The sequence below is a fragment of the Hydra vulgaris genome, chromosome 15, assembly GCF_038396675.1.
Source record: "Hydra vulgaris chromosome 15, alternate assembly HydraT2T_AEP".
NCBI classification, from domain to species: Eukaryota; Metazoa; Cnidaria; class Hydrozoa; order Anthoathecata; family Hydridae; genus Hydra; species Hydra vulgaris.
Window position 1 is genome coordinate 32,903,571 of NC_088934.1, and position 65,942 is coordinate 32,969,512.

The 65,942-nt window shown below is 28.3% G+C and overlaps 1 protein-coding gene, 2 non-coding genes and 1 pseudogene across 3 annotated transcripts; 2 read left to right on the forward strand and 2 right to left on the reverse strand.

Moving 5' to 3' along the window:
* The first annotated feature begins 1,456 nt into the window (after positions 1-1,456).
* Positions 1,457-1,539, forward strand: trnal-uaa (transfer RNA leucine (anticodon UAA)). Its single transcript has one exon. It is a non-coding gene; the product is annotated as a tRNA-Leu (tRNA).
* Positions 1,540-14,351: 12,812 nt separating this feature from the next.
* Positions 14,352-14,445, reverse strand: LOC136092495 (U6 spliceosomal RNA; annotated as a pseudogene).
* A 14,787-nt stretch (positions 14,446-29,232) lies between these two features.
* On the reverse strand, positions 29,233-29,315 carry trnal-uaa (transfer RNA leucine (anticodon UAA)). Its single transcript has one exon. It is a non-coding gene; the product is annotated as a tRNA-Leu (tRNA).
* Positions 29,316-39,714: 10,399 nt separating this feature from the next.
* Positions 39,715-57,016, forward strand: LOC136091272 (uncharacterized). The gene is made up of 4 exons (XM_065818607.1): positions 39,715-39,797; positions 49,248-49,563; positions 52,724-52,823; positions 56,528-57,016. Exons 1-4 carry the CDS (start codon positions 39,778-39,780, stop codon positions 56,905-56,907), a joined length of 816 nt encoding a protein of 271 aa, XP_065674679.1. The 5' UTR covers positions 39,715-39,777; the 3' UTR covers positions 56,908-57,016.
* The last annotated feature ends 8,926 nt before the right edge of the window (positions 57,017-65,942 follow it).

A 65,942-nucleotide genomic window follows, 5' to 3' on the forward strand; every position in this document is an offset into this window, starting at 1 on the left:
GAAAAGAAATTCAGAATCAAGCTAACAAACTAGTAAAATTCTGCACAGATAATGCAGCTCCCCATAAAGTGACATTGACATAAAACTTAAAACAGTTGTTGCGTAAGAGTCTGGTTTATTTACTGCTTTACCAAAGACTGAGCCAGCATGATAAGTAAGCGATGATTTAACATAGTCTTCATAAATTAAAAGTATACACTTTTTTTGCATTTCATTGTCAAGCTTTGAAAAAACTGAGTTTAAAAACTCTATATTGTCCATTGCAGAATCCAGTTTTGAAGTTAGTTTTGTTAAGAGGGAAATACTTAGAAGTTCAAAATCTTCCCTTAATCTTTCATATATTGATCTTGAAATTACAAAATAATCAAATGCTCTAACAATAGTTTCTGTGCTGTATTTTTTCTTCCCAATTGCAGTAGAGCTCATGTCACGGATGAGCTGCAAAAGATTCATAAATTTTTTGCCTTTTATTAAGTTATTCAAAAAATTAATAGCTTCTTGTAATTTTGAGCAAGAATCAATTATGAAAACCCTATTTTGAGATAGAGATGCAATTTTATACTTAACTGCACGAAAGTATCCCTCAAAAGTAAGATCATTCTTAATCTTAAGCATAAATCTGACAATCGAAGAGTTTTCTTCAAAGTCTGTTGACTGAATGGTTAGCAAATGTTCACCAGCAAAATACCAAGTTACATCAACTACACCAAAATCACTTTCTTTATTTTGTAGCTTCTGATGTAATGATTTAAAACACGAAATCTTATCAGCAGCTAAAAACATATCAAGTTCATTGGCTATAATGTTCCGGGCAGATAAAGATGCTTTAAAAGTTGTTCTTAATGGTGGTTGACAAATGTGATGTCAAGCCTAGTTTGATACCTACTTTTCCAACACCATTAAGAACAACTTTTAAAGCATCTTCATCTGTCTGATGGAACTGATGGAGGATTGCGAGGCCATTTATGGCCAAATTTGGTAACTGTTAGATATCCAGGTGGAAAGTGTCTTTCGCAAACAACTGTATCTGGGCTGTCAGGTACATTATCTCGTGGAATGGCATTTATCCAACGATAATATTCTTCTTTTTCAGAAGGAAGCCCAAAAACTTTTTCTTTATTTTTCTTATTGTAATTACCATTAGTAATGGTAATTACAATATATATATAAAAAATGTTGCGTGACCAACTGTAATGGCATTACAGTTGGTCACGCAACATTCTTTAGGCATTCTAGATATATTTTAGATTCAAACAAGATAATATTTTACTTAATTTGAAAATTAACCAAGATGTCGCTCGAACTTACAAGATAAGCTTAAGAGTATTATTTTAGACCCAGCCCCAGATTAACGCGTTTACGAGGCCTGTTTTTGTACAGACGACCATGGTTTTATCGCAAGAAATGCGCGCTTTTTTTTAAATATATTATAAAAATTAATACCCTTATATTCATTACCAGGATGGCCGAGTGGTTAAGGCGTTGGACTTAAGATCCAATGGACGTATGTCCGCGTGGGTTCGAACCCCACTTCTGGTAGCGGCTTTTTAAAAGTTTTTCAAATGCTGCCCTTTTAATATGCTCGCTTGGTTTCTTAAAGGGGATGTATTAATTGTTATCTTCAGAGATTAAAAAAAAGTTAAATTAGAAAGAGTTAAATAATCTTAAAATATTAAATATCATATATCATATTATATGACATGATGTTCAAATAAAACTTACCATGGGGGATTTGATATTCTAAGCAGCAAATTCATTCGATATACAAGGTTATAGAAACACGTATGTTGCAAGTAGTATTATAAGTATCAATATAAAACAAATATTTATAGAGAAAGATAAAACAGATCTATTAAATAGTTTTTTAGGGTTTGCTTTTTACTGCTTTTATAGTAATACTTTATAGTATAATGTATTAGTTTATGCAATAAAATTTATACAATACATATATATATATATATATATATATATATATATATATATATATATATATATATATATATATATATATATATATATATATATATATATATATATATATATATATATATATATATATATATATATATATATATGTTTATATATATGTATAATTAAAGTATATATATATGTATATATATTATTAAAGTATAAATCTATTTATTTATTTATTTCGTTTTAATTCATATATTTGAATTTATGAAATAATATTAATTTTTAATTAAGTTTACATATATACAATGGAGAAAATATTGGTAAATTGTGTGTTGTGTAAAAAATCTACTGATACTAATAAATATCATTTTGGATGTAATAAACTATGGAAAAATGATCTGCTCAAAATTTGCAATACATGTGCAGGTATACAATTTTTTATGTCATTTTTAATTTGTCTTTAGTTCGATTATATATTAATCAAATTTAATAGATATATTCCTTTATTTAAAAGACTCGATAAGTGGTATTTCTTATCAAGAAAAAGTTGTTAATGTTGAAAGAGGTATCCTTGTCACACTATATTTGAAGAGCTCATTTTCAAAACGCTGTAAATCCATTTTTTGGGTTTTGAGTAAATCGAACTTTTCTCCTGCATAAAGAAATTAAGTATTTTGGAATAAGTTATTATTGATTTAGTTAAACATGTACTTTATTAATAAGACTATAATGTCTACTGAAATCGAGCGGTATGAAATTGATGTATATTTTCAGTGGTTATTTTTGTTTTGTTTCAAAACGCTGTATATCCAAGTATTATTTATTAACAAAACGCTTTATATCCATTTCATTAATAAAATATATCCATTAATGAAACATAATATTATTTTATTATGCATTCTAAGATCTACCTTAAAATTTTGTTCTCCTTTAATATAAATCAGCAACTTTTTTTAAACAACTCACAAGTGCAACTATAAAAATATATAAGGTGTTAATGAGTATTTTATCTTGTATTCAATAACGTTAATAAAAAAAACAACAAAATAAATCATGTTATGCTGGAAATTTTTTTAAATATTTGTATCTTAAATTAAACATGTTTACAAAATTCACAGCTAAAAAACATTTAAATCAAATTATGAACTATCTTCTTCACTAAGGCTAGCATTATCTTCAGTGGCATTACAGAGTAGTGTTTTATACATACTAAGTATTCTGCCTTCTGCTCCTACAAGACCGAGAAGAGGAAAAACATCGTCTTTCTTAGCAAGTTTAACACAGTTATTTAATTCCAAACGTTGCGGTCTAAATGTCTCCCATTTCTTCCGTTTTTTAAGGATACTGTGTGATTTTGGCTCAGAATGGTAACTAAATGCAACTACTTCGAGCTTGTCTGAATTTATAAGAAGTTTTTTTGCTTCACTGATTTTAAATGTTTTTTTGCTCATGACATACTTTTTGACCTCTGATTTGAAGTCATGTGCTGACCAATTCTGCCCGTAAACCATGACTTTTCCTTGCCGGCTAAGTATGTTTATGTATTCATTAGGCTCAAAAATTTGGTCTCTTTTTTTAATATCTAGCTGAACTCGACCAAACACGCGATCAGCTGGCAGATATGAGTGACCTCGTTCTGGAAAAGTATGTGTAATCTGCAGTTTATTAAAATATTGTTTTCTTAGAGCTAGAAGCATACATGTCATATTTATGTTTTTGTTCTGGCCATAGCATGCATCAGAAAACAATCGAAGTGACGAGGCGTTGAAATATTTATCTTTTAAAACATTTTTAAGTAGATGTTATATAGCTGAACAGATCATATTCGAATCTTTCTTATTTTCACACTCCATCCAAGTAAAAAAATATATATCGTTAACAGACTGAGACTTATCACCTTTATGAATAACAACACCAAGGACATAAAAATAAAGCTGTCTAGAATAGTAGGCTTCTCCGATTGATAATTTTGGTAGTACAAGGTTCTCCATCATGTCAAAACATATAGTGATCTCATTGGGATGAATATCATTGAGAAGACTATAAAATTTTCTGGCTTTCCTTCGATGAAGAATGAAAAGAGCAGTTTTTAATTTTTTTTGGTTATCAGTAATATTTTGGTTTTTCATAGCCAACTTATATGTTTGACATGCAGAGCATGTATCTGTTGCTGGGTATCCAAAAGCTAAATTGAAATGATTCATAAATACCCCATAATAATAATGGTAGCCTGCAGTAGCTACAGTATAAGCATTGTTTTTATCCAAAAAAAGTTCGTACATCCGCTTTACATTTAAATTAGAGGGCAAATATTTATGTCCTGGAGCACCTTTTCTTCCATAATGACTTGCTCTGCAATTAAAAGACTGAATATGGTTTTTAATAACTTCTTTCTTTTCAAAAAAAGCTATTTTCTTCCTGTCTCCTCCTCTATTTTCAGGTCTGGTTGTTCCATGTTCATACCAGTGTCTTGCAATTCTTAAAACTTTATCAGGTTTTATGGCTGGAATAAATTAATAAAATATTAACTTTTACTCATTAATTTTTTTTAACAAAATATACATTCTATTTCTGAATTAAAAGTAAAGTAATTTTATACTTACACAATACTGAACAAAATGAAGCTTGGCAAACTCGTACTTTAATTCCCTCGCAGCATAAAAAGTACTCAATACTCATATTTCTTAACTTTATTCGATTATTATATTTCACTCTGACTCTTTTAACACTGATTATATTAAGCATTGACAGTATAGTAGCATCTTGTGATTTATTTGCAATACTATAGAATTCTGTATGATGATTTAGCAAATTATCCTTTGTTATATCTCGAGCCTGAAATAGCATCTTGTGATTTATTTGCAATAATATAGAATTCTGTATGATGTTTTAGCAAATTATCCTTTGTTATATCTCGAGCCTGAAATAAGTCAATCAATAAATAATTATTTTGCCATAAACACAAATAATACCAAGTAATCTTACATTGTGTATAATAAAAATTTAAACTCATAACTAAATTATAATTTCAACATACGAAGATCATTAAATTAAAAAAACTCACTTTGCAGTAACCTGAAACATGATTACATGATATAGTAGGAATTTTTCCTCCGCTTGAATGTCTAAATAACTTATTTTTCTCTCTTGCACAGCAAATTTTTTTTTTTCTTCATGATTTTAACGTTGACACAACACTTTCATCTAAACCGTCCAAATCAGCCATCTTTATTATTATTATTTAAATATGACTATTGCGCTTGCGTGGAATTAACTTTATATAAGCACGGATTGGTCATAAAAATATACAGCACATTGAAAATAAACTAAAAAAATTATACAGGGTTTTGAAAATAAATAATTTTTAGAGCCTAAATTAAAAAAAAAAAATTAAACCTAATTAACTAGTTACAAACATGACTTAAAAGTATCTAACTTTCTCTTCAAAATTATCCACTTAACGCAGTTTTTTCGAAATTGGCGCTTACCGCATTTTGAAAATAAGCTCTTCATTTGTACTATCTATTATGTATGTATATAAATATAAATATGTGTGTGTCTGTTTGTGTGTCTATATATATATATGCATAATAATATGTGTATATTATTTAGCTTTTCAAAAGTTCAAAAAGCAATCGATTTGTGAAATTTCATCATCAGCATTGCTAAAGTCAATTTTTGTGGGTCAAGTATGTGTAATTTATGTCACTGTTACTGTTAAAAATTTCTTTTGGATTTAATTAAGAAAATTGAATAATGAAAATAACTTCAAACAAGTATTAAAACATAATGTCAAAATTCGTAAAAATAAAAAAAAATAGCCATTTTTTTAATTTAAAATTTTTTAGTAATTAAGTAATGTTATTTTAGACTTTTTAAAAATGAAGTTTTATTTATTGCTTTATAGCTATACAGTTATAGACATTATATATAATTCTGGTATGAAATCAAAATGTAAGTTTTATTTTAAATTTTACCAATATTATGTTAACTTTATTGTTTTTCTTTTGTAAACTTTATCAAGTATTTGTAGTTTACTTTTTGCAGATAATTTAAGGTTATATTTTGTAATAGACATAAGAAAACATAATTACAAGATTCAACTTAATTTTAAAATAAAAGGGAACCTTATGGACCAAGATTTGATGTATTTACTGACAAATCAACAAAAAGATGATTTATTGTTGACTTTAGGCAAATTCTCGAATAATCTCAAGGTAAGTGTTATACATAAGCAAATAAAAAATTGATTATCTATGTTTAAAGTTGTTTAAGTTGTTTAACATTATTTTAGAATAAAGAAAAGTTTAAAATTTTGTTTTTTCATTTAGGGTAGTGATTTTACATTTAAAGTCTTGGTCCCTGAAGCAATATTGTATCTGTTTGCTGAATTGGAAGGAATCTCAAGAAATAAAGTATTGTTCATTAAATTGCAACATTCTGCATAATAATTAATCAAACCTTGTAATATGCTATGATAAAATCTTGTAATTAAGCATTATGATCGTTTGATTTCTAAACAAAATCAACCAATCATCATTATTATCCATATTTTTAACATTATTAGTTCATTAAAGACAGAGGGCTGCATATATATATATATATATATATATATATATATATATATATATATATATATATATATATATATATATATATATATATATATATATATATATATATATATATGGGTGATTCCGTGTGAGTAACATTTGATTCTCTTGAAGCTATTAAAAACGAACCGAAAATAGAAATGACTTAAAACTTTCCAGAAATGTGAAATGCTATCATATAATTTAGTATTTAGTTACAGCATTGAAGTATTCACTTTTTTTCAAAAATTAACTTAGTGTAATTTTTGAAAAAAAGTAAAGACATTAAATTATGTAGCGTGGCGGTTGTAATGCTTACTTTTTACAACTTCTGAAAAAAAAAACATTGTCAGACTTAATGCAGTGAACGGCATGCTTAAAAAAAATCATTTGATGTGTGTATTTGTAGAACATGTACATCTAGTTTAATATAGTATATATTTTAATATAATATATATTGATAATTGTCTAATATATATTGATTTATGCAGTGTAGGAAACACTGATGATTTTGTAACATATTAGATCATCTTAGAAAATGTAAAATAAAGTTATTAATTTAATTTTTAGATAATGTTTTAGAGAATGTTGTTACAGAAAATTACAGCAATATTGAAAACAGCGAAGGTATATATTATTCTGTGATAGAATGTGATAAAAAAGACTTTTGTCACAATCAGGGGCTAGCAGAATGTATTAATGGGTTTGTGATATGCACCAATAGTCAGCAAATTAAAGATTAAAAGAAACCTCTACTTCAACCCTACCTCTCTCTAGTCATCTAGTCACATTAATTCCTTTCAATAAAATAAACATTTTTTTTTTGTTATTCACCTCCTCAAGGCCCAGAAGGCCACTACAGATGAGGAGGCTACTTAGTAGTGGTTATAACCCTCTCTCAACTCTATAACTCCGAAACACGAACCTTGATGAACAAGGCCGCTGCTCGGAGAAACAAGTTGAGCGTGGTACTACCAAGGGCGTGGTGGGGATCAAACTCAACACCTCTAGCTTATGAAGCGAGCACTTTACCACTACACCACTACTGCTTTACAACTACCACACTACAAACATTACAATAATTATCTTCTTTTTTATTTTAAAGAGCTAAAATCAAATATGTAAATACATATTATGTAAATATGCTTCATGTATATTTATTGTGGTAACAGATACAAAAAAAAGTTGCCTGATTGAAGATTTGAAAGGTACGTAGAATTTAATGGCACACCAATCAACTAGTTTGCATTTAACCAATTAAATATAAAAAAACTACGTTTAAAATATAACTAATAATAAATTGTTTTTAAAATATTGTTTTATGGTTGTTTTTTTTAAGTCTGTTAATAGTCTATATATGTAGTACTGTTGCATTTCAAAACAGGTGTTATACCGATGGAGTGTCTTTGTCAGATTAGACCTATTAAAGCTGTAATGGGTATCTATTCCAATTTGGTGGTTGTAAGGTATATGATTACTCATTACAAGATGCATTAAACGACTGTCTAAGCGATGAAATTGTTTATGTTTATCTTAAACTCTTGCCAAGTGATCAGAAAAAGGTAAGATTTTTTTCAGAAATTTTTTAAATTAATAACATTATACCAGTGTTAAAGGTATCTTATATTACCTGAGTAGGTATTATAAGATACTGCAATGCTGCTTAAACTATATATATATATATATATATATATATATATATATATATATATATATATATATATATATATATATATATATATATATATATATATATATATATATATATATATATGCATTTACTTATTGATAGAGGAGGTAATTTAACTGTAATTGTAATTATGACAGAAAATAAATTTAAAAAAAAAAAGAAGCAATAAATGGTGGTGCATGTTTAAATTATTAGGTCAGAGAAGTTGGCAAGATAAACTTTGTCGAATATGTGGGAATAAAGTAGGACCAAACACACACCAAATTAAAAATTTAGATAAATGGGTATATAAGAACTAAATTTGCTTCCGTTTTCTATTATACGTTTTAAAATTTTATTTTTAATTTTCATCAACTAAAAGACGGTATATTACCTGAAAAACCACTACTATTTTATAGATAAAATGCGATAACTGCATTCCAAATCGGTGGTTTTACTTGGAATGCATTGGTTATGCTAAAAAAACAAGTGCTTTATTTACTTGCTCAAACATTTCTCTTGCTAATGTAAGTTGTTAAAAAAATCGGTTTTAGTTTTTCTTTGCTTTATCAACTTTATACTTAATTTCGTGAATATTTTTGAATAAGTAAAACAATAAATTATTTGGACTAATATCATGTTTTTAGATATGTCTGCCACAATGAGAGTTGATTTCGAAATGATTGAAACTTTGATTCTTAAGAAATAATTTTTTAAAAAACGTTGTTATTGTTAATTGTTTTTTAAAAGCCGTTCATATTAACTAAGAAGTTTAACAATAATTATTTTTTTATTTGGGAAGATATTTTTATTCAGAATTTAATTCGATTCAAAAAATTATATCAAATCAGTTTGTTTAAAAATCAAATCCGACATATCAAATTTTACTTAGAATATCATATCCCCCTCGTATAAGAATCGTATTTGACAAAGAAGTTAGTAAAATATAAGATATACTATTATATTTTACTTAAAATATCATATTCCCCTTGTTTAACATTCATTTTCGACATAAAACTTAGTAAAATATAGGATATAGTATCAAATTTTGGTTAGAATATTATATCCCCCTTGTATAATAATCGTATTTGACATAAAACTTAAGAAATATAGGGTACGTTACTATTTTTCACTGAGAATATTATATCCTTCTTTCATAAGAATTTTATTAGATATAAAATTTAGTATAATATAGGATATAATATCAATTTTTTACTTTAAATAACATTTATGCATAAATTCGATCTTACTTTTTTACCATCTATAAACATTGTTTATGTCTGATTATTCTTTCGGACAGCCTTGGTGCACTTCTAAATGCTATAACTTTAAATAACGTCTGCGTTTTCAATGTTCTTATGGGGGATATGATATTCTAGGCGGATACGATATTCTATTACAAATGCCGCAAATAATTGTAAATACACCGATTCTAGGCGTACGTATACATTTCTTAGTTTTAAACTACATTAAAAAGAAGTTTGTTATAATTGCAGTGATAATACATAACAATGTTTTTTATAATTTACTTCAGTGATATGTTTTTATAATTTACTTCAGTGGTATGTTTAAAACATATAACAAAATTTTCTATAATGTTTTATAAAGGTCTCATATTATATAAAACTTGTTTTTCAAATCAAACTTTGTTTACCGTTTTGTATTTTCTTTAACTTTCTACATCGCTTAAGCATTTGAAAATATGATATTTGAAATTAATATATAAAGAAATATTTGAAATTACAGTGCAAAAAGTTGCCAAATGTAAGTTCATCTGTTTTTATTTAACATTTTATGCTAAATCAAACCAGATAATTATTTTTCAAAAAGTTCAAAAAATGTGTATTTATTTTTAACAAGTTAATTAATAATACATGAAACACTTCTTGAACAAGTTTTTTTTTAAGTGCTCCAAGAAGTCTATATGGTCTGATCACAGGCCACCATGGATGAGCATTTAATTGGAAGTTCACGCCTCCTTCCTAATCAATGTTGCAGAACTTGCCCAGAGGTGGGTTTCAACCACGGATCCTTTGTTTCTGAGGCAAGTGCGCTACCACTGCGCCACGGTTGCAATAAAGTGCAGCAATGCTTCCAAAGAAGCATTGCTGCACTTTATTGTTACAATGAACTGCGATCAAGTTTTAAACCTATAAGTGAAACAGGTATGTTAATAAGCGTTGACTTTTTTCATTTTTCAAAAGATGCTATGGTATTTAATTCAATTTTCAGTTTTCTACAGCAATTTTTCATTGATATTTTACTCTGTTCTAATTATTTTTTCTTTTATAATAGGTTTTATATATGCAGTATTTTTGGATACTATGATACCAGATATACCATTCCTAATGTCTGTCAAAATCAAAAAGTCTTTATCTTCAGTGAATATCCTGGAGGAAATGATTGAGTTTAAGGATTCATTATTTTTTTATGATAAAATAAATGATGTAACAAGGTTTGATGAAAAGGAAATAATTTTAGATAATAAAGTAATGTTTTATTTGCTGTTATATTCTTTTTTAAATTTATGTATTAAGTTTTCCTAAATAAAGTAAAATGTGATCAAACTAAATATATTCCATGATTTTTTAAGTTTTTTTTTTAGCTTCTGTTAATAATGTTTTGGATGACATGTCAAAATGTGTTGTAGCATTGTTTAAGAATGATGGAACTTATGGAAATAGATCATTTAAAAAAACACATTGTTGTATAGAGTAGTTAGAGGTAAATTTTTAATAAATGTGGTATGTATGTCGTTTATAATGTTCCTTTTATATACTGTGTGAAGTTTCGCATTACTAATTTCTTATTATTATTATTTACATTTTGATTTATTTTTTTACATGCTAGTGAAATGCATGAAAGATTTCTGTTTTTTTTTTTTTTTTAGGAACATCGGTATCACATACTGCAAAATTCGATTTGGTCGATAAGTTGATAGGCGATCGTTTGAAGAGAGCTCTTAATAGAATAGCGAAACAATTACTTTATTATGTTTTTGTATGTTTAAATTGTAAATAAACACAAAATGTTTAAACTTTTAGTTATTTATCCGGATCTAGGTTGTTAGACCTAAGTTTTCATTTGCGAAAAGGTTTTTTTTCTTTATAGCATAAGTTATTTACTTAAATAACTTATATTTAAAAAAAAGGTTTTTAGGAAAACGTTAAAAACGATAAAACGTTTCATTTAGTGTTAATAAAGACCAATAAAAAACGTTTTCAAAAAAATGTCCGTTCACCGCTTCATATGGACTTTCAAAAAACCAATAAAAAACGTTTTTGTACGACCCTTAAAAAACGTTCACAAAACGTTTTTTTAAAAAACGTCCGGTCACCGTTTCATATTGACGTTTAAAAAACCATTAAAAAACGTTTTTACGGGACCATTAAAAAACGTTCGCAAAACGTTCTTGTGCCCACTGGGAATAATTTAAGGCAGGTAAAATATTATTAAAATAGTTGCTTTGAAATTTAATTTTTATTTGTAAAGATGTAGAAATAATAATAATACAAAAAAACATAGCTAAGTCTTTTTTTTTTTTTTAAAAAAAAAAGTGAATTATCTGGTGCTGCAAGTCCACTCATCATTTCAGTTAGAACAAATTTTAGACTTCGCTTTTGATATACAGCCTCATTTAAAAACGTTTTACATCAAAGTTTACATTAAGAAATCGATCGTTTAGAAAATATTTTTTTAATTACGTGACCTAGTTTTTGGGCCTGTTTATATAGAAAGCGGGCTGGCTCGTTTGCCGAGATATCGACGTCATCAATATTTTAACTTAATTTCATTTTGCGTTTATATGAATAAACGAGCTAGCCCGGATTGCGATATCTCACTGTTTTTTGCCGAGATCTCGGCAAACGGGCTGGTTAATTTCTTATTTAAATTTGTACGCATGCGTACAAATTCATACATTTTTTAAATTTTAAAGCTTCCGCGTAAAATAATAAATTTAATAATAAAACTGGCAATTTCCGTGTACTTAAAATTTTAGTTGTTTTGCTTTTATAATTTACAATTAGTTTTCGATTTTATTAGTTGCAGTTTTATTTATATTCCTGCAACTCTCACTCAAAATGGCTGATTTTATTGATAAAATAAAAAGAAAAAACTTCAAATGGGATCATAATATGGTAGAGAACCTTATAAACTGTGCTATCAGCTATAAAGCAAGGATGCTTTATAAAAACCTTGACTTTGATACCGATAAAGTTGGTTTATATGGAGAAGTTTGCTTACCTATGGCAGAGATCTATAATAAAAATGAAGAGTTGTATTTTGGGCCTGTTGCCATCGATACTTTAAATGAAAAGGACTCAAAGAAGTAATAAACGAGGAATTAAACGAATTCAAGAAAAATTGAAGGAAATTCGACAAAAGTTTTCGAAAGCAGTTGTGTGTGGAAGTCGAAGTGGAAGAGGTAAAATTTTATTTGAGTTTTACGACCAGCTCATCTCCTTGTGGGGTAGTTAAGCCAATATTGAACCACTTATATTTGGTGTTAAAGGGGATAATTTTATTGAAACCGAAGAAAGTCATTTTGCAATTGATCAAGACTTATAAGAAGGGGTAGAGTTAGTCAACAACAGTGATACTGCAGATAGTATTAATAACTCTTAAAAAAGAAAAAACCACAACTATATATACCACAAAACATAACTATGTATACCACATAACTATGTATACCACAACTCATTGACAACAAAAGAAATCACTTGGAACGAAATTTAAGCGCAGCCCAACGCAACCAACAACTGCTTAAAGAAGCTTGAGACGATACTCAATTGAGAAAAGAAATGGCAGAAGGAATGCGAGAATCGACAAAGTGCTTCACAGAAAGTATTAACACTGTATGTATGTATGTGTGTTTGTGTGTATGTTTAATTTATCAAGTCTGTAAGAGTTCTTCGTATAACTAATCCTTCAGCTTCATTTATAGAATATATTGGGTTTAGTACATTTTTGTATTCTTTTTCGTTTTTTTTAATGAGTAAATCTGTTTGTGATTCAGGTAGGTCATCGTCAATATAAGAATTTGTTTTTTCATATATGCTATGCAATACAAAACAAGCATAAATAACAGTAGGAACAGCTTCTAATTTAAGGCCAACCTTTCTTGTTAAAATACCCCATCTACCTTTAAGGCGACCAAAAGATAGAGCTCTAGAGTTAGGCGATAAAGGGTGAGGAGATAAATAAGGGCTTAACTCTGAAACCAAATTCATGAAAAGAAACCGTGAAAGCCTAAAATTTGTTTTCCATTTGTTTTCGTAAAAGAATAATATTTAAAAAGTTATCAAATTTAAATTTGTGAAGCTTGTATAATATTATTAGGCTTTTAAGAAGCATTATTTGTGTTATAACACTAGTTAAACATATTTTTAAAATGCAATGTGTTTTTTTGTCGATAGCCGCCATCTTTAAAGTTATTATTTTACCGATAAAGAGGCTAGTCCTGCTAAACTCGATATAAGGCTAACCTCGATAAAAGTAACGTAATAACCTCGATATAAGGCTAAACCTCGATAAAAGGCTAACCTCGATATAACTTTTAATTTTTTTTGGCAAAAATTCATATAAACGCAATTTTAAAACGCACTCGTATTTTATGATTTTCATATAAGAAATAGTATTTTATATTAAAAGCACAGTAAAGGAAAAAAAAAGTTAAATTTTTTTTTTTGGTCAAAATTTCTCCACAGCTTTTTAATATCAGATGATTACACTCACCCTGCCAAAATCAAATAATTTAACAAACTATTGAAGCTTTTGTAAGAAAACTGGTTTAAGGCCTAAAAATAAGCCCCAAAAAGGCTTAGAACCTAGACCTTATTTTTAGAACCAGTTAACTAACATAAATTCTTTTGGTAAGGTGAATGTGCATATATATATATAATAAACAAATCCTTAAAATTTTAACACTATCAGACAAACCAATCTCAAGATATTTATCGCAGCGTGCAAAAAACTCATATATTGAGAAAAACAATAATAAAGATTTTTAATAAAGAAAAAAATTTTGATATATAAAAAGTTCAAAAGTTTATTGAAAAACAAAACGACTTGAGCATTATTGAAAACACAGAAAAAAGAAAATGTGAAAACTCTAATATTTGAAAAACATTTAACCAAAATAGAATTATTCAATCAATGAAAACAAGCTTGAATATAAAAAGATAATATACAATAACTCCTTGTGCAGGGGCCATGCTATTCTTCTCTGTATCGTTCCACTTTTAATATATGTGTTGCCGAAGCAAATACTACATTACAAAATACAATAACTGCCATAAATATAAATTAAATTTGAAAAATAACAAAAAACTAATATCTAAAAAACTCCTGCTTCATAAGATGCACCTTTACATTCATTTACTATATCTGTAAAACCTTATCGTTGTGCACGAAGCAGCTTTCTTCTTTGTTTTATTGAGTCAATTACCTTCTTCTCCATTAGCTTTATTTTTTCTTGGTCTATTTTGGTACAGTAATGAGTAGCAAATGTACCTGGTGTAACATTTAAATATTCAATTATGTTCAATATACCAGAAATACCATCATTAAATGAAATTACTGCTGATGCAACAATTATTTCTAAAGTGGAATGACAAATAAAGATCTCTTTAGGAAAACGCTTCCAAATGATAACATTAATGGATTCATTTGAGTTTTGCCATGTAAACATCTAGTAAGAAGCTTATCATCACTAAGGTCAAGAAAAATGGGTTTAATTTTATCCCTAATAATAATTGGTATTTCAGGTTTTTCCTTGCAAGTTTTTGTGTTATTAATTTTATCACACTGATATTTACACCAAGAGACATTAGTTTGGAGGACACATAAAGTGTCGTAATTCTAAACTTAAAGCATCTGAGCAGTGAAACAAAACAGCACTAATTGTTTTTTTTATTTGGTAAACTGTTGAACCAGTAATTTTCCGCACTGCAATACCATAATAATTTTGAAGTTCATTAATCAACTTATCAGTCAATGGACCTTTACTTCCTAATGATTTGCCATCTGCCAACATGGTCTTGTCGGTGGATTTGAGTTTACGTAGTCTATTACCAACTCGTTTTTGCACATGTGCTACACATTCTAATTTTTCAACAATAAAACCTGGGAAGGGATCACTTTTTAAAACCTCAGTATGTGCTTTGGAATCCCCGTTTCCATTGTAATAAGTATATCAAAGTCCCCTTTTATCTATAGATTTATAGTGAAGAATGACGCCTTTTTTGCCAAGTTCCATCACAGGAAACAAAAACATCAGCTACTACATTAATATCAAAATCATTTGGTTGGATGTCGTTGTTAAGATATCGAAATTCATTTGCTGCATTTTTCATTTTCACATCAGCTACACTTTGGTATGATATGAATTTTATCTTTAATATCATTAAATGCTTTTATATTCATTGGAGGAGGTTAGTTCATTAGACCAAAAAAATTTTCCAAACCAAAATGACCTTTTCCTATCTCTCTCATGACAACAACAGATCTATAATTTATTTCAAATGGTGACATTCCTGGACCTTGCTTTTCAATCTCTTTGCTAGAATAAAAAGACTGTTTCCAATCGCACGAAGATGTTATACAAGAAATATTCAAAAACACAGCCAAGTCTTTTCTTTTTTGATAAATCATTAAGATTTCAATTAAATTATTAAGGAATTGAGGACGATGTCCAATCAAAGTAACAATTGATTTTAAAATGTCTGTGTCAATAAGTATAAAGCGTGAAGGCAATTTATTTAAATCATTAATTTTTGCATTACTATTTTTCCTGCTATGTGATAACTCTTTTGAAGATGTTGATGTCAAGATTTTTGATTGAGTTGAGTTAATGATTTCCGATTGAGAAGTTAAATTAATGCTGACTTTTGATGCTGAGGAAAATCGATTTCCTCTAAAGTATTATTTTTTTTGAAAGTCCTGTTACCACCTGCTTCGCTTCTTAATTTTGAATATTTTGGGGAAAAAAAATTTATTTTTTCCCATAATAAAAATAACCGCGAGGCAAAGGGCCATCCATCAAGTACGTACGTAGACGATAATTCGTCTGACTATCTTTCCCGTGAACTTTGGGAAGTCACTTCCCGACTGTGACTTCTCAAAGTTCACGGGAAAAAAAAAGTCAGACGAAACATCATCTAGTACGTACGCAGTAAAAGTACTGATTTTGAACCCCCTCCCCCCTTGTATGCACTTGTACGCTTTCGACAACCCCCCGCCCTCCCCTGCGTACGTACGCATTATTTATTCCAAAATAAACCCACTCCTTCCTGAATGCATAACTTTTTTTTTCAGTTATTTAGGTGTTCTAAGAAGTCCTAATGTCTTATCACAGAGCACCGCCACAAGAAGAATATAATTTATTAAGTTGACTCTCAGTGTCTAACTTCACCGATAACGTTTATTTACTTTGAGCGTGGATCGAACCTTTGGGTTACGAGTTCAATTCTCTAACCACTGCGCCACGGCTGCTATAAAACATTAAAAACCAAAAAATATCTAGTTATTTCGACATTTCTCTGTACTTAATTAAAAACCGGAAAGTTAATAATAAAAATAAAGAATAATATTATAAAAAAGGATTCTTGCGAGTATGTTATATTTTATATTTCCACATATGGTGACTTAAATAAGTCAAACATATTATCAAATACAGGCATGAACATAACTTCCACACTTTTATCGACAACCTCCTCACTGACATCTTCACTTTTATTAATATATTCACTTTCACTTACTCTCCCCTTACTCTCCAATTCAATCGTTTTTTTTTTGTTTTTTATGTGCTTTTTTATGCCGTTTCATTGCAGCCTCACTTGGCCAGTATTTATTACAGTTAACGCAAACTCCGTTTGATAGCTTTTCTTTGATCGATGGGCAATCAGATCAAATGGTATTATTTTGTATTTTAATCCTTCTGTAGATATATCATGTAGCAAAAGGCGATGTGTCAGTGTTGCAAATGTTGATTGGTTTGATACGTTTTTAAAATATGTAGACGGCTCTATTGCTTTACAACCATTCTCGCAGTATTTGTAAATGGCTGGAAATGGAATGAAACGTTGGGGGAGGTTTTTCATCCAGTTTGTTTGAAATGGTGTGCAGCATGACTTGTCTTGGCATTTTACGATTTGAAGGCTACATTGCGATTGCTGACAATGTTTTTCTACCCAAACAGGATCAGGAGTAGGTGGTTCATATGCTTTTCCAACTGGTACAGTCTGACAATGAACAGGATACCCATCAATGACTGTTTTCTCCCAAACTTGGGCTAAAACGGTAGCTGCTTTTTAAAAGTTCTCTAGCTCCAATTTTTGGTCGATTGTTTTTCCTGAAGAATCAAGGTGGTTGACAAAATAATCATGAGGAAGAATTATTCCAGCCAAATTATAAGAAAGAGGTGCCATTCTTCTTTCGACGGGGTTAAAGGCTGAAAGCCCAGCTGCATTTACACCATGAAGAAGGGCATCTAAATCAAGCAAGCGGATGAGATCAACAACAGTTGCTAAGGTTTTAGGGAAGCGCGGTGCCTCATCCTGAGCTCCATCAGTCTCCAATAACATAATTGGTCTACGTTCAACCAACTTGGTTTTAAAAAGCTCTCTAACATCAAAGGCATGTGTAAAAGCATTTGATGTATCGTGTTTCCCACTTCTTATGCGTATGAAAGTGTCCCCACTGTAAGATAAATTTCCAGTTTTGTTAACTTCGCATATGCCATACACTGATGGGATCAATTTGTGCTGTGGGCCAACGACAAAGTCGTGATCCATGAGTTTGACCTTGTATTCCATATGCATCAGCAACGGCGCCTGAAGACTTGTTGCAGCAAGACCCAATGGAACCCTGGCTTTATCATCGTTGGAAATGAAAAGCACAGCTTTTGGTCCAAATAATTTGCAAACTTCAAACATGTCGTCAATAAATGACTTTGCAAACATTCTATCGTTGTTTTTTTTTCGCATTGAGTTTTCTGGACGTAATAGCTTCACTGGAACCGTGTTGACATGTTTTTTTCCTTCAGAAGTGTTTCCACGTCGTGGTAAAAGACGAAGGTATAAACCACTCCGACTCAAGGTAAAGCCTATTTTTTTCAACTCTGTCTAAAGGTCATCCAAAGTGGAGACGCTACGAAGGCAGTTTGTTCTTCGACGTTCGTCAGCTGCCGATGAGTTCTGCACAATTTTTATAATTGTTGATAAAAGCTCTGGTTGATCAACTTCAAGACGAGGTTGTTCAGGATGGTTTCAAGGCACTTGACGCTTCAGGGTTGTTCTGACACACAGTTTCGATACTCTCTTTAAGTTTTTGTCTTCGTTTTCTTTGACGAGCCGATTTACGAATCAATCTGAAAACAAAATTTCTGAAAATCTTTGATTTCATTATAAAAACTTCTATACTTAAGATTTTGCGAACTTTGGCTGATGTTGCAAAAGAAAAATTACGCAAATTCTCATTTCAAACTAGAAATTATTATTGACAAAAAGATTATGAAAATTTCTGTCTGAAAAATTTTTTTTTGGCCAAGACGGTTTTCTATACACACAATTAAGCGCTGTTTAATATATCTCTTGATATTTACTAGAAACCTGATAGTTAGACATTATAAAACGAAATGTTTAATAAAGAAACTATATACAATTAAATTATCTTACCTGTCCAATTTTGTATTTTCTTTTCTTATGCTTTCTTTCACAGTGTTTATTTGTTCCTTTGATACGGTAGACAAACCATCGTCGCGTACGATTATCAAGGATGAACGTTGCGATTCAAGATCTGAGATTTTCGTTCGGCTCCTAATTTGTGCCGGGTTTTCTCTTTTCTTGTTCTTGGATGTTAAATCTAAATTAAAAAATACTGAAAAATGATTATAAATTCTTGGCACTAATCGATTTATTTTGGATATAGAAAATAGATCTAGTGGCTAATGATAAATAAGTTTTTGTGACTGCTCTATAGTCGTACGATATAGTTTGATTTATAATTTGGTTGAACTCAATGTATAGAAAATGTTTTAAAATATTACAGAAATTAGCTTACCAAGTTCAATGCTTGCAGACTCCATCGTAGTTGCATTTAGAGAACTTGGCGTTTCATTTGATGAAGACGGCATTGGATGAATATCTTTTTTTTTTTGCTAGGTGATGAAAAGGCATTTCCCCAGAATGACAGAATTGATCCTTTCGATTTTGTTGCTTTCACTTTTAACTCGTTTATTTTTTTTCATACAAGGATTGATCATTTTTTACTACATTCCACAACTCCTGTGCGTACTGATATTGCTTTTGTTTTTCAAGCGTCGAATAGGCTTTTTTATACAACTCAATGAATTGAAGATATTTTTTCTCATTCTCTACAAATCCGTGCGGCATCTTGGTAATAATAAATATATATTTTTTTCTTTCTAATTTTGTGATTTCAGTTTTCGAATAAAATGAAAAAGTTTTTATTGTTATCGTTTTGCTGAACTCAAACTAATTGCTCTTGCTTGCATAATAAAAAGTATTGGTTTCTATCTGCATTAAAATAACTATTTTTACAATTATAGTCATCGTTTTTTTAAGAGAAAAATATTTTTGCCTTAAAACCCTTTTTTAAATTCTTAAAATTCATTTAAAAGGGGGGCTTTAAATTTATTTAATGAACTAAAAACTCCAATCTTAAAAGCAATTTTATCATAATATAAGCTTATTTTTTATTATATTTAAAAATAAAAATATTAAATTCATTTAAGAGAAATGAACCACGTTGCGTAATTAAAAATAAAATGCTTTTATTTAACCTCTTTTTGCTTCTCATCTCGTTTCCAATCAAATTACATTGCAAAAAATAAAAAACATTATTTGGAACAATTATCTCTCGATTTCTTTTTTCTCTTATTATTTATAAAGAGATATAAAAAAGAGTTGTGACCGAATTTAGAAAAAGAAAATATAATACTGATTTTTTATAGGAGAGATAGTCAAACCGCGTACGTACTCACTGTCTTTAACACCCCACCCCCACCCCTTGTACGCATTCGTACGCTTTTTGGTAAACCCCCCTCCCCCCATACCTGCGTACGTACTTTATAGATGGCCCCTAAATAAAGTATAACACGAAGCTAATAGTTTTTCTATAAGTAATATATGTAAACATAGTAATTGTACTTAAAAATCATGGCTTATTTAGAAAAATAAACGCGAAACAGTTACTGGCACCAGTTTCAAAAACTAAAAGTAAACGGTGCAACACTCTAAAACACCTATTTTCTAAAATAAACAACCCGTTGCTTAGGCCGTTGCTAAGAAAATTATTTAACTTCACTGTGAAACTTGCTATTTTAGAGCATTTTAAAATAATGATCTATATATATTTGGAATGTAGAATGTTTGGGCTTCAAGATTTTTTTGATTTTTTTTTAGTATAGGACCACCTTAATGTATTATTTTTCTCTTTTTTCATTGTAGTTAAGCTTTGTTTTAGTTAACCTAATTGGTTTTTATGTGTTACTTTTTTCTACTTTTGTTAATTTACAATTTTAAAAAATGGAGCTTAATTATACCTTTTTTTTATACATTTTTTCTTTTTCTTTATAGTTGTAATAATAATGAATAATAAAAAAAAGAGTAGAGATATGTTACAGAGAATGTCTGGCCATTCAAAGGTATTTTCTAAACGGACATTCAAAGGTAACCAACACAAAAAAAACAAACAAGAAGAGAGAATTCTCAAAAGAAAGAATCAGCTGAGATTCTTTCTTCTAAACCACCTATTTCTTCTTCTGGAAAGAAAGTAAATCTATCATATTTATCATCAGGTACAACGTCATTCTCTAAAATCATTGATGAAGTTAGGCCAATAAACTTTGCATCATCTTCATTCACTGATGACGCCAGTTACCCTGTGTAAATATTTCAAACTCAACTGTATATTATCCATTTTTTCCACTTATTTCTACTGATATTTTTATGCAAATTATTAATTTAGTTGCAACGTGCCCTGATTGTGACAAAAAGACTATTTGTCTAACACTTGACGTCTTGAGAAAGAAGGCTTGTCTATACCATTATTGTTACAATGTTCAAATCGTAGTTAGTGTACAATCTTTTATTCAAGTAAAGAATGTGAACGCAAAAGCAGTCGTGTTAGACCTCCGTTTGAGGTTAATGTACGTTCTGTTATTGCTATGAAGAAATTGGAAAAGGTCATACCGGTTTAGAAAAACTCTGAGGATATTTGAACATGCCACCTCCAATGAATGTAACAGAATTTAATGAATTACAGAAAAATATATGTAACTCGTATTTTGATGTCCATAAATACGTAACACAAACTTTGACAATAAACAAAATAAAAAAAGATTAAAAGTTCCCCCTCGCAGAGTCTTAATTTAAATTAAAAAATCAAAATATTTCATTAAGTTTAATCAAAATCGCCGCGTAAATGAGCTTAGTATCTCCTACTTCTATTTTTTAAATATATTTTGCGTTGCGTAATTTAAAAAATATAAGTAGAAGATCATTTTGCACTTTTTGCGGCGGTTTTTGCAATTGGACTTAAAGCGTTGTTTATATACTTGGTTTATTTAAAGACTCTGCGAGGAAAAACTTTAAGCCCTTTGTCTTTTGTCTATTAGTTTATTTTCTCGTTACGTAATTTATGGATGATCCCTTGCCGAAGAGTTTTTTAAACGATTTTCAAACAATTTCATTATTAGGGTTTTCCCCTTGAAATAATGTTTGCGTCTTAGTTCAATTTTTGGCAAAATAAAAATTGTAATTAAACGAAGGACACCGCTTTTCTTCTTTGTTTTATTTTTATTTCCATTAAAATATTTTGTTTTCATTTACCGCAAGATCAAATTTATTAGCACTATTTTCTTACTAAATCCAAATAAAAAATAAAAATTGTTATTTTGGTTTTAAGTTTTTATCAGTAAAACTTGTATCATAATTTTTAAATTTACATATCTTATATCTATAGCACTAATATTAATTTTATTTTTAAAATAAATCAAATATAAGTTAGACTTTTAAAGCATTTACTTATTGTTATTTTTATTCGGTTATTATATGTTTTACAAACGGTTATGTATAAAAACATCGATCTACGTAAAAATTAACTGTAAAAGGGAAAATCCAAACATAACGTTAAACTCGATTTAAAGTTATTATAAAGAGTTTTTTTGTTTGACGTCATTTGTTAACTACAAAAGCGTTTTATCACACATTTAAAAAATCAACTATCCGGAAATTACCTTCGAGAAAATGTGAAACTTATTTTCTAAGGATTATTTAACACTCTAAACACTCAACACTTAGAAATCATATAAATTATTTTGACTATTTCACCTAAAAATCTAGTTTAATTTAATTTATAAACTCTATTTAATTAAGTATTACAATACTTTACTTTTTTTATAGAAAAATGCTTGCCAAAAATTTTCTTTTTTAGCACATTAAGATATACATTAAGATTTTCTTAAATTCACAAAAAGCTTTTTTTATTCTCGGATTTTTCCGGATATGTCTTCAAAATACTTTTCCGAATTTTTCCAGATATAATTAGGAAAAATTTTTCAGGATATTTTAAATATGACCAGGATAATCTATATTAAACCATCGTGTACGATCTAAAGTTTGTTTCTTCAGAAACTAGTCGTAAGCTCCGATAAACAAAATACATAGTGGATGGAGACTCTAAGTCATATACCGATATTATTGCTAGAGATCCATATGATGGCATAGTTGTTGAGAGATTAGAAGGTGTGGGACATTTAAAAGCGAGTTAGAGGGCGGTTACGAAAACTCGAAGCAATAAATAAAAGGAAATTATCTGACGGAAAAACATTAGGAGGTGCAGGTCGTCTAACTGGAAAAGTTATAAATAAATTGCAAAACTATTTTGGTATTGCAGTTCGACAATCAACAGGTTCTACTGTTTACCAATTGAAAAAAGCTATTGGAGCAGTGCTTTTCCATTGCTCTGAAGCAAAAGATATTGAAACAAGGCGCCAAATGTCCCCTCGTACTTCTGATAGTTGGTGTAAATATCAGACTGAAACAAAAAATGGTACAGCAACTTGTAAACTTAAGGGAGGAATACCAATTGTTGTCCTTGAAGAAATAAAGCCTGCTTTTTTAAGTTTGAGTGATGACAATTTATTAAAAAAATGTCTTCATGGCAAAATTCAAAACAACAATGAGTCACTAAATGGAATGATTTGGAATCGGTGTCCAAAAGATATCTATGTTTGTAAAACGACTGTTAAGTTAGGTGCAGCTTCTGCAGTTATAAACTTTAATGACGGTTCAACTAGTATTCTAAAGGTTTTAGAGGGCTTAGGTATTGTTCCAGGATTTTATGCAAACGAGTTCTGTGTTTAAAATAACAACCGAAAAGTAATGTCGATGGAAAGGAAATCGCTTGATATTGTTAAGCAACAAAGTTGTTCATTTATGATAATTAATCAAGGAAAACATTTTTTTTTTCTTTGAAAGAAATTTAGAGGTATTTTAGTTTATTATTACTGCATTTATCTCAAAATTGAAATTTTTGGACGGTGTGTCATAACTTTTGATTAATTTGAGCTTTACACTAAAAATTTTGTATCGAGGTTACTTTTTGTAAGACACAGGTTTAGAACCAACATTTAAAAAAAAAATAATTTTTGGTCCAGAGTTACCCAAGCCAAAAGTTTTATTTCAAAGCCTTTTCAAAAGCACGGCATTTGAATTTTATTTATCTTAGACCTAGTTATGCAATCAGGCTAATTCTGCTTCCATACATGTAAAATTATACAATATACAAACTGCAAAAATTTTGTTATCATTCTACTGGTGGTTTTTTCTGAATTTGACGCACCGCAAAGTGACCATTTTAGGACCTTTGGAGCCAAAAAAGGGTTTTTTTGTAATTTTTAATAGATTTGGTACTGGAAAATAAAACGCCTTAGCAACGGCCCTTAGAGATATATTTATTGCAATATCTTGAAAAATACAAGTCTTATTTATATAGTTTTTTGTGTGCTTATAACAAAATATTTCCTCAAGAACTCTTCTTGGTTTCCGATCTAATATCCATATATTGAAACCTTATATTCATTTTTGTAAGATATAGATAATTAGCCTTTATTAAAATTTTCTTTCATTGATGGATGTTTTCGATTAGTTTCCTGATAAATGGGTTCAAAAAAAAGATATGCTGAAGCAAGAGCAAAGAAAAGAAAATTTCATAAGTTAAAAAATCATTCTTTGAATAGTTCACATGCTTTACAACAAACTATTTTGTCTGCACATTCACCAAGCAATGTAGCTAAATTGGCATCAGGAAAAAAAAAAAAAAACTTGCCTCTTAGATGTAGCAAACTTTGATGATATAGAAAAAGAGTGTAATACAATTATGAACTCAAATTTATTTTCAAGTTTGTTAAAAACAATTGGAAGATGCCCTAGAATGTATTTCTTCAATCAATATTGTATCAATATGCTTACCTAATTTCTTTTCAAGATTGTACCTTCTCGATGAACTTTTTAACTTCGAAATCAATAGAAGAGAATTAAAATGAAATAATCAAAGGTAAAAAATCGAAAGAGATTATGTTAGCTTTTCAAGAAATGGGGCAAGAGTACACAGTAATTAATACTTTTTGTCGTTTAATAAATATGCCTCCTGGCATGACTAAAGGTGGTTACGAAAACATTAATAATAAACTTTCCGATACTTACATTGAAATCTCTAGAGTGAGTAAAAAAAAGCCTCAGAGGACATACGTAAGTTAAATGATGAATCATTAATTGGCAATTTTGCTGTTAGTTTAGATTCATGACAGAGGATACTTCTAAATGAATAGTATAGTCAAAGCAATATCTCATGGAAATTGTATTGATGCTGTTGTCGAGACAAAAAGTTGTTATCCCTGCAAGATATGGTAAAGAAGAAAAAGTACTCCAGCTTACAATAACTAGAAGACCAAACATTATTCATAAGGATAGCGCAGGAAGTATGAAATCTGTAGGCGCTTTACAAATATGCAACCGATCTGTCTAGGAGCTTAAACTCAAATACATGACATACGTTGGAGATGCAGATACCAAGTCTTATATGCAAGTTTGTGATGCAAATCCATACACAGGAGAAATTATTGAGAAAAAGATCTTGGCTTTGATGAAATGCTAAAAAAATGTTTGCATGGCCAAACTCAAAATGCCAATGAATTTCTGAATGGGATGATTTGGACTTGCGCACCGAAGAGTTCATGTGGAAAGAACAGTTGTTGAGATTGCTTTGGCCTCTGCAATAATTAGCTTCATTAATAGAGTTCAGGGTTTACTACCAGTGTTTGAAAAATGCAATGTTACGCATGGATACTTTAACGGGTGATGCGGAATTTATCGGACAAATCCTAATTTCATTATTTGAGCATAATAATTAGTTTTTGTGGCTTATCTTTGATTTTATCACAAAAACTGATAATTACTGGAGCATAATAATCAGTTTTTGTGGTAAAATGAGGTTAAATGCAGCTGAACGAGAATCTTTTCGAATGCGACTAAAAATGTTTTTTGTAAATAAACCTAAAATAAAAAAAAAATCGTAAATCATTTTGAAAAGGAAGGATTTGCTAGAAGTACAATATATGATAACCTAAAAAGACTTGAAACTGTTCAATCGTTTTCTAATAGAAAGCACCCTGGTCGTCCGACATCCTGGACTAGAGAAAAGAAAGCTGAATTAACGAGACTTGTCAACAATCGAAAAAGGGTCAGAAAGAGAAAAATAGGTATTAAATTCGGTGTAAATCAATCGGCAATTGGTCGTCAGTTAAAAAAAGGAATATTAAATATAGAAAACGTTAAAAGACTCCAAAATACACTATAGAACAACAAATAAAGGCAAAGAAAAGAAGCAGGAAACTAGTTAACCGACTCTATAGCACAAAATCGCTTCTAGTCATCGATGACGAAAAATACTTTTGTTTTGCAGGGGACAACATGCCTGGAAATTCTGGATACTACACAAACAACAAAAAGACATGCCCAGAAAGTGTTCGTTTTATAGGAAAAGAGAAACTTCCAAAAAAATTATTAATGTGGATAGCCATATCTGACCGTGGTATGTCCGAGCCATTGTTTCGCACTTCCAAGGCTGTAGCGATCAATTCATCAATCTATATTAATGAATGTTTAGAAAAACGACTTCTTCCATTTATTCACAAGTATCATAGAGACTTTAACTATTTATTTTGGCCAGATTTAGCAAGTTCTCATTATTCTAAAGATTCTCTAAATTGGATGGACTAATATGTCTATTACGTTGATAAAGAATCCAATCCCCCAAATGTGCCTCAAGCATGACCAATTGAAAATTTTTGGGGACATTTGGCACAGAAGGTTTACGAGGGAGATTGGCAAGCTTCAACAGAGCAAGTTTTGATTGATCGCATTGAACTAAAACTACAAGAAACTGATTTAAACTTTTTACAGTCGCATATTAAAGGCGTCAGAGCAAAATTAAGATCAATTGCAGATGGTGGTGTTTTCTCATATAAAAAATAATATATTTTTATTAAAAAATAAATGCTTTATTTCAAAAAAAAAATAATAGTAGTTTGTTTTTTAATTATAAATAAGTTATTGACGTTTTTATTTTGTCCTATAACTTCCGCATCACCCGTTACAACAAAGAGTTCTCTAAATGTAAATTATGTACAGCTTATAAAAAAGAGAGATAAAAAGTGCAGAGATAAAAGGTGCCACAAAAAACAGGAGGAAAAAGCTAAGAGCTATTAAAATTTTTTTTATTAAAATAATGAAGCAGAAGATGTTGCATACAACAGTGGTGGTTTTTAGTAGGTTTTATTGTGTGAAAAATTTAATGTACTCTTAGTACTTTTTTAACTTGTGTTTTTCTAGCGATTAACTTTTTGTATCTTTTAATTTTTTAATTCTCAACTTAATTTTTAATTCTCAACTTAATATTCGTTACAGTGTATTTATATAAATATCTAGAAAAAACAAGGGACTTGGTGATAGGACAAACCTGTCTTCTTCTCGTTCTTGCCATCTTTATATATTATAAAACACTGAACTTGTAAATATCTGTACGGGTAAATAAATGGAAAAAAAAAATTTAGAAAAAAATATGACCGCCGTTTTCCTTATATCCGATTTCTGAGTATATAGGCTCTCTAAGGTAACCAAGATGAAAACTATGTGTTCTTTAGAAATGTCTGTATTTTTACATCTCCTGAAGTGTTTTACGTATATGTAAAAATAAGATCTGATTATCCCTTATTTATATTCTTTGGATTAACTTATTATTGTTTAATTAGCTTATTCTTTGGATTGACTTATTATTACGGATTTTTTTTTGCTGGGAGGCTAGGATGACCCGACGACGGGCCTGTGTTAAAATTTTTTTTCAAAAATTGATTTGTTTATATTTCCACATTATTTGTTTTACAATATAAACTTTATTGTACAACTGACGTTTAATTGTTCAACTTATGCTGGAAAATGTTAAGAAATCGTTACCAACTTTGGAAATTAAAGTTTGGTATACGGTGTTTTTTTTAATAGTATGTTGTTGTTTATTTACAATAAAGTTAATAAAACGGCAACAAATTTTTCCACTGCGTGATAAAATAGAGATTAAGAGCATGAAAACCTTTCTACGAAATTTTGTACATAATTAATGGGTGTAGAAGATGAATTTGTTAGAAAAATTATTCAACATATTTTCGATACTGATTCACTTTGAGAAATCGAAACATTTTTTTAATACCTAAGTAAAAAAGTTACCAGGTTTTGCAGTTAATCTGGTAGTTTTTTGCACCAGCCTGGTGGTTTTTTGCATTTAATCTGGTGTTGAAAAATTTAAATCAAATTTCTAACGCAAGCTATGAGTTGCTTAAAAAATTTGTAATAAATAATTACAGTAAAGTAAAGATTAAATTAAAAAAATGTAACAAAAAAAACTCGAAGTGTATAGAGTAAAAAGTATCAACTTTTGTTTAAAAATTATTTATTAAATAAAAAGCAATGCATTCAATATGAAACAACAAAAGCAACAAAATGTACCGCAACTTGCAAGGTTTTTCAAGGGTCGAACTTGGAACCCAAAAAATCTACAGTAAACAAAAACATTCCTTTAGAATTGTCTTTAGAGTAAATAGAAAAGTGTCTTGTAAAACTCTCTTATGCAAACTTGGAGCGTTGAATGCATACAAAACTTATATAGATCTTGTTTTACAGTTTATGTACAAAATAAAATATAGACTGTCTGTACCCATATTTCAATCCTATTTTAGCCAAATAAGCCATAAATACCCTTCTAGAATCTCATATAACAACCTTATCACCCCAAAGTTTACATTAAAGCTAAATCCATACTCAGTCAAAGATTGTGGACTTTATATGTGAAAAATTTTCCCCTAGGATGTTAATAATAAGAAAAATACACTTAAACAATTCAATTTTTAATCAAAGCGTTTTTTATTGTCTACGGAGTTAAATTTTCTTTTTTTTTTCTTCAGTAAAATAAAACACAATTTATTCCTTTAATACCTTTTACTTTTATTTGTTCTAAATTTATTTTTCAAAAAGAACGCATCTATAAACCTTATTATGAAACGTAGTTTTTACACATTATATATATATTTTTTCACAAGGATTTATCACGATTTTGTATATACATTATTGTAAAAAACAACCTGAAATGAAGGCATAACGGGGCTCGGCGATAAGACGAACCATGTCTCCTTCTTGCTCTAGTCAATTTTTTTTACTATTTATGATATCTTATAAATTGTTACTTTCTACGGCAAAATCAAAAAAAAATCTAAATAAAAAAAATAACCTTGTTGTTGTGCAACTGAATGTATGACATTTCTACAACCAGTTAGAAACCAAACTTTAGTCGTTATGAGTTAGCAATTGATATAATAAAGTTGGGAAATAAGATATTTTACGAAAAAAAACTGATGAAGCTTTTTTCGTAAATATCTAACGGTAGCACTTGAATTATTTAGTTCTAGCAAGATTTAAAATTTTTTACCAGAAGTGGGGTTCGAACCCACGCGGACATTCGTCCATTGGATCTTAAGTCCAACGCCTTAACCACTCGGCCATCCTGATGACATTCTAACTTATAAGTAAAAATTTACATAGAAAGAAATTTGAACGGGAAAAAACGTTATTTGTTATTTTGTTTAATGTATGATTTGTATTATGATTTAATTATGTTTTGTATTATGCATTATTTTGTTTATGTGAAGTTAATTTCAAAAAAATTTTAACTCTATCCGGTGATCCGGTCTTTATCCGGTTCAAATAAAAATCTAATGCAAAAAAAAGTTTCATGTTTGAGAAATACCGCTATAATACCGCTATAAAGCCGCTATAAAAATGCTATAAGGCCGGTAAAAAGCCGCTACACCGGTATAAAGCCGCTATAAAAATTGCATTAAAAGAACAACAATAGTACAGTTTCTGTAAAATGGCGGACGGATTTTTAAGGCGAAAAATTTTTTAATAAGGATTTTTTTTATTAATAAAAAAATTTTTTAAATTTAAACTATGTAACTTTAGTAATTAATATTAAGTTCATCCTCTTATGAAACTCTTTTTGGGTTAAGTAACTATCAGAAGCACTAAAAAAATATTAAAAATTAAACAGTTACGTTTGAGATATAGAACAAAACAGTTAAAAAAGTATGGTTCCTGCTTTAACTTTTACCTTTAAATCAAAAAAATTCTGTTCCTCTAACGTTTTTTGTGGTCTGCAATTAACTATGCTGATAAAGCATAGAATGAAAGACCTGAAATTAAATTTAGCTTTTGAATTTTATGCGAAATGATAAAGTATTTCGAAAAACAAGAAACAGAATAAAGAAAAAGTACAAATTATAAACTTAGATTTTTTTTAAAATAAAAAAACTGTTTTTAATCAAAATGAAAGTAGAACATTTATTCTTTAAATAAATATGTTAATACGTGATTTCACGCGTGTTTGTTGAATTAATAGTGAATAAAATAAGCTAAAATAAGCTGCTTTTTATAATCTGGATAAGCGCTGGAATAAAACTGTTTTTACCTTTTAGAAGTCCCTATATGCTACAGTAACTCCTTACTCTCTGAAGTCACTCCAAGGCTGTTCTTCTTTTTGAATAAACTTTGCTTTATGATGAAAGACTGTGTGAGCTTTTAGCGTTACTAAAATTGATAAAGAAAGATAGGAGATTTTGAAGATTTCCGGTTAAAAAAAAAAATTGCTAAATAAATAACATGCTATTTCATCCGGAACAAGACTAAAAATTGTAAAATACTCTTCATTTATAAAACCTAAGTTTGATGCTGAATTTGAAAACTGATTTTGATAATTGCTGATTCCAAAATCCAAAATCCTAATGTTTGTATTATGAAGTTTGAGAATGTTTATTGCTGATTTATGTCATAACTTTTACCTGGTTCATAGTTGGTTTTATGGTTAACCTTGATTTCAATTAACTCAGGTATGCATTTAATGACAGCATAAAACTTAAGTTTAATTGAAACTTCAAGGACTTTGTATAAGATGCCCTATAAAATGTAAAAAAAAGTATTTTCAAAGAGGTGGGGATTGAACGCGGAACTTCATGTCTTTCGCGAGTAAAATTTCAGCTGTGACACTCACGCCTTAACTTTACACACTTGTATTAACTTTTAAGTAAATTCAAGTATTTTAGCTTCTTCAATCAGTCTCGAAATCGGTGCCATTGGGAAATTGTCGTCATTTTATAAAAAGATACAGCTTTAAAATTAATCTCCAACATTAGAAACACTCTTACATTTTTATTCATTAAAGGATCACTTTCACTAACATTGGCTTCATTGACATTATCAATCTTACCCGTTTCCCAACAAAATATTCTTCTTCACCATGAAAATCTTCTATAACGCCTTTCAAATGCAAAATTTTTTTCTTTTTAAATGACCTCTTCATCCTTCTCGGGGAACATTCTAATGAGAATATTTTCACCATAAGCAAAATAACTGTTATTATCTTTAACTTTAAAATAAAACTAAAAAACCCATCTGTAAAAGCCATGAAACATTAATAGTTTTGAACATAAATAATATAAAGTAATAAGTAATATAAGTTATATAAAAAAAATTTTAGTTACGTATTAGTTTTTTGTTCTGAGCATTTAAATCAGAAACTTTATTGATTTACTTAAAAAATCTTTTATTTGCTATTTTACCACTGCTCAAAAAACCAAAAGCTTTTTTTTTTTTTTTTTTTTTTAATTTTTTTAACTAACTACTTTAACACTTTCAACTTTAACATGTAAATAAAAATCACCTAGTGTGTTTTTAAGTGATATTTATTAAAAGACTTTGTCATTCTCCTATTTAACATACCATTTATCTGTCTTGTTTTACAAGTTCTTCAAATGTTCATCAAATAACTTTGATAATTGTTCTTCAATGACTTACTTATAATAAGATAAAATAAAATTGAAAAGTTATTTAAAGAAACATTTTTCTTATAAAATACAGAGACATCATAAGTTAAGGAGACTTGTCTTTTTTTGTTTGTTTTTTTATTTAGATATACTTTTTGAGTTTAAAACAATTTTTTCCTTAATATTAAAAACAAATGTTTTAACAGAATTGATGAAAACTAGTTTTTGATATTTGTAGATGGATGGATGAGAACTTTAGTTTTTAATTTATAAATGAAATAAAATTGCATTGCAAAATTTATAATTATTGTGTAAGCTTTGCATAGTTTCGATGTTTTTTTTTTTAAATTTGGCTAACCTACCTTAACACTTTTTGTTTTGAAAATCTTAACGTACTAGTTTATCATAAATTATAGTAAAGTAAATTTGAGTAATACAATTATTACTACTAGTTTTTTTTATAATATAACTGAATTATGAAATTATTTTAAAATATAGTCATTATAAGGTATTGTAACCATTAATTAAGCAGATTTCTAATCAAAACAATCACATCATTTAGTTGTTTGATTAGAACATAATAATGAGTAATAATAATAGAGTAGTCTGTGTCCACACTCGAGGGTGGAAAGAAAAAATCTGTAAGCTTTTTATTTAGGCCAGCAAGCCAGGTCAGCAAAATGGAAAGAGTTCAATGTTCCTTTTGTAATGATGTTATGTCGAAAAGTGGAACACGAATGGCCATGTATATTAAGAAATGTAGAAAATTTCCATTTGAAGTCAAGTGCAAATTTTTAAATGATGACACAGTCATGTTTAAAAAACCATGACAGAGTAAAGCAACATGCAAATTTAAAAACCTTTTAAGTAAGCATTGTAATAGTAAAAATGTCAAAAACATTATTTAAGACCCTATGAAACATTCAGAACCAATTTTTCTAAAAATTGATAAACCCTGTTCAATGTTTGATAGCATGAAACAATGTGAAAAGTTATCTTTTGATGTTTATTAAAACTATGCAGAACTTATACAATACTTATAAATTTTGCAATGCAATCTTATTTCATTTATAAATTAAAAAACTTAAGTTCTCATTCATTCTACCAAAGTCAACTTTTTTTTTTTTTTGACATAGTATATATTGTTTATTTTAATTAGTATATTAATTGTTTATTTTAATTGAGATTAGTAATGCCATAAGAATCAATTGATGCACATCTATCTAGAGCTATTTACGCAAGTGGGTCACCTATGAGTTTAGTTGATAATAAATACTGGAAAACCTTTTTAAATAACTTACGTCCAGCTTATCAGCTCCCATCAGTGTATGAAGTGTCAAACACACTTTTAAATAAAGAATTCAATAGAATATCAAGCAATGGTAAAGAATTAATTTTAAAAGCAGATTCTGTAGAACTTATGTGTAATGGATGGAGTAATATTAGGTGAGTACTAGCTTTATAAACTTAAACAAAAATACTAATGTATTATTTATGCAAATAATTTAAAAATCTAAACTTGAAAATTATTTATCAAGTTTGTGTTGACATTGCCTTGATCTTTGCCTATTTTATGGAAATCACTGCCTTCAGGCAAAATTCACATAAATGAGGATTTATTTTAAAGAATAAATAATAAATACATTTTTTTTTAAAATTGTTTTTAAATCTCTCGCAACTATTAACTTAGTTCTTCACATTCAAAACTTTTTCTAGTTTTATAACTGAACAGTTTGTAGTTTAAGTATTTATATGAAAGTAATAGTTTTCAGGTTCATCAAGTCATTCTGGCGAATAGATAGCAAATGAAATATATTAGAAAAAAATAATCCTAAAAAAGTCTTGGAAATAGTAACAGACAATGCAGCACAACATGAAAAGAGCATGGAAACTATTAAAAAACAGCTATACCCTTCTTAATTGCTATGGATGTATATCTCATGGTCTTAATTTGCTTTTTAATGATTTTAAAAACGTCACAAGCAACAGATATTATAAAGGTAATCAAAAACTCTCATAATAGGTGCAATGTTTAAAGAAATTCAAAAATCAACAGTTGATTCAAACATTTTATTAAAACTACCGGTAAAGACCAGGTAATTTTTGTTTTTTTACAACTAATTAAAACACAGTTTTATACATTAATCTATTTTATTTCTAATTTTATATTGTTAAATTAGGATATGTGATTAAAATCTGTTTATCAATAGATGCGGTTCCACTGTGGTGTGTCTTGAGAGGATACAGAAAAATAAATAGTCTTTAAAATCTTTGGTCATCTGTGAACAATGTGTATTAAATTCTACAACAACAAAAAAATGCTTGTTGTCAGATATTTTTTGGGATAAGGTTAAAGGATTTTTAAAGCTGCTAGCACCAATAACTGATGATATCAAGATAACAGAAGCCGACAGCCCAATGTTGTCTATAGTTAAAATTTTTTATAATTTAGAAAATAATATTAATCAAAACATAATAGGCAGACCTTTAACAAAAGAAGAGGAAATAGAAATGAAAAAACTATTTTCTGAAAGAAAAAAATTTTACTTAACAAAAATTTATATGGCTCCTAATCTACTTGACCCAAAATATCAAGGAAGATATTTAAATGGGGAACAAAAGAATAAATTATTTGTAACTTTAGTTCATTTTTATTAATTACACCATTTATGCAATATCTAAATTTTTTTAACAGATTGATGCATGTGAAGTAATATATTCAATTGCTGTAAACTCACCTAATACCAACAATGTTGGTCCAACACAGATATTTTGATGGCTGATCTAGCAAATTACCAATGTAAAGAAGGAGTTTTTTGAAAAATTTTTATATGGACAGCTATTAACCTAATGTTTGGTCCAAAATGGTGGAAGCAATTATGTTCATCTACTGAATTATCAAAAGTAGCATCAAAAGTTCTTCAGCTTCCTGCTGCAAGTGCTGCATGCGAAAGAAGTTTTAGCAGTTATGCAAATATTCACACTGCCAAAAGAAACAAATTAAAAAATGAAAGAGCAGCAAAATTAGTGTTTGTATCGCAAAATTTAAAACTTGAAGCAATGGATATGTGTGCAACACAACAACCAATCTTGCATAAAAAACCAATAAATGTTTCAGATAAAGAGTCACCTGAACAAGAATTTGAGTCATTTGACCCAGAATCAGAGTTTTCTAGTCAAAATTCTTTTGTAGATGAGTTTTATTTAAAAAACTTAAAATAAAATTGTTTCTTATAAATTTTTGGAATTCAAATTTTGAAAAGAACAAATAACTTGTTAACCATTTTACCATCATTTTATCTTTATGAGCTCTGTTCACACTTTAATAAAAAAAGATTAACTTTAATATAGTCTAATATAGAATCTAAAATACTCAAACAAAATTTAACATTTTTTTAACATTAAAAAAAGTTAAAAGTAAATAAACAAAAACACTATAAGGATCTGTAGAAGCCAAAAAAACTCCAAAAAACTCCAAAAAACAAAAAACAAAACAAAAAAACACGATAGCAAAAAACAATAGCTGCACCAGCTTTATTACTTAAAAAATAGCTTTTCAGTAAAATGTATAAAAAAAAGCTTTTTATATGAATATATTGGGATGAAAAATAGCTTTTGATATAGAAAATATTGAATGAAAATATGAAAAATTGGTATTAATATATCTCAATGTCTAATGAAGTGTTGATTTGTAAGATGGTTTTTTTCTTTATTTTCTGTAACTTTTAATGACAAAACTACGTAAATTACCTTTCACACGTTTCAGAAAGATTTCGAAACTTTGTTCAATTTTGATCAGAATTTGACAAACGCATAAATATATAGTACTTCTTTACTATAATTAAGTTCTGAATCAGAATCTAATTGAAAGTAACTCGGATATTTCAACATTTGATTTCTCTATTTCTCCAGATACTCGAGAACTTTCTTTTTCAATGCCTTGAAAAAAGCTAATTTTTTAATTATAATGGTAGATATTGGATAAGCATTAAGATTTACTCATAGCTTGAATAGTTATACACCAACATCTCTCTAAACACTCTCTCTAAACATCTCTCAAAACACTGTCTTTTTTAAAGTATTTAAAGTAAAAACATCTTTCAAGCATTTGTTTTAAAGCTGAAAGTTTTAAAAAGGAAATTGTTCTATGGGTTTAAAGCATTCACAATATATTTGATCTATTTAATGTTTATCTTGTAGACACTTTAATGGTATTTTTTAAACTATGTATCTGAAAACAACCAATTAGATTTTAAACAAGTTACTTATTGAAAAAAACTTGGTTTGTTTTTAAATATAGGTGTTACAACTAAATGTCGTTAAGCATTGTTTATATAGCAGCCCGGGGAAATTACACTTTCTACTTTTGTTATTGTTGATAACAAAATTTATTACCTCTGCTACTACATCACGAAATAATAAAAAATATTAAAATAAAATGTAAAAACTGGCATCGAAAAACATTATTATTACAATTTTTTTATGTAATAAAATAAAAATGGGGTAATTTAAAAGAAAAATCAAAATTTTTTGGTAATGGAAAAAAATAAAAGAATAAAAATTTAGAATTCAAAAGTTGTTCTCATTTCCTACATTATTGACAACGGATAGGCCTAATTGTTCGTTATCACTATCTGAAACAATTTCAAGCTGTAAACCACCTGGGCTTGACCTAGCAGGTTTCACAGCCTTTTTCAGTGGTCTCTTTTTATTGACCTTTGCATTATTTTTCTTCTCAACTTCCTCTGTCTCCATTCCCTTCAAACACTTAAATTTAAAACTTAATTAAAAACTTTAATTTAAATTTTTTTTTCAGTTAGTAGAATAAGTAACTAGGTAATAGGTAACTTAGGCAACCTATTTGTATAAATTTTAATTTAAATTAGTAACTAATTTTAATTATTGTTGGGTGAAATTGCCTCAATTCAATTTTTTCAAATAAGTACATAATAAATAATTTACCTTTAACAGAAAGTAATAAGGATAATATTAAAAAAAAATAAAAAAAATTAATAACATCTTCTTATTTAAAAAATAAAAGATTTCAAAAAGCTCGACCATAGAGTGTGGATTTTCCTAAACACACAGGATATATATTATCTAAATTATGAATGCAAAAAGGCATTATACCTAATGTGAGTGGATTTACTTTTATTAAATTGGATAAATTTATTTGAAATAACTAAGAAAGTTTTCTGATCGTCTAAAAGATGTTTAAGAAGAGTTTAAAAAATAACTTGTAGTTTTTAAGTAGTTCTTTAACATGTTTGTTGATAGCTTCAGGTAATGATGGCTTCATATAAGATTGAATTGTTTGCATACAGTGTAATTTAGAGCTTTCAGACCATCAACAGGTTGTAAATAAATACAATTTTAAAAAAAAATTGTTTTCAAGTAACTAAAGTAATCTTATTTTTTAAACAATTTAAAAAAGGGTGTGGAACACCCTTTTTTACTTATTGAAAAAAGGGTGTGAAATCAGTTTTGAGAAAGTATTTAATGGGCGTTTTCTTTGTTCGGATAAATTCTTAACTATTGTTAAAAATTTTCAAATTATCATCAAACAGGTTTACATAAACTTTTTTTTTAATTTGAATAAAAACTCAATTTTTAATTATAAAATAAAGATTCTTTACAAAATGATGCAATTATTTTTTTGACATTTTTTAAACTTTATAACAATATACAACCACTATTTTCACACTTTGTAAATCTACTTCATATAGAGGAGTTAAATTTGAACCAGTGTTTTTAAAAGAGCGGATTTGCTCAAAATATTTTGAGCAAATTCGCCGTTCAAATACGCTCAAAAAATCAGACCTTCAAAAAAACACTGATTCACATAATGGCAGTTTTTAAATCATATTTTAAAGTAAAACGAGCAAACACGCATCTCTAAAAGAGTAGGATGTGAAGTTGTGCTAGAGTAAAACACTAGCAAAACTTCACATTTCTATAACATGCCAAGCAGCATTTTTTTTTTTTTTTCAATTTTTATTTTAGGTGCCCCAAGAAGTCCTAACGGTCTTGTCACAGAGTACCGCGGAAGTGCATTTAACCAGGAAGTTCACGCCTCCTTCCTTACCGTGACGCGAAAATTTGTCCAGAGCTCGTTTCGAACCTGGATCTCCTGCTTATAAAGCAAGCGCTCTAACCACTGCGCCACGGCCGCACATTTGGCCCTCAAAAATCTTTTTTGAACAAAAAACGTTTAAAAAACTTCTTTTTTTTGGAGCCAAAATTAAGTATGTTCATGTTTTGGTTAAATTAGAATATTTTGCAATTGTAGAATGGCAAAAAAATACCACCAAATGTTTCGGTAATTTTAAAATGTTTTGCAATTGTAGCATGGCAAAAAAATACCACAACAAGCTCATCTCTTTCCTCTCTGTCCAAACATGAGGGCAACGAGGCAATAAAATAGTTTAATAAAATACTGCTTTATACCTACTATATATGTGATGTCAAAATACAGCCACAAAATACAGACACAAAACGCAACCACAAAAAACAGCCATGAATGCAAATGCAAACTTTGTGATCTTATTTAGTAAACAAAAAGCGTTGTCAGACTTTTCTTCTGTATCCTCGGCTGTTAAAAATAAAGCTGCATGAATCCCATCAAAATTAAACTTTTTGAAGCATCAGACCTAAATGAGCATTGTGTTATCAGATGTAAAGAATCAAGTGTAGCATGCTACCTTTCATTAAATCTGTGCGTAGAAGCTACAAAGGATAAATAAAAACTTTGCAGAATTCTAAATAGCTGATAGAATTAATTCAATCACTAACACTGCACCAACTTAATAAACTCAATGAACGTCCGCTCTTTCAAACGTGGTTGTAATTCAAAATATTTACCAGATATATTGCTTGCATTATCGCATGCAAATCCACAAAAATATGATATATCAATATAATATTTTTTTCAAGTAAATCTAAAATGTCAGAGAATTTATCTTTGTCGCTTATAATTTGAAGAAAATAAAAAAATCGTTCATATACATTTAAACAATAACAGAATATTACACATAGTTTATCGATGTGAGAAATATCAAGATTAGATTCTGCAATAATTCCCCAGTATTTTGCTTTTTTTATTTAGTAAACGCGGCCAACATAATATCAATTAGATCCTTACAAATGACCTTAGACAAATTAAGTTCATTCCTTTTGTCTTTAATTGGATAGGTGATCATGTTTTGTGTTAAAACCGATCAACTTGAATCAACAGTTCTAACACGCCTAAGTAATTTATATTATTTGATGATCTCATGACTTTTATATATAAACCATAACTGTTATATAACCATAACAGACTATATAGTATGTGTTTTAGAAACTGAGTTTCAAAGACACATACATATATAGTCTGTTAGTTTGGTTTTAATCAAACGGTCAACCAGTTTAATTTAAAAAAAAGTTTTAACATTTTATGTTTCTGATAAACATGACTCGGGTTTTACTTGTTTTTGTAACTTCTATTGCGTCCGGATTTTGAGGATTGTAAGCGTTAAAATGTAAAATTTAACTTATTTAATTTAAAAGTTTAAAGTTTTTTGCTTATTTAAAACCTAAAATAATAAAACAATAATCCCCTAAACGAATTTAAAGACTATGGCATAAAGCGACCAAATATTTTGTTCACAAGAAATTATAAAAGTGTCTTTTTATATCTTTATTTTGTTGAGAAGTCGGAAAATTAACCCAAGTTTTTTCTTTCCCTGCGGAATATTACAATGATTTTAGTTTAAATACGGTAAATTTTAAGTCGGGGAAAGTTTTACTAGCATAGAAAGTTTTTTAACTTAATTTTTTTAATTTTTAATTTAATTTTTTTAAATAAAGTGAGAAATTATTTAAAACCTTTTCATTACAGAAATTATTTAAAACCTTTTCATTACCATAACAGCGGTGTTTTGAATATTTTATTATAAAATAATTACAAATAATATGTTTCGCAGCAACAAGAACGTTATTCCATAAAAAATGAAAACATGCTTTTTAGGGTTGTCCGTTATACTTTTTTTCAAAATTTAGAAACTAAATAAAAATTATTTATTTAAATTTCTGTATACTAAAAGCAGTTATAAAATTTTAATTGTTTTTCAAGTTACACTTTAACTTTATACGTATAAGTATGAAACTTTAATATGAGCGTCAATCAAAGTGGGTAAGTAATATTTCCTTTAAGTAACTTTTTTATTAGGTTTATTATTTGGTTATTTATATTACATTACATAAAATAATACAACATAATACCATGCGCTGATGTGATTGTTAAAAATGATGAGAACCGAATAAAAATTATTAAACATATTTTTTGAATGTTAATTCAGCTCCTAAAGACGAGAAAGCCACTACAGACGAGGAAGCCACTTAATTGTGGTATAATCCTCTCTCAACTCTGTAACTCCGAAACACAAAGCTTGACGAAAAAGGCCGCTGCGCGGAGAAACAAGTTGAGCGCGGTACTACAAGGCACGTTGTGGTGATCGAACTCGGAACTTCTCGCTCGTGAAGCGAGCGCTCTGTCACTATACTACTACCGCATTAAACATAGTGAACGGAAACTTTCGGCTTCGGCCGAAACCGAAACCGAAATTTCTGCTTCAACAATTTTTTACTTTTCCTGTTTCGGCCGAAATTTCGGTTCAAACCGCAACCGAAATGAACCGAAACTTTTATAAGATTTTTTTTAAGTTTTAATTTAGAGTGGGATCATGACGGTTTCCTAATTGTAATTGTTTGTTAGTAAATTAATTTTTAATTATAACAATTGTAGAAATTTTAATTGAAATCACGTTACATAATAGTTTTAAGTTACTATTCTCAAATCATTTTTAAAATAAATTAACATTTAAGTAAAGCAACCCAAACCAATAGTTTCATCAAAAGTTTCTCAGTGCTAAATTTTACAATGGAAAATAATTAATAAAAAACTGGTTTATGGAATCATTTTACCGTGACAGCTAGTGATTTCAAATACGGAACTTGCAATATCTGCAATTTGAAACGATCTCTTCGATCGTTCAATCCAAAACTTCAATCACTTAGCGGACTTTCATAACATTACATTTTATCATATTTAAGAAGTCGTTTACTCTAAACAATCTCCTAACTGAAAAAGCAATATTCAATAATCAAGACATTTTTTCAAATGAAAGAAACAGACTTTTGCCAGAAAACATGAAAAAAAGTATTCGGCAGAGAAAATACTTCAATTATTACCTTTAATTATTGAAATGTCTCGACATATTATAGTTTTTATCAAACTATGTTTCATGGTGATTGCTTAGATATATGTAAAATAGTTTTTTTTGCTTTAATTCGGTGTTCATAAAAGGCTCAGGGATTTTAAACATTCTTTCTCAAATTTCGGCTGAAATTTCGGCTTAGGTTTTGGCCGAAATTTTGGTTTTGGTTTCGGCTACGGCTTCACTGAACCGAAATTTCGGTACTTTCGGTTTCGGCTCAAATTTCGGTTTCATTCGATCACTAATTAAACATATTCCTTTACTTTTTACTGAAAAGCTAAGCTGCACCTTACCACAAGCTGCACCTTGCCTTTACAGGTTGTTATCATTTTTTTTCAGTTCTCTCATTTGCAGTGCAATAGTTCTTAGGCTATTCAGGTTTATATGACACCTCGAAAGTATATTTTTCTAATGTAACTCTGGCATAAAATTTATTGTTGAACAATAATTTGAAAAACGTTTTTAAAATTTGATTTAGCTTTTTTGGATATCTAAAGATTTCTTTGATTGGGTAAACTTGTAATAAAACAAGTTATTTAGAAAACAAAAATATAATGAAATAGATAACAATAAGAATTGCAAGATCTTTCATTTTATTTTATTTCTCTAAATAACATTTAAAATAATCAGACATATTTTCTATGGACACATTTTGACATAATTTTATGTCTGAATTATTTTCTGCTGACTTAACATATGTCAGACATATTTTCTGTCGACATATTTTGACATAACTTTATGTCTAAATTATTTTCTACTGATATAAAATATGTCAGACAATTTATGTCTGACATATTTGCTGTTTGATATTCTTGAAGAAAAAATCTAACAAATTTATTGCGCATTTCAGCTTAATTTAAAGAGTAAAGTGAAAATAGTCTAACAAATTTGTTGCTTTTTTGCTTCATTAAACTTTTATTTTAATCCCTATAAGCAAACATCAGTTGTTTCATAAAGGTCTTTCTCTACCCTTTTTAGCGATGTATCGCTTGATAGTATTGACTAATATTAACTAGTATTGACTAATATTAACTAGTATTACTTGTAAATGTAACTTACTTTTAATGGTAAGTTATGTAAAGTAAACTACTTTAAAAAGTAATTTTGGTTATAATTACGTAAAAAAAATTACATCGAAATGTAATTTACTTTTTAAATGTAAAAAATTTTTTTAATGAAATAAACTTACGTAAATATAATATTTAAAAGACATAACACTTACTTTACAAAGTAAAATAAAACTACACCGTAACAACAAATTTTATTTTACGTGTAAAAGTAAGTAATTAGCAAAAACAGCTTACACAAAAGTAATTTGAAAAAATTGTTATTTACTTTTACAAATAAAAGTAAATTTTTTCTTTGAAATTTTATACTTTGCTTGGTAAGTAAGTGAAAAGTAAGTTATATTATTTACTTTCTCGAAGAACAGTCATTTCATGTTGATTTAACATAAATTTTGAGATAGGTAGCGTATTCAAATCTATTGCCCGTTTTTTTTCACGTATATCGAAAAGGGTAGTTCTATTATAATTAGGGGCAAATATAGCCTATACTAGTAGTATAGAGACGGGCTGTCGCATGAGTACTAATAGGGGCTGTCGCATGAGTACTAATAGGGGCTGCTAACCCTGTCGCATGAGTACTAATAGGGGCTGCTAAATAATCATTGATTTTTTATTTCTTTTTGTTTGTTTAGCAGATTAGGTTAATGGCCATAATGAAAGTTTGTCAGGGGAAGATAAGGGAAAGGGGCACAATTTCTAAGCTATGGGTAATTCATGCATGTGTAAACCTTCCAGCATTTGTGTAAACTTAATAAAAGTACAAGTTGAAATTGTTTTCAGAGCACTGGAGAGAACTCCACTTTTTTGAATCTTTTTTTTTTTTTAATTTTACTTTATCATACCGGCTTTACTTTGATTTTACTTTATCTTGACAGCATTTGTGTAGTCCCTATGAACAAGCATGTTAAATTTGTTTCCTGGGCAAGAAGGTTGTACCCTTACTTTTTTTCTCTAATATTTTATTTTTCTTTAAAGTTGGGGTTTTTAACTTTTTAGAAAGAAAGATTTTTTGCATAAAAGCTTTGAAAACATTTTTTTGATTTATTTGTTTCAGTATTAATTTTATTTCGGGAGGAAATAAGTTAGTGGCCCTTATAAAAATTTACCGTAAATGAGCCGGGCGTATTTGTAGTTATGCTGCTGCTTTTCGCTTCTCTTATTCAGCGTGGTTGTTGTCAGAGCCGTTCCGATGAGGTCTCTTATTGAGGAGGGGGTTCGTATGTGTTTTTTACCAACTAGAGACACACACGCACACATAAAAAAGGTCCTCGATATTTGATATTTGCTAACAATACTTTAAAACTTGCAAAATAAATGTACAAATGTGCTAACTCAAATGCATATATAATAGCTTTGGGGTGGGGATACCCTCTCACCACCATTTGGGACAGCACTGGTCAGCTCTGGTCGAAACAGCCACTCAGAAATTAAAATTAATTTTTTTTGTTTATTTATTAATAGCTATTCATAAAACTGTTGTCTGGAATGAACTAAATTCAATTAGTCCATTCCAGAAAACAATTATTCTTGTATTATTCTATTATGTAACAATTATTCGAGTTGGTCATTTCCAGAAAAAACTTTTTTTGGTTAGATTGGTTTTTAACAACCACGCTGAATAAAGGAAGCCAAAATACAAAACTTAGAATAAAATTGCAAAATGTAGAGCCATTTCCAAAGCAAGAACATTAAACCAGACAGTCTTTCAAAAAAAAAACTTTCAAACAACTGATGTAAATAACATCAAGATTAATTTGAAAAACAAAAATTAAAGTTAAAAAAGTAGAAATGTAAAAGTATTTAACTTGAAAAAAAATTTATAACTTTTTATAACCACAAAAACCTCTTATTTTAATTTATTTAATATAACGTATTTAGTAGGATGGTTCAAAAAAGCACACTTTCAAGTTTAAAATTGTATGGTCGATTGAAGAAAATTTTCTTGATGTTGTTTTATCATACAAATGAAATAACATCAAATCCTTTTTTTTTTTTCAGTAAATTTTTGTTACTTTTTTTACTTTAAATTTTCAAACAATTTAAAGTAAAAAAAATAACAAAAATGCAAATCACAATATTTAAACAACCGGATTCAAATCACATATTTAAAATCAGGCTCGTAGCAAGCTTTTTGTTTTTGTTTGAGAACTTAGTTTTATGTAACGACATGAAGCAAACTCCAAACATTTATATATTCAGGTTTATGTAAAGCTTTTCAAAAGTATTGCGATAATCGGAGTCTGCTAAAAATAAACCCTTTAAAATGTTGACTTCCCTTTTATGCCATTGGTGTAAGAGTGATGAGTTTATAACATTTATAAATACATTTTTTTAACATTTTAAACTAAATTTAAGTTCATTAACTCTACGTCATGCAATAATCTCTTAATGTTCAAAAACTATGAACATATAAATTTTGAGCAACCTCTCCAATTATTTAGAGGATTTAAATTGGATTTGATAATTATCAAACTAATTTTTTTTCAAATATACAGTGATGGATTTTTAATTTTTATAATTTTTTATTAAAATGGTTTAAAAAAATTTTACCATGAAAATATTAAGCTCCATGATGCATAATTTAACTTTAACTTGTCGCGTCTTATACTTTGATATGATTCTGCGTTGGTATGAAAATCTTTTATCATCAAAAAAGTGGAATCCCAACGAGGTGTAATGTCTATACGAGGCTTTTTTAGATTTTTATATGTTTGAATATATGCTACTTTTTTGGATTCAATAGCAACCTTTCTTATATTATTCAATGCATCTTCAAACATTGACGTTACGTCCTTGGCAGCTAGCTGACACACATGTGCGCCAATAAACATGGCTGTTCAGAACAATCCAACCGATTTTTCAACGCAAACAGTGTGGGCTTTACTATAATTCCCTTCTTCATTCTCTAAAGCGCCAATATCAATTTCTTCGTCTTCGAAATCTTTAAACTCGTCACCATAAATTTCAAGGATTATTTTCAATTGATCTTGTGCATTTTGGAGAATATTTGAAGCCTTCATCATATTCTTTCCCTGATCTGTGCAAGTTATGTAGATATCATTAACACATTTTCCAACTTTTCCAATCACATTTTCCAATTGAGCAGCCAAAATTTCGCCAAACTGTCGACCTTTTTGAGTAATTATGCCTAAGGTTCTGTCAACTATTTCCCCATCCTTGATATATCTGCAACTAACTCCAAACGCGTTTCTTTCATATCGCGACGCACTATCAAACATCAACGACGTAAGAACATTTTCAGTTTCTTCTCTTATTAGCAAAAAAATATTTTCATATGCATGTTGAATGTAGCGTTTCATGCTGTGACGATTTATAACAATATTGAATTTTTTAAGTTCATTTTTTAGTAAAGACATTTGTCCGATTTCATCAGCTGATGCTAAAGACAAGTTACGGCGCATCATTAATCGAATCATTTCTCTAATTAATTGATTTACATCAACTTCTAGCTTGATTCGTTTAATTAATTGAACTTCATCGTCATTTCGATGCCTTGTAGCTGGGGTAGCTTCAACTAATTTAATTTCGTCGGCTTTTTCTTTGTGTTTTCAAAGAAGGTGATCTTTGAGGTTACTTAATTTGCCTTTGTAAAATTTTTTGCACATTTTACATTTTCCTCCTTCTTTATTTATTTCAAATTGAGTTTTCACTTGTTCATTTAATAAATTATTCTTCATTTTTGACTTTAAATCGTAAGGAAAACAAAATAAATAATTATTAAAATATATATTTCACTCAAAACATTTTATGCAAGTTTATGGCAGTTAACTATGCAATTATAATGCAATTGTCAGTTTTTTAATGATAAATATATCATAACTATTATAACTATAAGTATATTATTCCTAATTAGTTATAAATTATAAGAATCTTTTGAATTCAATTTTTCATAATAAAGCCTTTTTCAAAATCAACTATTAATTAAAATTAACTGATTAAAATAATAATAGAAAAAAATATTTTTTTCTATTATTATTTTAATCAAAAGAATAATTTTAGTTTAGTCATGCTAATAAAAACCACTTTCAGTAATAAAAACTCAGCTTGAGATGGTTTTTACATTCTTATAAGGGAAATCGCCAATACTAATCGAAACTAATCAATACTATCAAATGATGCATCAATACTAGTCAATATTAGTCACAACTATCAAATGATGCATCGCTAAAAAGGGCAGAAAAAGATCTTTATGAAACAACTGATGTTTGCTTATAGGGTTTAAAATAAAAGTTTTATAAAGCATAACTGATTGCAAAAAAGCAAAGAAATAAAATAATATGTCAGACATAAAAATATGTCAAAATATGTCAATAGAAAATATGTCTGCCATATTTTATGCCAGCAGAAATTAATTTAGACATAAAGTTATGTCAAAATATGTCGATAGAAAATATGTCTGACATATTTTATGTCAGCAGAAAATAAGTCAGGTATAAAATTATGTCAAAATATGTCCATAGAAAATACGTCTGACCTATTTTATGTCAGCAGATAATAATTCAGACATAAAATTATGTCAAAAAAAGTCCATAAAAAATATGTCTGACATATTTTATGATAATAATTCAGTCATAAAGTTATGTCAAAATGTGTCTATAGAAAATATTATGTCGTAACAACCCTGATTACAGTAACCAGCAATACTATGCCTTCATGGCTTAAAACTCAAGGCAATGAAGAAAGAGTTTTTGTATCAATACAAGATTAATACAAGATGGCATTATTTCGCATAGGATCTAGAGGAACCAGATTTAGCAAAGCAATTAAAAGGAAATCATAAATAAAAGAGTTATTAAAAATATTGTAAATAAATAAAAACTGTTCCTGTCGTCACATGGAATAAACAAACTAGCATTTTAAAGTTGACTTTGTGCATAGATTTAGCGCTTCATTATACAAATAAAAAACTGGATTTAAGATAACTGCTCTAAGGTGAACTGGAAATACCGACAGTCATTCCCACTTGGGATATTTTTACATTGATAAAGATGATAAGTCAACGTGTTTTCAGAGATGCCAAAAGACTTCAGATCATTCTCATAAAAACTGGAATTTGTAGTTTCCATATTGAGTTATTTCGGCTCTCATCTTTTCTTGTCATAACTCTATTGTTTTTTAGATGGGTTGTAAATGTATATAACTTGACTGAGCTTTAAATTGTATATTTAAAAAACTACCTAAGCTTGACTCATTATTGGATCCGCTTTGTACTGATACATGCAGATTTTTTCTTCAAATTGAATGGAAAATGATTTTGAATATCATGCTAACATATATTATATATAACGTAAAACGCAGAGATATCAAGTTTGGTTACCAATTCGTTCTTAATTGAAAACATTATACAACTAATATTGGCAATGATATAGAGATACGAAAAGTGCATTTGAAATGACTGATGATAAATCACTGCTCACAAAAACTGCCATTAAACTGGTTACTTTAGTAAATAGAAATAAATTTTATTAAATTGGTAATTAGAAATAAATTTACTAAAAAACGATTTTAATTTATCATATCAAATATTTTCTTCAACTTAGTGAAAATTTACTTCTGTTTTAAGTAATGTTATAATAGTTAAGGTGTATAAATTTATTTAAAATATAACATAACGTCAAGAAAAACCACACCAGTCATCAGTCAGCATTTTATCCAGTAATATTTACGTTTTCTTACGTTGCCTGGTAGCCATAAAAATATTGAGTCTACAAACAATTCAAATTATGTAATCATAGCATTAAAACCTGGATAAAGAAGTAAAAGAGCAAAATTGTTACCATAAATACTTGCAATAAGTCTTCTTGTTTAAACATTTTTAGCATTAATTTTCTTTTTATTCTTTCAATATTAGACACCGGTTCTGTTTACATTTTTAACTTTGATACCTGTTAAATTTTTTCTATGCATTAATATTTTTAGTTTTATTCTTATTTTGACATTTACATAGATTGCAATTCTAATGTATATACTTTATTTTCTATTTACTAACAAATCCGACAGATTTTAAATGTCAATTTTCTCAGTGTGATGATGAGAAAAAAAATTCATTTAAATCAGAAAAATGTAATGATGAGAAAAAATTCATCAGAAAAATTTATTTTACTGCTATTATTAGTTTTGAAAATATTTCAGAAGGGAATAGATGCCAAAAAAATTAGATTTAACTTTTCTATTAAGTAAATAAACAATAGGTAGATAGAGAACAGGCTGAATGAGAGCAGGCAGATCAGCCTCTTTTTGATGCTTGATCAATTTTAAATTTTAAAAAATTGAACACAAAAGCATTTAATGATATTCAGCCCAAGATAGTTCTATAGTTCTATCTCACTATGAGATAACAAAACTTTCAGACACTTTTACTTTTCTATTTCCTATAAAAGTGACTACCCTAGCAGCACAGTATGTTGGGTCAAAGTTAGAACAACTTTGGAGTCTTTTGGTCATCGTTACCCAAATATTAACCTAACATGTTGCGCTGGTATGGATGAGTATGGATGCATTTTATTTTTATTATGCTTGCTTGTTAACGGTCAAGATTGCATTCAGTTTAATTTTCAAAATGACAACAGACACTCAGAGCAGTTTATGCAAGATATTAAACGTCACTTTAATGTTTCAAATCGACGTCATCTTTTAAGTTGTGGACTAATGAACAGTTATTAAAAAAATTTTTTCAGCAATTTTAGACAATGCTTTATAAGTATTTCTTAAAGTATTATTACATAAAGTACAAAGTAAGTAAAAAGGCAACGTCTGGAACGTCTTAGGCAGTCTTTGTTAGCTGTGCAGGTTCGATGCAAAAGTATTTAAAAGTAAAACAAAAAATTTATTAGTTATTATATTCTGCTAAACCGTTTTTAAGTAATTCAAAAAAAGTATTTTATAAATATATATATATATATATATATATATATATATATATATATATATATATATATATATATATATATATATATATATATAAATTAGTAAAAACACTTATCTAATTTTATTTGTCTTCAACAGCATGTTTTACCACCAGTAGGTTCATCAGGAAGCTTCCTGATGAACCTACTGATACTAATTTAATATTGCTCTGTTCTTTAAGAACATTGAGCACTCTGTTTGTAGAATACACTAACATAATTTATATATATATATATATATATATATATATATATATATATATATATATATATATATATATATATATATATATATATATATATATATATATGTATATATATATATATATGTTTATATATATATACACTTATTTTTGAAATAACTTATACACAGCTACGGACTTTTGTTCGCTTGTACGATTTTATTACCAAGCGTTAGCTTATTTATAACCAGACTACCATGTAAATCATATGCAAGTTTCAACTTTACAAAAAGTAAATACTATCTTGGAGACATCGATTCAACATACTCTGTAAATAGTATCAACCACTGTGCTATCTATTGCGTTAGAAATCCAACTTGCGCTTTTGCTAATTTTAATGAAAACCAAAAAATTTGCGAGTTGATGTCATCGAAACCAAATTCTTCAAACAATATAGTTGACCAACAGTGGCAAGTACTCATGTCCGAAACTGAAAACAACACAAATGTAAGTTACTTTTTATTCAAATATTTTTTAAATATAGCTTTATCAGTGTATATAAGTCATAGCCTACAATAATTACACGGGTTTGTTGGATTTGACGGCAAAAAATTAGGAGGCCAGTTTTTTTTTTTTAATTATTGAATTTTCCATAGAAAACGCTGGAATAATAAAAATAAAAATAATTAAAATAAATAAACAATTGTTTAAAAATCTTTTTTTATTTAAAGTAATATAAACGTTCATAAAATCACAATAAAATTTTAAAATACTGTGAAATTAACAGCAAACAAATAGATTGTTCATTATGCTTTCTTATGTTTCTTTTGGATTTATAAGCAACAATCTCGTCTTTTCTTTTTCCACCATTAATAATCATTTGGTTGTTGTTAAAGTATATGTTTATAATTGTATTATTAATAAAAAGTATATAAAATGCTGAGGTTCACATAAAGATCGCTTCTCTTCCAAGATTTAGGAGCTTTCTCGCAGCATATCTGATATTATCAGCATTTAAAAATAAATTTTTCTGAGCAAAATCTAGTTTAGCAAAGCAATTCGATATATACGAAGCAAGATATTTCCCAGGTAATTGAAGCCCCCCTCTAGAGAGCAAATTTGTATACTCAATACAAATGGTGACCTCATGATTTAATAAAGCTTCAAATTGAGAACAAACAAACTTTTTAGAAACTTTTTTACATAATTAATCCCACAATGTAGGTTACCACCTCCTTGCTGTCATTGTCTAAATCAATTTCTTGAAAATCATTTAAAAAACTGATTTCACATAAAAGATATCAGCTGGACTCTGGTTTAAGATTTAACTCCCAGTAATTTATATCTTCTTTCATTAGAGATTTAATTTGAAGTATCTCCTTGGAAGATTCAACTTCACGTAGACCAACAAGAAAACAACCTCCACTCTTTTGTCTATATTTTAAAAATCTTTGTTCTAAAGGGTCACTTTGGAAACGACTAGTTAAAATGTATAACATTCATTAAGTAAAAAAAAGGTTGCAATTTTTAGCTAAACCAACATATCTGTCGCCACAATACTCACAACATTTCTGTAAATACATTTCATCCGGCATTAAGATACAGTCTGGATCTACTTTTCCTTCCTCCAAAAGTAACTCAATAGCTTTTAAGGGTTCATCTCCTCCAGCTGCTAATTTTTCTAAAAAAGACAATGATGGTAGAGGTATTTTTTCTTGTAATTAAATGTATGCTCGCTCTGAAGTATAGCGTTGCAATAATGAAAAACGAAGAACTTCAGATTTATGGTTTTCTGTCTTTCGGTTTATAATATTGGATACTATGAATTTCATCTAAAATAGTATTGGTTTTTTCTGCCACAAAAATCCACATATATGATGCAATTTTTTCTAATATGCTAATATTTTTAAGTAAATATTGGTTTTGCTTGAACTACTTTGGAAGAGGAATTTGACATCCCTTGTGATGCAACTGTACATGCAAAGTAGAATCAACTTGTATTGATTCAATACAGGGAGCATTATCAATAGATGCCACATTAAAAACACCATAATATAAAACATGGGAGTCAAATTTTTGGAAAAGAAAGTTAACAGGATTTGAAGATGAACCAAATATATTTAGGTCTTTTTCCATAAAAATATTTGATTCATCTTGAATGCTTAAGACACCTTTTTTTTTAATTTTGTTATTTAGGTACCCCAAAAAGACCTAACGGTCTTGTCACAGAGCACCGCGGAAGTGCATTTAACTGGGAAGTTCACGCCTCCTTCTCTACCATGACGCGATTATATGTAAAGAGTTCGTTTCAAACTTGGATCTCCTGCTTTTAAAGCAAGCGCTCTAATCACTGCGCCACGGTCACACATCTAGTGGGAGATTTTCTTGATGGGCCTTGAATAGATAATAACAGAAAAGGTGGAATTTTTTGATTGCATTACTTGAATAAATAGTCGGTATTGGATTATGATTATAAATAAGAGTCATTCTAACACCGTGCTTTGGAAATTTTGGATCAAAGTGTGCACTACAAACACCTGAATGCTCTGTAGAAAACCAATTTTATATATTATCAAACTATATCCATTTTTTTAATAATTCAGGTCTTATTACAGCATCAGAAAACGCATAAACGCTATTTTCTTTGTTATAAATAGTTGGTTATGCATCCACTGCATCAGTATATCACTGCACACTTGTTTGGCATTGTATTGACAATTCTAGATATGAAAATAAAAGTATTTTTTATTTTTTGAAGTACAATAAAAATAATCTCAAAAGTATAAACGTGTTATAAATGTATCTAATTTAAATATTGTATTTATTTTATTACTTAATTAAAATAAATAAAAATATAATAAATATAACTGGCCTCCTAATTTTGCCGTAAAAACCAACAATCCCGGCCGTGTAAATATAATTGTAATTATAGTCCGGCCGTGTAATTATAATTGTAATTATAGTAGGCCATGATATAAGTAAAATAATTTGAAAATGAAAAAGTTCTATTATTTTTTATAGCGCTTTGTGCTTATAATTAAAAAAAAGTTAAATAAACAAAAAAAAAGAGTTAAGTAAATAAAATACAATAGCATGTAATTACGTCTCTATATTCTAAGATAAACTTCTTTTAGAAGAAATAAGAGTTAGAACAACTTAGGAGCATTCCTACCGGAAGCACGCTATAACATTGACGATGTATGTACTTTTCACTTGTCTTAAAAGTTGCTGACGATGATCATTTTTTACAACAAAATAAAAGTATACTTACAAGGGCAAAAAACTTACGATACACAAATATGTTTCCGATAACCTATTTGTCCCTGTTAGTATACTTTTTTTTTGTTTTTATATTTCATCTCTAGCAGATTCATCACGAAGCTTCCTGATGAACCTGTTGAAGGTAAATATATACATACAAGGCTGGGCGCGAAGGAGGTATTCAGGGTGTCCACATTCAATAAATATTTACATTATTAGTCGACAAATTGAAACCTATTTTTTTGATACACTCAGTAAAATGGGACTTTAACCATTTATCTCTAGTCGGTTAATTGCAGAACACCAGGACCCTTTTTTTTTAGTCAGCAAAACCCATAACTCATACCCCTCCCCTACCTGACACCTACTTGCGCTGGCCTTGTGTACTTATATACTCTGTTTTTAGATTGGTTCGATTTGTGAAAATAACAATCCGTGTAATACTGTATATTGCAGAGATATATGTTTATCAGGTGATCCATTAGTCCACAGCTATATTTGCTCTGGTAATTTTTATTTACACTAAAAAAGATTCAATATTTTTTTCTATCTTAGTTATTTTTTAACTCTTTTACGTTGTTTTTTTGTACAATTATTTTCACTTTTAAAAACCTTTTAATTTTTATCTTTGAATTTTGAAATTTGAAAATCAAATGGTTTATTAGTTAAAAATTAATTTTTTTCAATTTTCTTTGTAAATTTTTAAAAGCTTTTTGCATATTTTGTAACAGCTAATGCAATTTATTCTCTGGTAATACTAGTGTACAAGTTATTTGTTTGTCGCCGTGGACTTTATGGTTGATGTTGTTCACTTACGACATATTATTTTCAAAATTACCCTCATTAATTTTTTTTTGAGTTTCATTGTTTAAGCATGTTTGTCCGTTGATAACGTGCACGTTTTCATCGTTTAAGATTATTGCTTGATATTTTTGAAACATTAGTTATGAGTACTTCTAGGATAATTTATTTAAACAATTCTAATCAATTTTTCTATATATGTGCTGAGCATGTTTCACAACTCTAGAAAAGTTATATCAAAGTTATATCAGAGTTTGTCAAAAATAATTATTTTCTGCATTTTGTATATTCTTAAATAAAAACTAGAAATTGCGGTATACAAACATATAACTGTGTTTGTAAAACGTGTGTTGAATATTTAAGATAGCAAAAGAAGTGCTTTTATATTTGGAAAACCAATCATGTGGTGAGAACCAAAAAAATCTCGATGACTTTGTTTAGAATTCAGAGCAACATTTACCTGAGTCTTCATTGTTAAGGTTTTAAGAAAATCCTGATTTTGACTCTTTTTTAATCTGATTCTTAATCCTGATTTTGAAGATTTATCCAAAAAACTAACATGTTTTACACAAAACAAATAAAATGATCTTTTAGGAGATTTGAATCTCTCTAAACAAGCAACAGATTTGTTGGCATCAAGACTGAAAGAAAGAAACAAGCAACAGATTTGTTGGCATCGAGACTGAAAGAAAGAAAATTTACTTTACTTTTACTTTTTCTTTTATTCATTGACAATTTCGAACGTATTCCGAATTTCGAACGTATTCTAAGATGCATTCTTTTACACAATGGAAACTAATATGCTGAGGTGCAATTGCTCTCAGTATAAAGTTTAAAAAAAAATATTGTAGCTTTTTGTTAGTCTTAAGTTAAATAAAATGACCGTAAGTAGTAAATTTGTGTGGATGTAAAATGGTTAACATTTTTCAACAAAGTGATTACACTAAGTTTCTCTGTTTTTTATGTCTTTGGGACAGTAGAAAAGATAAAAAATATTGCGTAAAAAAATACTGACCTTGGAAAAAAATATGACACCTGGGAAACAAAATACTGTCACTTGTAAGTGGTAAAAAAATGACCCGATGCTATTACATATAAAACTGATTATGAAACAGTTCGTTAAAGCTTTAGATGTAAACGGAAAGTGTTTTTTCTACATTTGTCAAAAATTTTCTCAACTATTTTTAAAACTTTATGAATTAGCTTGAATTAAGGGAGCAGTATTTAAAATCTGAAAATTATAGCGAACTTGTAAAATACCTTCTTTTCCAATAAAGGTGCGATATGAGCATAAAATTCTACTTTTCCCATAGTCACCTGGAAAGTTTTCCTAAAAATCTAGGTGGTATGAACCGAGAACAAAAATTTTCCTGTTGTATGTAAAAATTTAAAAGGTTAGGTTTTAAATGTTCCAAATAATGTCAATAACAAAGCTATGAGATAATTTTTCATAAAATTTTTAGGTTTTATTTTAAGATCAAAATGTCAAAAATTAAATTTTGTTAATTTAAATTTTATTTTAAAATCAATTAAAATTTTGAAAATTAGAGGTTTGTTTGAGTACTTTATGACTTTAAATCAATTTGTAGAGAACTAATTTTTATAAACTGTTAATTTTTAGCCTATTTGCGGCATTTCGGATTCGGAAAACAAGACATCCCGCCCCTCGAAGACTAAAAAGAATAACATTTTTTAACAAAGATTTCTGAAAACTTCATCAACATTTATATGAAATACAAAAAAAGTGCTCATTTTAGAGCTCAGAAGAAGATTTCTGAAAATTTTTATTTATCCAAAATAACACAAAAACATTTGAATTATATAAAGAAAAGAGCAGATTCTTAAAAATCGAAGCAAATCTTGATATGGTTAGGTATGCTATTTGAGAAAGTAATTGGATTTAAAGTAGCACATTTAATTAAGTCTCATGACCTTTATGATTCTTACGTTAGCAAGCTATTAGAGAAGAAGTTGAATCTTGAGCGTGTTTTATATCAAAAATTAACTTTTTTAAAAATAAAAGTGGAAAGTAAAAAGCTATATAAACTGCAATTAATAAATAAAAATGAATTAAACTTTTCTTAACAAACATCAAAAATATCATTACGACGGGAAAAGACTTCTAGACAAAGAAGCAATTCTAAATTCACTTAACTTTCTGACACTCCTGAGGTAAAGCATAATGTCAAAAAAAATGCAATCGCACACTTAAAAGTTTGCTAAATGTGAATATGTCTGATAAAATAGCTTGACTTATAAAGAAACTAAAATGGCTTGAAGTGGTAAGAGGATAATTAACCATTTGACTTCGATGATTCTAAAGGATCGTTTTTGTTATGCAGAGATTATTGACTTACACATGAATTTAAAATAAAAATCATAATCTTATTTAGCTTTTATGAAAAGAGCAAACTTTAAAAAGTACAAGATAGATATAAAAACAATTTTCCAAAGTTTCATTAGGAGCTCCTAGGAGCAACCCGAAATAAATGTTTTCAGCACATCAACTAACTATTTTAGAAAGACCATTGATCAAAGTAATAATAGAAAGTTAATGAAATAAAGCTTTAATTAAATTAAATTGATAGAAAAACCTTAAAAAAGTATTTTGGGATTATGTTTTTAGAATCGTAATCAGGTATTAAACAGAAATGAGTTACAATGATGTAATAAAATGATATTTTAAACCTGGAGTTGAAATAAAATCACACAAACTTAAAATGTGAAACTAATCTAATTAATTTAAACCAAAATTAATTTGAATTTATTATTTTAGATTTTTGATCAAGTTTTTTTCAAGTGAAACAAAGACTTCTTTACTTCGCCGTTTATATAAAAAGTTTAACCTTTGTTTACAAAACGATAATGAAACAAGTTGGCTTAAAGTTACTAAACTTCTTGGTTTTTTATTCACTAATTTTCTTGTTTTTATTTCACAAACGTGTTATGAACTAAATGTTGATAATGTTGTAGAACATTCATCAAAATTTAATTTTGTATAAAAAAAGGAGAAGACTACAAGTTTTCATGCAAGTCAATGTTTAAAAAATTTAAATTACTCATAAATAGACTAAAACTTTGTTTTTTAATCCAAACGATATTTGCATTGAAAACCTATTTGCTTAAGAAATACAATTAAAATAAAGTATTACCAGGATAAAAAATAAGTTTACTGGTTCGGTAGTTATTTGAAAACTGGTATAGCTTTTTGGGCTATATATATTAAATTTTATTATATACAATAGTATTTAGCTAATTCCTGGTATTGCGGGTAACAGTAAAATATATACTATATAGCTCTAGATTATCAATTGAGCACTCTTTTAAGTATACAATAATATACATGTTAGTATAAAGATGTTTTCTTTATTCATATATACACTTACGCATATATATATATATATATTAGAAACGTATGATGTATCAAGAAATGCTGTTCCTTCATTGTCAACAACGTATCCCGGTTGTGATGCAATATACTCCATTGATGGAAATCCACTTACTGAAGCAACATCTCATCAGTACTATCCGAAGTGGTTTAAACTCGACTTGAAATATATATTTCAGATATATCAAATAGTTATTTATAACGGTCAATATTATTGGAGAACAAATGGTAACAGATTGATTGTGAGCATAACTGACTTAGAAACAGATTATAAGCAGATTGCAACATTAAACAACGATATGAAACAAATTTTTGACGGTCCATATGTTGCTAGATATATTCTTATTTTTAAAGATATCAGTGATTTACTTACCTTAGGAGAAATAAATGTATACGCCTGATTTATTATTTTAAATACTACTTTTTTTACTTTTGATTTTTTGCACTTTTTTTCTTCACTTTTTTTTTACTAATGTTTTTACTTGTTAACGCTATCTTAAGAAAACATTTTTATTATTAGAGTAAGACGTATCTGTTAACGTTATATTTGGAACGTTTTTTGTAATTTATGTAAATAATTAAGGTGATTGAAAAAGATTTTTAACAAAAAACCTTTTTTAAATCAACTTCAACAGAAGTTTTTCAAATTCGTCATAATGGTGTTTAACAAATTTTGAATCAACTTTTTTATAATCAGTTTTAATTTGTTGTATTTCAAAAGCAACCTCTGTTGCGTCATCTTACAATTTAGCACACAAAAAAAACTGATGCAAATCAAATCAAAACTTTTACAGAATAACGCGAATGTCCTTTTTTTTTATAAATATAATATGTTACCTGTTTTACAATAGCAATAAGAATACAAAATTTGAAGTAGACAATAAATTCATCCCGTCCATAGAATCCTAGTCATAATAATACGCAGAAGTTAAAGTAGGGGCAACGCAGGGAAACGCCGTTCCTCCTTAGCCAACAAATCAAGAAGTCGTTCTGCTTGGCTCAATACTTCTTTGCAACTGTTCCAACTTTTTTGTTTTTTTGTTTGTTTGTGCAATGGGATTGTCCATAAATTACGCAACGCCTAATTTATCTTTTCAAAGTAGCAGATCATTTTCACTTTGCGCGTTAATTTTTATTAAACTTAAAGAGCTATTTTAATTTTTGCTTTAATTTATGTTAATATTAAATAGTATTAGTCATGGCGCGAGATCTAAAAATACAGCAAAAGTGCGCCTAACAAAAATACACCTACAGTATAAATTTGAAGGAATGATTCCGCACCCGAATGGGCTATTTGATATAAAAAAGCAGTTCTCGACAAAATCTTATGCAAGAAATATAATTTATAAATAAATGGTGTTGAACATCTTTAGAAAAATTTTACGGGTAGTTTTACTGGAGTTTGACATGTGTTTTTTGTGGAGTTTTTATGATGTTTTAAACACGTGTTTCACGAAGTTTTAAATACGTATCTTATCTTTTTTAAATACTTCATTATTATCTTCAAGCAAGTATAAATTAAATTTCAATATGAAAATTAAATCTTAAACTGTACAACACAGTCCAAACTAAAAATACGTAGATTTCACGAAAAATTTATTAAAGCCTGGTGTGAGTTTATATTAAGGTCTTGCAAACTAGTTTTTATTAATTTTTTTTTAATTTTTATCAATGATTGATAAATTTTTATCAACCGACTTATACCAACTGGACTTTTTTAACCTTTAATTGACTTTGACTAAAACACTTTCATTATATTTTACTTACTACATTATCTTTACAACAAAATTCTACATTTCATCAAAATTGCTTCAAATTTTTCTACAAATAACAAAACATTTATGCCATCTAAACAACTGCAAATAAAAGATAAAGTATATATTTATTTATATTGTTCATTTTTTTTGGCAGCAAGAACTCTTTTTTTTTATCATACTTTAACCTTTCCAATAAGATTAATAAGATTAATAAGATTAATAAGATTAATAAGATTAATAAGATTAATAAGATTAATAAGATTAATAAGATTAATAAGATTAATAAGATTAATAAGATTAATAAGATTAATAAGATTAATAAGATTAATAAGATTAATAAGATTAATAAGATTAATAAGATTAATAAGATTAATAAGATTAATAAGATTAATAAGATTAATAAGATTAATAAGATTAATAAGATTAATAAGATTTCAAAAGTTTTTGTCTCTAAAGGTGCTAGAATTAACGAAAAAATTAAAGGTAAGTCAAGTGTGACTTAATCGTGTGACAATTATTAAGTTAAAAAAAAAACAAATGGTCAGTATAATCCTTGATTTGCACATGGTTACCATACATAGCATTGACCTTTGATTGCACATCCTCCAATATGATTGAATCTAAAATAGCGTATCAATGCGCTTTAGTACCCTTGCTAAAAGTTTCCATTGCAACAAATTTCCTTTTTAACTTATCTTAATCTAGATTGTTTTTAAGGCGGATCTCAAGTTTGACTAAATTCTCTATTGAAGAAACCTGTTCAAACTGTAATAGTCTAACAGCCATATCACAGTTTACTCAATCCTTTTTTTTTATCTTTTTCAAGTCATGTTGTATCATAATTATTTTGCGCTGGAATGTTGCATTATCCATCGGCAATGTTTCGTTTGCGGGATTTTTCGGTCGACCTACTTAAAGTTATATGTTTTTGATGACTAGCCTTTAGTTGAGAAATTACAAATTTTATAATAACAAAAATAAAAATATTATATTCTATTATATTGTATTGTACAATCTAAAAAATGCATTTCTTAAACTGTTTGATAGGACTGGAGTAATGATTTTTAATGGCTATATTTATTTATATATATATGTATAGAAAATAATGACATAGTGCAGTTTACCTCCGGGGTCCAGATATATAGTATTGTGAAAAATTTAAGAACCACCAAAAAACAAATTATAATTTATTTTTATTTTTAAATTTATATTTAATCGAATATATTTTTCTGGTAAAAAAAAAAAAAATAAGTTTTAGAAAATAGACAAACAAAATAAAATATAATAATAAAACAAGAACTTTTAAACAAATTAAAAAAATGTAAATAAAGTTTTATAGGTAATTTTTATTAAAAAAAACTGTGAAAAAGTTAAGAACCACAGAAAAAAAACGCGGTAATTTTTATATAATACCGCGTAATTCTACCATGAATTTTTAAGCACTCATTTATACGGTTTGGCATTGAGTCTATTAAATTCTCTAAAATAGTAAATTCTCAAGGCTCTATGGCAAGGGCTGCCAACTCGCCAAAAATTCCATATATCTATGTGTAATTGGCCGAAAAATGCATTATGGGATGTCTTGCGGGACCAAATTCATATAAACAACATAATCAGTTTATACACTTATACACTTATATATATATATATATATATATATATATATATATATATATATATATATATATATATATATATATATATATATATATATATATATATATATATAGCATTTTAAAATATTATTGGCTTAGCTTTTCAGGAATCAAATTATTATTTGTAATCTTTTATATAATTAAATATGCCAGCTTTTTGTTCAGCCATCAACTGTGTAAACAAACGTGGAAAGAATGTTGAAAACAGTATATATTTTTTTAGATTCCTAAAAGAGAAAAACAGGCAAGTAACTGTTCACCATATTTGATTTATTAAAAAAATAAATACATCAAAACTTTAAAGATATTTATAAAACAATGTAAATGCATAATATGATGAAAAATATTGATACATAATATGATGGAATTAACTGCAACAAATTTATAAGGTTAACTTTTTTTTAGATGCAAACTTTGGATTCATAATTGTCGTCGTCAAGATCTTGATACAAAATCTTGTGAAGAACTTAATCTTAGTTATACGATTTGCAGTAAACATTTTGATTTATCCCAATAATATCTAGCTAACAATGGCGGTAAAAGAGCACTTGTAACTGCTGTACCAACAATTTTGAATTTTCCAAATCAACCATCTTCATTAAATTTAAAGAGAAAACAACCAACAAACAGAACTCATTTACAGGATAAAATACAAAAAAAAGAAGTCAGTAATACAATTGAATTTAGCGCAAAAAATAGTGTTTATATTACTGGCATCAGCTGTCAAAACCAATTTTAGAAATAAATATTTGTCATCTCAAGTTAAGATTTTACGTCTTAAAAAAAAAAAAAAGAACTTACAGTTAAAAAACAAAATGTTACAAAATTGTGATGGTTCAATAAAACACATTATAAATTTATCTAAAAATTTTTTAACTACTACCCAGCTACAATTTTTTGATAAGTCAATAACTTATGAATAATCGCGTTGAAAAAAGGAAAACGTTGGACTGTTTAAGATAAACTGTTAGCCTTGAGGATTATGTATCACAGTCCACAAACTTTTAAAATGCTAAGAACAGTTTTTTCATTGTCTGCTAGAAGCAATATTTTAATGTTTCTAGGAAAATCTTTTGGGACCCTAGTATCTGGATTTTCAAATAAGGTTATGGCCTTATTAAAAATGAGAGTTAAAACCATGACAAAATTAGAAAGGAACTGTAGCCTTGTTTTTGATGAAATTTCTTTAAAAGCAACATCTGGATTATGACAAAAACAGAGACAAGGTTGTTGGAATTCAATTAAATGGTAAACCAGTGAACCAAGTACTTGTATTGATGGTTCGAGGGTTTCAACAAAATGGAAACAACTAATTGCTTGTTTTTATAGTAATAATGCCATGAGTTCAACCAGTTTAGCTAAGATCTTAAATAACGCTATGGTTCATCTACATGCAATAGGTTTAGCTGTAAGATGTCTTGTTTTTGATCAAAGCTCAATTAATATTAGAGCTATTAAATTTCTAGGATTTTCATTATTAAATCAACAAGTTTTTCATCCAACTACAAGAGCAAAAGTATATATAATATTTGATCCACCACATCTCATAAAAAGTATCAGAAATAATTTAATACAACGTGACATTCTGTCTGAGGTTAAAATAATCTTGTGGAAGCATCTGCAAGAGTTCTATAATTTGGAAAAGGTTAATGCTATCCGCCTTGCTCCAAAATTGAAAGATTGTCATTTAGATCCAGGATCACAATTAGCCATGCGAGTAAAGTTGGCAACACAAATTTTTATTAGTCAAGTTAGTACTGCTTTGAATGTATATGCTTTTACAAAACTATTGCCTGAAAAAGTTGTGTCTACATCCTTTTTTATTAAAAATATGGATATTTTATTTGTCATAATGAATTCTCATAAACTAATAGCAGATAAACCAACACATTCTGCTTTAACGCTAAATAATAAGTTTATTCAACTGCTTGAAGATTTGAGAGTTTGGATTGAGGGGTGGTATTTTTGTGATGCTCGTAGCCAAAAAGGTATATCCAGTCATTGGGGTTTAGATGTTACTACTTTTAATATTCTTTGTCTCACAAACGAATTGCTTCACGAGGATTTCTTTTATATTTGCACAGCTCAGTTTAATCAAAACTGTTTAGAAAATTTTTTTGCATTAATACGTAGCAAAGGAGGTTGGAATGACAGACCAACAGCATTGCAATTTAAATCAGCATATCAAAATGCTTTAGTACTCCTTTTAATAGAGCAATCTAATTCTTACAGTAATTATCTCCCAGAATCATATTTTTAGGTTGCAGTTACCGTAGATTCAATTACCAACAAAGTATTTGAGAAACAAATCTCTACAAATGAAAAATTGATTTTTAAATAGCCATCTTCATTATTAACAAAAAAATTACAACCTCGTATTTTGCATAATGTTTCAAGTGATTCACTTTCGCAGTCAGTTAAGCAAGTTTTAAAATCGATTGCAGAATATTTAATAAAGAAAGTTCAAATTAAATTTTTTTTAAAACAAATTTGACAAATTTGTCAAAAATGTGTCAAGTTCTTTCAAGTGTCACATCAAGTGGAAGTAACTTATTTAATACTGATTCTTTTTTACAAAACTTGCTTCAAGATATGGAAAATGTTTTTATAATACAAATCAAAATTTTACTTACTAAAAGAAACATACAACAAGGTATTAATGAAATAAAAAATCATTGCAATTTTAGATTTTTTTTGATGAACATGTTGATCATGCCTTTCTCTTGAAAGAAAGTTTAATTAGAAACTTTGTTATTGTGAGAATGTCTTATTTTATACGCTTTTATAATCGAGATATACAACCACGAAACAAGGCATGTAAAAAAAGGTTGGCTCGTATTATCCATGGATAATGCTTGTATTAATGCTTGTGATAATGCAATTATAGATCCATGCTTGCTTTTTATATTAAATAGAAATGATTTTATTTTATTAATAAAAGATATTTCTTATTAAAAATAGTGTTTTTTTTCTCACAGCATCATTTATTAATTTAGAATCTAAATAAGAATATATTTAAACGAATAAGGTGATAACAATGCTTTTAAATAGCAGTTTTGCAATTTTTATCACTATCATAAATATATTCATGTAAAGTTAATAATGTTATACAAGTAAATTTATGAATAAGTTAACAATATCAAAAGTTTAGTTTTAAAGGAGTTTTTTTCAAGCTGCCTGATATGATTGTTACTTAAATTTATGTTACTAAAATTCATTAAGTTTGCGTATTAAGATTATTTTGGTCCCGCAAGACATCCCACAATGCTTTGCGGCTAAAATTACACTATTTTGACGGGAGTTGGCAGCCCTTGCTCCTTGGTGTTTTCTTCGCAATCTTTTTATCAAGTCAACGCCAAAGATTTTCAATGCAATTTAGATCTGGGCTATTTGGTGGCCAAGTAAGAAGCTCAATATTTTTGCTTTCGAACCATTTAGAGAAAATTTTAGCCCTGTGAAATGGTGGATTGTCTTGCTGAAAAATGAACAGAACGCTTTGCCCAAGTGCATCAATTGATAGTAACAAGTTGTTATTTAAAATATCGACGTAATAAATACTGTTGAATTGACCATCAAATAATTTAAACATACTGAGACCATAATATGTCAAAAAAATCTTTGTGGTTCTTAACTTTTTCTCAAACAAAAAAAAAAAAAAAATTAACACAAAATATTTAATCCTTATTTTTATAGGTTCTATTAATTGTTTTTCAAAAAAAAAAAGTCTTCTTTTTTCTCATGTTCTATTTAAGGTGGTAGTATAGTAATTAAAATTGAAAAATTCATTTTTTCAAAAATACATTTTTTAGCTAATATAACTATTGTAGAGTCGAAATCTTATCTTGCTTTATAATAAAAAAATCAATATATACCTCTGAAATTGCTTTTAAATTGTTCAATATCATTTTTTATCCGTAGCAACGCTTTATTTACCAGGTTGCTACGGGTTTTTGCAATCAAAGTTATATATAAACAATAAAAACAGTTTCATGCTAAACTTTTATAATGAAAATTGTTAATCAGCAGTTACTTCTTGTTTATTGACTCGATTTATACGCGAATGAGCACGCTTTATTGCTATTTTATGCTCTTTATAAGTTCACCAATAGTCTATAGTGTAGTATACATCAGTCAATTTTTTAAATATCTTATTTTAATAAAAGTGTAATGGGTCGAACGAAAAGAAAACAATCTTCTAAAAGAGTATACCAAAATAAGAAAAGAAAGTTTTATGGAAACAGACATACAAATGTCTGCAAAAATAATGAAACCGTAGCCATACCTTCAGTTGAAAACATACCATGTTCCTCATCCTACAAGAAGTTGTTCAACAAAGAAGTTGTAAATGAACCTCAACAGATAAATGAAGACTTTAACTTTATTATGAACTTTGGTTTACTTAAAAAAGCAACAATGGTCCTTAAATGCCCAGAATGTAACAAGTTAGTAAATTTGCAGTTTGATTCTTCAAAAAAGTATGGCCTAAGTATTGGACTAAAAATTTGTTGCAGTGATTGTGAATGGGAAACGATTTTTTTTTCATCTGCTAAAATGGATAAAAAAATTAATTGTGTTGGACGAAAACGCGTTGACATAAACACTCGTACAGTAATTGCATTTCGTGAAATGGGTAAGGGATTTTCAGCAATAGAAACATTTTGTGGAATTATGAACATGAACCCTCCAATGAATAAAAACTGCTATAATGACACATTGCACATAATGTTGGATGTCTATCAAAGTTTGGTTGACAAAAGCATGTCAAATGCAGCAAATGAGTTACTATCAATCAATGAAACATCTAAAGATATTATTTGTGGGTTTGATGGATCATGGCAGAAACGTGGATACACCTCAAACAATGGATTAGTAACAGCTGTTGCTGTAGAAAATGGTAAGTGTGTTGATTACGAAATAGAAACAAAAACTTGTAAGTTGTGTTCTATATGGGAGTTAAAAAAGTACACACATCATGAAGAATATAATGATTTTCACTCCTTACATTATAAAAAGTGCAAAATCAGTCATACCGGTTCAGCCTCCTCTATGGAATCAAGTGGTACAATAAAAATATTTTTGCGTTCTGAAAAAAAAAATAATTTGAGATATACAACGTTTCTAGGAGATGGAGATAGCAGTTCATATGTTAATGTCGTTTCTGCAAAACCTTATGGAGATTTTGAAATAAAAAAAGCAGAGTGCATTGGGCATATTCAAAAACGTGTTGGTACTAGATTAAGAAACTTAAAAAAACAAAATAAAGAAACTTTATGTGATGGCAAAAAGTTAGGAGGAGCAGGTCGCTTAACAGAACATGTTATAAATACATTGCAAAATTATTATGGTAAGGCAATAAGGCAAAACGTTGGAAATTTATATGGAATGAAAAAGAGTGTTGCAGCTGTACTTTTTCACTGTTCTGAAAGTTGTGATGGCGAAACGCGTCATCAGTTTTGTTTGCGTACCAAAGATTCTTGGTGCAAATTCCAGTCTGACAAACTGACTGGCAAAATTTCATATAAAGAAAATATTTGTATTCCCGCTGCTGTCTGCAACACCATCAAACCAATATTTATAGACCTTGGTTCCGATAAACCTCTTGAAAAATGTTTGCATGGAAAAACGCAGAATCCCAATGAGTCTTTAAACCAGTTGATATGGAAGCGATGCCCAAAAGATATATTTATTGAAAGAACTGCTCTAAGTATAGGAGTAGCCTCAGCTGTACTAAATTTTAATGAAGGGCAGCAGTTCTTAAATAAATTGTTTAATGAGCTTGGAATGGAATTCGGTGTAAATGCGCAAAATTACTGTTTACGTAAAGACAATAAACGAATCATTAAAGCAGAAAAACAATGTAGTACTAAAGTAAAATCAAGAAGAAAAAAGTTAAGAGCAATAAAAAAAGGTTTTTGTGACCAAAATGAAGAACTGGAAGGTGTAACTTATAAAAGTGGTGAATTTTGAACTATTTTATTCTTCTTTTTTTTTTAATTGCGTTTTTCTCAAAATCATGTATTTGGG

Bases quoted from the DNA above. Each gene is read 5' to 3' on its own strand.
- LOC136091272 (XM_065818607.1), top strand. From the start codon at position 39,778: ATGAGCGTCAATCAAAGTGG. The intron at 49,564-52,723 runs GTAAGTTACTTT...CTCTGTTTTTAG, and splicing joins AAACTGAAAACAACACAAAT to ATTGGTTCGATTTGTGAAAA. The intron at 52,824-56,527 runs GTAATTTTTATT...TATATATATTAG, and splicing joins CCACAGCTATATTTGCTCTG to AAACGTATGATGTATCAAGA.